This window comes from Erigeron canadensis, chromosome 1 (assembly GCF_010389155.1).
Source record: "Erigeron canadensis isolate Cc75 chromosome 1, C_canadensis_v1, whole genome shotgun sequence".
Taxonomy (NCBI): Eukaryota; Viridiplantae; Streptophyta; class Magnoliopsida; order Asterales; family Asteraceae; genus Erigeron; species Erigeron canadensis.
Genome location: NC_057761.1, coordinates 43,520,358 through 43,591,967, shown reverse-complemented (window position 1 = coordinate 43,591,967; position 71,610 = coordinate 43,520,358). Strand labels below are relative to the sequence as shown.

Here is a 71,610-nt window from a genome sequence, read left to right as displayed (position 1 = left end):
ACAGTTGAAAATGGATTCTTCATCTATTAGAGGTCTGTTTGATTGAATGTTTTTCATGCATCCGAATATGTCTCTATTGTCATTGTACTTGTGCTTTAATATTTTGCTTGAATAATCTAGTTATTTACAAAATTTCCTAACCAATTTAACTATCTATCTATACATCACATGATGTGCTAATCTAACTTAAAGTTATGCATAATATCTTTATGATTTCATACAACTATTTTTTTGATACATATATAATTGTGATATCTTATTATAGATTTCTTTTTTGGTGTTTTTATTTCAGTTTCACATTAACTCAAAAATCGTTGAGTAATTATTGAAAAGTTATGTCAATTGTATATCGCACCAATTAAAATGAAAATTATATTTAAAAAAAAAGTCAAAAATTGATTTTAAAGATTGAAAATGATATAAAATTTAAAAAGTATTAGTTTCCATAATTATATTATAAATAACATTTATTATTAATGTCTACAAATTTATATAAGGAAATACTAATTATTTAATTTATTAAATTAAAGTTACATAAAAAAGATTAAAAAAGGTATATGATATCATCGTTTTGATCTCATGGCTATAATTAAAAGTTAAACTTTATCTAATGGTCCAAATTTCTCTATTTGGAATTAAAGTTTCTCTTTTTGATATATTTAAAGATAGTAGTTATAGATAAAAAATAAAAAACTGAAAATGATGATATTGTTATTCAAAGTAATATTTTTATATGGAAGATGATTAATAGAATATGTATGGTATCAAGTTTCACAAAGCAAGAGTAGTACGTGCTATCTAGACCTTGTTCCATTTTATTGATTGGCAAGACTAATCAGGACCCGGATAGAGTATTATTTCACTTTATTAGATTATACACTTTTTGCCCTCGTTTCCCTAGCAAAAGGTTTGTTATCTAATAAAGATACATGACCACATAACAATGGTAGCAGGAGGCTTACGAAGACTTGTCCAAGCATATATAGATCTTATTAGGTCTTCCATACGCAATCAAAATGAGTTAACTTCCGAATTCTATTAAACTATGTCATTATGAGATTATCTTATCTTTCATTGTTCCTTTGATTAACCTGTAAATGATATAAAACATCATGATTATCCAAAGAAATCCAAACAGAGAAGCATCAAGATATGTTCTCTCTTTTTCTCCTAGACCAATATATGCAAGTATCACTTGAAAATCAAAATTTCAGTTTGTCATTTTAATTAGTGAATGCTTTTATGCGTGTAGAACCATCGTTTACATTTAAAATACCCCTACATACATTGATAAGAAAGTATCACCTCATAGTAATAATAAAGTAGATGAACAATGAGTAACCCGGTTTTTAGGAAAAAAATATATTTGAGAAAAGAGGTCGTCTTGATGAAATAACCGTACACACATTGATAAAAAACAATATAAAAGGTCATTGAATAATAAAATTCATAAAGAAGATAAAAATGAAAACATAAAAGCCGGATGAATCATAAATCAAATTGCAATCAAACTTAGCCATGTGAAAACAAAAGCCAAAACTACACTTGTGGCTAAATGGTTAACGACAATGGATATACATAAAGAAGTAACTGATGGTGGTGGTGGCGTGGATATTTTAAGGACCCAGAGTCTTATGTTGCAATTACTATATTAAAGTAGTTATAAAAAAGGAAGTTTTCTAAACTAGTGGAAAAAAAAGGATGAGATTATTGGTTCATTAGTGAAAAAGAAAAGACGAGAGAATTATTGTCACTTGTGTTGTAAAGTTAGTTAATTTTGACATCTTAGATAATGATAATTTTATACATATATTTATCAAATTTTTTAAGAATTATAATTTTTTAAGAAATAAATAAATAAAAAAATAACAAGGAACTAATATTCTTGATAGATTATTAGACGATATATTTGAAAGTAGAGGTAACCAAAATCCGGTTCTACTAGGAACCAGAACCGGTTCTTGATCAACGTTTGAACATTTCTATTCGGTTTTTTTTATACTTATTATCAAGAAATGGTTCCGAACCCATTTCTTGATCCAAAACTGGAACAGGTCCCAAACCGATCGGTTTTTGAGGAACCGGTTTTTTTCGGTTGCAGTTCTCGATATATCTGAACGGGTTTTATTTGGGGCCCGTTATTTTGCCCATGTCTATTCATGAGGCTGGGTAAAAAAAAAAAAAGAGGAAAAAAAAGTTACCAAAGTCCCCAACCCGACCCGAAACAAAGCCCGTAGATGGATCATGATGCTAGGAGGGAGCCCAAGTCAAAGCCCAACAAGTAGAAGGGCGAATGAATGAAATAATAAATAGAGACAGATAGAAAATAGGTAATGTTCTCCGCCCCCAAACAAGACAGTAATGAGAAACCTAGTAAGAAAGCAGCCGCGAAGAGAAGATGCAGATGAGCTTAGAGGGGAACGATCCAAAAGGAATCAACTTTTCAAAAGTCCAAAAGAAATCGACCTGTTATTATGTCTGTCTGTCCGTCTATCTATCAGCAGCAGAAGAAGAAGGAGAAGAAGAAAGAAGAAGGCCTAAGGTTTTCTTTTTTTCATATTTAGCAGTATTTATTTATATTTTTTTTGTTAAATTTTGGATGTTACTTTTATGTAAATACATGGATTATTGCAACATGAATGTTTTTGTTACATTAATACTGTACTCTCGTAAATATTATCATTTGGAATACGGTTTGGGTTTACTTATAATATATTTATATCATATATGATATGATGATCATGTTAAAAATTTATTAACTTTTTTATTTTTATTTTTACCGAGTAATACAAATATATTTCAAAATCCCCAAACTTAACTTTCCCACTCCTTTTCCTAACATACATACATATATACCTCTACCTCTGAATTCTTTCTTTTCATTCAATCAACTCCCCTATATATATTCTCCTTGCAACGCAAGCAATTATATACATACAAACATACATATATAACCCTGAATTCCTTTTCTTCTCCTTCTAACACAATCATTCATATTACACCTCTGCATTCATTCATTCTTTTCTTTCAATCTTTTAATCAAATCCCAATTTTCTTAATCACTTTCATTCTTTTCTTGAAAACTGCCATGGCAGAAGAAAAAAAACCCAAAATCCCACCGCCCATGTTGCCCCTCATCACAAACGCATCCCTTTCCAACCGCCTACTCAATACCCTCTCCTTACTAAATAAAGAATGGTTTCTTTGCGATTGCAACAACCGGCGAGAAGTGTTAGTGTCCAATGTGTGGGCTATCGATCCAAACCGAGTTATAGAAAGGTTCCCTCATGTTAATTCAATCATGTTGGTGAATCCCATCAAGAAACAAAGAGATGATGATCCCCTCGCCAGTTTCGGGCCTTGGAATAACGTGTTAAAGGAACACCAGATCTTGGAGCGTCTCTTTTTGCATGGGTTTTCAATCAAAGATCGACATTTGAAGAAGTTTTCCACCGACTACCCGAATCTCAAGGAGCTGACCTTGAGATCGTGTTCAGGTTTCAGTTTCACCGGGCTTGAAGCCGTTGCAGCAGGTTGCAGGTTCGTTATCGAATCTTCTTTTTTGGCTTATATGGGTGTTTCTTGATTCTTGGGTGTTTTTAGGTCAAACAGGGTTCGTTATCGAATCTTCTTTTTTGGCTTATATGTGTGTTTCTTGATTCTTGGGTGTTTTTAGGTCAAACAGGGTTCGTTATCGAATCTTCTTCTTTTTTGGCTTATATGGGTGTTTCTTGATTCTTGGGTGTTTTTAGGTCAAACAGGGTTCGTTATTGAATCTTCTTCTTTTTTGGCTTATATGGGTGTTTTTTGGTCAAACAGGGGCCTGCTTCGTTGGCTTATACGGGTTGGTCTTTTATGGGTCTTGGGTCAAACAGGTGCCTGGTGTGTTGCATTATATGGGTCGGTCTTTTATGGCTGTTTTAGATCATACGCATATGACTAATTAATATTTAAACGTGTCACTGTTAACGAAGAGTCCGTTTCGTACTCCAGTAGAATCGGGTATTAGATACATTATTGTTAACTGCCTATCTTACCAATTTTCTATTAGTATGGTGTGTAACTGCCCTTATTACTTTGTCTATCGGGTCTTGGGTTCGTTTTGGGGTCAAACAAAGGTTTTAGGGTGTATTGTCATGTCAGCCCGTATGCACATAAGTAAAAAGTTGAAGTTTGTAAAAAATATATGTGGTAGGATATATAGTATGTCATCCTTGATTTACTTTAAGTTTTTTGTGCTTTTTTATGCTTAGTTATGTGTTAGTGTTTTTGTATACCTCTATAGCAGTAAATTTCTTTTATTCTTCTAAACTTATTATATTGGTTTTTCATTAACTTCAATCTGTATTCGTTTTAGGAACCTCACTCATTTAATTGCACGGTCGTGCACCTTCCTGGATTCCAATTCCAAAAGTGAATTCCTTGCCTCCCTTCATAAAGAGAATATGGTTTCCATAGAAGTATCGGGTAAAAATGTAGGAAATAATTGTACTGGTGATCCTGAAAATCTATTGAAACTCATCAAATCTGCAACAGGATTGGAACACCTAGGTGGTGTTGTCAACGTCGAGGGTAAGAACCTTTCCACTGGAACCTGTGATCAGGTTTCACACCAACTCATCAAGTCAAGGAAATTAGAGTCCCTCTCATTAGCAAGTGCTGAGAATTCGTCGCTTCCAGTTCCTGGCTTTTATATTGACACTTTTTTACCTGTTGCTGCCCAAATCATCAGCCTCAACCTTCGGGGTTTAGTAGTTGATCGGAAGGATCTTGTGAGGATGATAACAAGTTGCATGAACATTAGAATCCTTCAGGTAGTCATTCTTTTTGAGTATTTATTTTATTAATCTGGTTTTGAAGTATCTGATTATAAGAAATTTCGGCTAATCTTTATCCTGTTTTCTCTTTTGCTCAGGCTTCGTCCGATGATCTAGATGATTTTGCTGTGGAATATATTGGTAAGCATTGCAAGAGTTTATCAAAAGTAAAATTTGTGGATTCTGAAGGTAAAAGCAACATTACTGATGAGGGTTTAAAGCACATAGCCAATGGCTACCCCTCATTGCAATCTTTGTCGATATGTGTGGTGGAGGGAGCTGTGACATGCAAGAGCCTTGTTGATTTTGCTGAGCTTAAGAGGAATATAGAGTGTTTGAAGCTGTATGCAGAGGATGCGGATTTCATCATTGGGATGAAATATGATGTTTTGGATGAAGGCTTCGCCGAGTTACTAAAACTTTGCCCAAAGCTCAAAAAGTTGAGAGCTCCAAACGTGTCTGCTGATCCGTTCACTTTGATAACTGGAGAGAACCTGGAAAGCCTCAATGTAAAGGTAGCAGCTGTTGGTAAGACCCCAGATCTAAGCACTTTGGCTAGATCATTCCCACGGCTAGAGAAACTAGTGGTAGAGAACTGTAGGTTTATTTCTCTACCGAAAAACGTTTTGAAGAAGCGAGAGTTAAAGTCTGTTTGGCTGAAATCAACGGAGGGGTGTATAGAGGTGGGAAAATGCTGGAAGGAATGGCATGAAGTTAAGGTGCAGGTGCTGGAGACACTGTTAAAGAAAGCTTCCTCAGTGTACATGTACAAGAAATGTGCTCCAGGGGACAAGTAAGTGGAAATTGCTAGTGTTCCTCTCGTTTTGAAGTTTTCTGTGCGTTCTGAAATTTTAGAGGGATAGTTCAAGCTGTAGCTGTAGTGTACAACGTCTTTGTGTTTCACATGAAAGTTGGTTTATGGCGTAGGATTGATTTCTGTAACTTTAGTGTACAATGTCTTTGTAACTGTAACTGTAGTGTACAATGTCTTTGTGTAATGAATATTATCTTTGGAAATTCCAAGTTTCATTTTCTGGGTCACTTATTCCTGCTGTGCTGATTGAAACACTGTGTGCTGTACAAAAGTTACAGAAACTAACAGTTTAGATGCGTCCGGTTAAAGGTTTGTCCCTTATCGTCTAAACGTTAGCATGAGCACCGTGTTGATATGCTTGCAGTTCAAAGATATATGATTTCTACTCAAAGCTGCCTTGCTTTTGTTTCTCAAATATTTTCTCAGATATGTGTTTGACGTTTGCTTCTTGTATAACTTGTGGATTGTGGTCAAACATAATATGATCTTTACTAAAAGCCGCCCTGCTTTTGCTTCTCAGATTTTTTCTAATAGCTTGTTGAGTTTTGTAAAAGCTAAAAGGCAATAAGCTTAAACCTGAGTAAGCTTTTGCTTATTGGTTTTTTGAGAGCTTAAAAATCCAAATTTAATAAAGCTAACTTAGAGTTTTCAACATTGGTATTATTAAAAAATAATAATAATAATACTCCTAATACATATTTACTAAGGACTTTTGTCAAACCAAAAAACTTTATAAGCGTCAATGTTTATCTCTCTTTAAACTTATCTAATATAATAATCACATTTGTTTAATATATAGTTGGTAAGCTAAGTCAAGTAAGCTCATGCTTATTGGTTTTTTAAGAACTTTAAAGGCAAAATCTAAGAAAGCATATGGAAGGTAACTTGTTAGGTTCTCAACATTGTTTTGTTAAAAGGGAAAAAAAAAAATAAGCTAACCCAAACACTATGTATCTATACGCAACAAATTGAGCTTCCTTTTAAGTGCTAACTTTTAAAAAACAATACAACCCATCCTGGACTAATCTCAAACATTGCACAACTCAACAATATCTTATGCAATCCAAATATAACACATAAAAGTTCCTTAACGTTTAAAGATCCAAAATTCAACAAACAATAAACCTATGTTTCGCTATATGCACCCATCTGGAAAAACTGCTAATAAAACCTTCCATCACAGTAAGAACAAATAAATAGAGTCGTTGCTTTATGAACACTCATGCAGGTAAAACATAGGGCCACTATCATATAACACAAAAAGAATCAACCTGCAAATAACATCAAAAGAATAATTGTTGACTGAACCCAATAAAAGAACTATTTACGTTCTTTCTTCTCGAGTACATTATGCTAATCCTGCGAGTAAACGTACAAGCCAAAACCATTTTCGCCTGATTACACTGATCTTAGTCATAAAGCTTTAACAACGGGTGTGTTTAAAAAACATAGTTATAAGAGCAGATGCAGGAGAGGTGGAAAGAAATCTACGAGACATGAGTTACCTTGCCGGCTCAGCCCATTAAATAACATTAGTTGCGGGTGGTAAAGGTATGTGTTACTCAATGATACAATAGCCACACAAAAAAAGATCTAGAAATCCGTATAAACTTTAAAATCACTTGTATAAAGATGAACATTATCTGTCCATATATGAAACTACATTGTCCATTACTTGTGAACTTGGATTAGAAGAGCCATAGAGGGGTCGTTGATGTGCTTGCTCCATCAAACTTGCAAAGTGGTCTTTCCAGTTCTAAACCTTCTCTTCCCCATTAATTAATAACCTATAGGTAAACATACTTCATAAATTCCTGATATATTTAGAATCATAGCATTGACAAAGGATAGTGGTGGCAGTTTTAACCGATTTGCTTATGAATAAGTAGATTCAGGCTTTTACCGGAAAAGGGCTAGATGGGTAAAACTAAAAACGAAAAAGAATAGCTTAAAAGGAAACGGGTTGTTATTCTCCCAAGGTGTTTTCTTGATGCAACGTACTCTCCCTAAATCATTTTATTCTAAAAATTAAGTTACTGAAATATTATGACTTTTCTCATCATATGACACTCTAATTATTCAGAAAGTTTTTTAACTATAGCTTGGTTCAGCCGGCTTTAAGTTGTCACGTATATCTTTATTATTTGTAGCTAGGCAGATTCAATCCACATGGCCTTCAATCAATCTTTATTATTTGTAGGCAAATTGCGGGTCATTCTTTCGAGTTTTCGCACAACAAATTTCATTATAGGAAGCTAAACAAAATATTTGCAACTAACGAAGTATAAACCAGATATTAGTTTTATGTCTAACAAAATAAAGTTGATTAGCATGCTAAATATTGATGACCAACAACTAAATAAGTGATCATTAACTTTTTTAAAATTAATAGCTTTGCAAAAACTATTAACTATGTCTAAATTTTACTCCCTCCGTCCCATTTTAAGTGTCTTGTTTTGACTTTCAAAGTCTTTATCTTTGAACTTTGACCGTAATTATCTTTTGTTGTGTTATACAACACTTGATATAAATTGTATCAATGGATTAAATTTTCGATGTACTTTTGAATGATATAAGTTTCATCAACTATTATAAAGTGAATACAAAAATATTTACGGTCAAAGTTAAATGAAAAATACTTTGAAAGTCAAATTAGGACACTTAAAATGGGACGGAGGAGTACTATATTTCGAATCCTCCAACAAGCAAGAAACTGGATATGACAAAATATTTGAGATTGACTACATAACAATTCAATTGTGTGTCTTATTTGGTCTCCTTGTTACTTCCGTACAAAACAAAGAAAATTGAAGAAACAAAGTCAAAGCACCTCCATCCTAGCTTTGATTCATCATATACGTATCATCCCACAAATTGACATTTGCCTTCTCCTACCCTTGCTCTCCAAGTTAGCCACCTACTCCCCTTAAAGCTCGATCACGACACCATCACCTATAAATAGAAGTCTCTTTGTCTTCATTTCTTCACACCATCAAACACAATCACTTGTTCGATCCTTTCTTCCTTTTTCTGGCTCGGACAGCAGCACCAAGAGGAAGAACGCATAAGAGTTTATCGAAACAACCACCAGTTAAGCACCCTCTTTTCGTGTTAAACATGGATAACTAGGAAACGAGCTTCTGCTTTGCGAGTTCATCACAAAACAACTCGTTATCCATCAGATGGAACTAACAACCGCGGGAAATTTCTAAGCTATTCGAGGCCCTTTCAAGTGTCTTTCGAGTTCGTATCTTCATATTATCTTAGCTCCTATAACTAGATCCTCAAGAAATCTAAAGAACATTATAGGAAATTCAAGCTCAAGGGTGCTAACCAAGCCATTTCAATCCTTCTTGATCCTAAGCCTTCAAGGTCATCTTGTTTTAGTAAGAATTCTACAAAACCTATCATATTATGCTTCATGGTATTAAAATTATGATTATGCTTGTCAACTATATTTTTACAATAAAACTATACGTACAACAACTAAAACTCATTTACTCTTGAATCATTTCTAACTAATTGGTTATGGTTACATAACTATATGTACTAATACTTTACAAAACGATTTTATATAGAAAATGAAGGTATAGAATTTTATACGTACATTTTATAAAGACATGCATTATTTTGGTAGAACTTCACAAATATCTTAAAACAAGTAACAATACTGTTACTAGTCTTTATTGCCAGAAAACAATGAACTAAGGTTCACAAGCATATTGAACATGACAACATTTTCAGCACCTAGCTAGATTATAGAAATCATGGTTGTTAAAAGAACTCTAAATATGCTTGGTCATATTGTGAATCCGAATCCAACGTCTCGTTCGTCATCATTCACATCACTCTCATCCGTTATCATATTCCATGCCGCTAAAGGTGAGTCTCGTAGCCCCCTCTTTTAAACTATTTTATATTTTGGGGTGAGAATACACTGCTCTATCTTATGGACACAAGTACTTTTAATAGTTTGTGTATGGCTATGTATATAATCACTCATGAAAGCTCCTTATTAACTTGAGTCGTGAAACAAACGCGCGAATATCATGGATAGTATTATCAGGGTTGACACCCCTGTCCGGGCTAGTCATGCTAGCTAGGTTAAACGGGCATATAATATTTGAAACTACATTGTTGGAGTGAAACACAAACTAAAGGGGTAACAATGGTTAAGGCATCGACATTCAAGGCATGGCATACGAAACTATTGGTCTTTTTATATTTATTATGGTATTTATACAAAAATGGAAATCTTGTGATCCATGTAAACGTTTATGGTAAAAACCTACGAACTCACCAACTTTATGTTGACGTATTTTAGTGTATTATTAGAAAATTAACCCCTTCCTCTTTCAATTAACCCCATTTTTTTCAATTCAACCTATCTTCTTTCTATTCATGATAATTTTAAGGGTGTATTGGCCTCGTATGATCAAGGGACAGCAACGGTTACACACCTTGGGAGTTATCGTCTTCCTCATTGCCTCGGGGAAGTGGTTCAGTATGTCGACTCTCTTGTTTGGTACGCAGGACCTAGCCACGAAGAGTGGGTAGAGGTGACTCAACAGTACTACAAGACTATGGGACTAGGCCATCGTTTTAGGCCCTAAAATTCTATGACCTCAATATTTTGTATATAGACTTAATGTCTGGATTTTGGACTAAGTACCACTATATAATTTGCATTGCGGTAACACTCTTATTGGTTTTTGCATCTATATCTGCATCTTTTATATTACTAGTAATTTAATAACAAAAGTCGAGATACTTTAAAATTGATCTCGTTTAAGGTCTTCAAAAACCTTAGACCGTCACTGAATGTTGTAATTGATACCTCATCGATCTCTTGATCATTAGAATCTTCAAAACAAGAATCTTGAACCGTACTTACTATTCATATCCTTTTGTTGCAACTAGCACAACTTTACATTACAATTAAGGTCAATCATAAAGTTTAGTGTGCTAGATTTTAAGTTCTCTCTTTTCTGCATGCCTAGCTAATAATGGTGTTTATTATATATACAGCAACAACAACGTACAAATGGTACTCAATCCTTAGTATGATCTCCAGCCAGAGCGTATGACAGTAAAAAAAGTTTTTGTGTGTGGTGTTCATTTATTATGTATATATAGTTGAAGTTTGATACACCGTATTGATTAGTCGTGCCAATCAATTACAATGAAACAAGATCTAGCTAGCACGTACTACTCTTGCTTTGTGAAACTTAACAGACGACTATCATTCTATTTCTTGAAACTGGTGGTTGTGTTTTCACATCCAAATGGTCCGTTGTGCTCTTTGTTTCGACAATAAGTGGTTTTTGTGGTTTGCAGTTTGATTGTATCTTTGGTTCTTGATTGTATCTTTATAAGTGGTTTGCCGTTTGATCGATTTTATATGTTTTGGCCACACACAAAAGGACCATCGTCCTTATAATGTAGAAGAAGGTATTTATCACTTGATAAAAAGAATTTGAGATTTTTGAAGTAATTACAGTAACCTCAGTAAAAAAGCTAACAACATTCTCAAAGTGATAATCTTAAAGAAGTTCTGTCTGAGAATATATGAGCATACCTTACATCACTTTTGCGTTTGGTTCCAAGAGTTCGCAACTGGAATTCCTCTCTAATATTTATCTCATCAAGCAATTGAAAGTAGTATGGATATCTATCCCAATCAGTTTTTACAAGGCAGCCTGGTTCTCTAAGATGTAAGCAATTACTAAAAGCACATTTGGATGGTTCACTTGCCGAAAGAATCTTGTGAACCTGATAAGAATGGTAGTCAACATGTCAACACAGAAAAATCAATAATGACAACACAGAGGCAGCATTATCTGCTGATCGGGTAACTAGTTGAAACGGGTCAAAGCGTCAAACCACCTCCCAGGCGAAAAGCCTGAACACACTTCTTGTCACAATAATAATTCTGTTTCCAAAAACAATGTCACAATAATACTTTGAATTTTTAAATGAACAACAGCGATATGTACCCGTTAAGATATAACACAACCCAAATCGGCTCATGCAAGAATATGGGTTAAACATGACTGGTAGATAGTTTTAAATCAAGGTAGATGCCAAACAAGCTTTAGCACAAAAAATCAGATGAAGCTGGCACAAAGTTAACAGGACAAACCTCTGGGAAGCACAGGGCAACTGACTGTTTTCTTACTTAAAATAGACTCGGTTAGTTTAAGAAGCAATGAGACATGGCGAGTCGTGTGCTTACCTCTGACACTTTTCGCTGACACTTGTCCAACTCGTTGATCTTCAAGCCACTTGCTTCCTGAAATCTGATACATGTGAAGGAACACTAAGTACGAGTTGAAAAATTAGAGCAAATGAACCACAAGCAGAGAAGAGATCATACAGAATTAGACCAATCATCCACTTCTGCAGCACCAAATCCAAAGTGATTGCTTCTTAAAGCATTGATCAAACTGGACTTTCCAACGCCACCTGGACCCACAATTACAGAGGTTTGATCTCTCAAGTTGAACTACAGAGTATCAAGTCCAGTTTTGGTCTCAACACTGCAAAAAACCGGTTCATAACCCCTACTGCGAAGTTTGGATTTCCAAGAAATCAGCGTCTGCATAAAATGAAAAATCTTAAGCAATATCCTAATATATAGTTAAGCAAATACATAAAGTAGTTAAATTACTGATATGTTTCTCTAGCAAGACATGAGAAACTTAAATCGATGTTTACACTTTACAGTAGGGCCATAATGATGTTTCTTACTAGTTACTTCCGACGAGCTAATTTTAGTATGGTTCTATACCAAGTTATGAGAAGCTTTAATCCACGTTCATTGCACATCATCCTCTGAAGTCCGTTTTCACTCAACAAACAAGTGTTCAACGACTTGAACTAGTTAACAAGGACCATTTCAGCGTAGTCTACTATCTAATACTACTAGCTAGGAAGATATTGTCGGGCATTGCGTGGCGCTAATTTGTGCTATTTTTTGAAGTGTTGGCAATCGGCTTATTTGACATTTAGGAAGTATAAATGTAACATGCAATGAACTACACCTACATTAGATGTGGATATGAGTTTATTCACAAAAGTTAGTAGTATTTGACTTTGGTTACAACCAATGTCATGATCTTTGTAGGTAATCGATCACGAATATGTTTACAAAAGATTTGATGGCAGTTTTAGCTACAAGGACTTGACCTTTATACGTACGTAGCCAATCATGAGTTCGGGTAATGATATATCAACCTAAAGATCAACCTAATAATCAACCTAAAGCTTTTATCACATGACATGTGTAATCTACTTATTATCTTTCTCAATCTCTTCCTTTGATTATGCCAAGTGTCATGATCATGTAGTTAGGTTGATTATTAGTTGTTTTGATTAGGTTACATAGAAAAAAAAAAGGCTTTAATGCAACCTCCAAACCACCAACTTATTGTGAAACATTAGTACAAAGGGAAGGATGGAAGGAAAGTGATATTTGTACTATAACTTTTGATAAATTTATCCACAATATAATTTTTAAAACACATTCTACAAGCCAATAATACATACATGTGGTAAATAAATCAATAGTTGTGATATGATTAACAATTTTCTTAATATAAACAATATCAGACTAAACTGCAACATGGCGTACCAACTCAAACTCAATCTACCAAACCCCCCAAAACCACCAATTCTATGTAGCTATTAACATTCTGTTAGCTAAAATAAATAGAATCGCGAACTTCTCAAGTGTACACACATATTTATAAAATTAGTGTTCTGACCCGTCCAATGGACGGGTAGTCTTAAAATATATTAATCAAAGCTAAAAAATATTTGCTAACTGAATAGTCACTCAATCGGTCAAAATATTCCAAAAATTATTCGTCCAAAGAAGAAACATACGAAAATTAACTCCATATAAATATAAATTCCAGTTTACTACCCTTTTTTTCAACTTTAGTTAAATAAAAAATTACAGTTTCTTATATTCTAAAAGTGTAAACTATATAAAAGTATAACTAATTATTTTTAAATTGGGTTAAAGTGTAAATTGGTGATGAAAAATCAAAAAGTGTAAGTTAATTATTTTAAATTGGGTTAAAGTGTAACGTGGTGATGAAAAAGCAAAAAGTGTAAGTTAATTGTTTTATATTGGGGTTAAAGTGTAAATTGGTGATAGAAAACCAAAAAGTGTAAATTAATTTAGATTAATATTAAAAAAATAGAGGATTAATAAGGAGGGAGGATTAGACTCAAAGAGTGAATTAGGGTTGCCAAGTGTACCCCCAACCTCCTCTTTTGGTTATATTATAGATTACGTATATATTGAATTTATATATTTATCTATCTATCTACCAATATATATATATATAACAAGGTATTAAATTCATTCCTAAACAAATAAGAACCCTTGGATGAATTTCATCTTTAATTTAAAGCCACTAGATCAAATTTAATTATTTCATCATTCTTAAATGACAATATTAATACTTATACTTTTTATGATTATACAAAAAATACCACTTTAAATTTAATTTACACTTTTTGGCTTTCGATCATAAATTTATACTTTTTACCCAATAATTAATATTAATCGACAAATCAAAAATAGTAGCTAATACATATATATACCCCTTTAAAATTTAATTTACATTTTTTTGTTTTCTATCACAAATTTACACTTATATATATACAATAAAATAATATTTAATATTATATATTCAATATATTAATAGTTAATATATATCCTAACTAGATTACTACCCGCATAATACGTATAAAACATGTTAAATTTTTATAATATCATAAGTTGACAAGTATTTAACCAGATAAGAATTGAACCACTTGAAAATATGAAGTTACATTAGTCGTCGATTAGATTATGTTAACAGTGACCACATAGTTCGCTTTTAGGCATGAAGTTCGCTTTTGTAACAAACCTTAATCATTGTTTCTCGTATATATATGAGCTTTTAACCACAGTTTTGAAAAATTGATACATCATCTATCAGAGGTCTCGCTAATTAAGGTTTTCGTTTCTTTTGATGGCTTTCATTCATCCGGATATGTCTGCATTGTCATTGCACTTGTGTTTTAACGTTTTGCTCGAATAATTTAGTTATAAACTAAAATTGCTAAGCAATTTAATTATCAATATATATATATATATCGCATGTTGTGTTAATCTAATTTAAAATTGTGCATAATATCATTGCAATTTTCATACAATTATTTTTCTAATATATAACTGTGATAGTTTACTATAGTCTCCATATTTGTTTTTTAGTTTTTTATTAAGAAGGTCGGTTTGACTCTGGTCCAGTTTTCAAAACATTGATTTAACAAAAACGTTATATGATAAAAATCCTATATAAAAATCCTTATAACCAAATTTTATGTGTTATATGATAGAAATCCTATACAAAAATCCTTATAACCAAATTTTATGTGTGATGTGATAGAAATCCTATACAAAAATATACTAACTTAAGAGAAACGTATTACTTTAAAAAGGAAAAATTTATTGTAATAACATTAAAAATTAATTTTAAAGATAAAAAATGATGTAAAATATAGAAATATTAGTTTTCATAATCATATCATTAAAAACGTTAATTATTAATGTCTACAAACTTAAATAAGAAAGTAATAATAACTTAAATTTAATAAAATTAAATTAAATCTAAAAATGTTAAATAAGGTATATAACATCATCATTTGATCTAATGCCTTTAGATAAAAGTTAAAATTCATCTAAGGGTTCATATTTATTCAATTATGAATTAAGGTTTCTTTTTAATATATATTTAGAGATAATAAAATAATACTATTTATCTTATATCTTATCCAATAGAATAATAGTCAATATTATGTATAAAAAAAAGACAAACATATTTTAATTGAAATATTTAAGATATGTTACATTTAAAATATATAGATCAATTTTTCTATTGATAAAAATACTAAGCTATATTTTAAACCATAATAAAGTAAAGTTGAATATTAATATGTCGTCACACCTGTATCTACAATATTATATATATGGGAAAAGTGAATATAATGTCCGGTTTAATCAAACTATCAACGGTGTTGAGAAGACCGAGTTTAGCTTATGTGAATAACAACTTTGGGAACATCAACCTTTAACATTGGTGTGCAAATTTGGAGCATATGGTGACAAAGAAGTTGCGTTTTATTAAACAAAATAAAATAAATTATCGAAATTAATGATATATAAGTTAGCTTGTAAATATGCGTGACTATTTTGATTACTATTATAAAAAATTTTGAAAAAAAAAAACGTATTAACATACAACTATATTATCAATGTACTGTACCCAAACAAAAAAAAGACCATTTTTCCAACCTTTTTTTTTCCTATTCTATTAAAAATTAGAACAACTCAAAATTATTATTCTACTAATAGAAAGGTTTATCTCAAGACTAATGTTTCCAACCAAGTGATGTACTTTCAATGAAGAGGCTTATGATAACAAAGTCAACGTCTGTATGCATTCTTTATTTATTAATATTTTGTAGGAACGAAATTATAAATATACCATTAAAAAAGTTTACATTGTACCAAAATTGGAGTCAGACTCCATCCATGGTTATATTTCATAAATTTGCAAAGTTATTATAGAATAAGATCTAAGTTCAATACTAATGTGTTGCATATGGTCGATTCTAACTCGGCAATTTAAAGTATTTATGATATATTATATTTCTTCATTCGATTGATAAAGATTACAATTTGATTTTTTATTATTTTTTTTTGTGGAAGGGGTAAGGGAGGAGGGGGAGGGGAGTCGAACTCGGAAAATGAAATGCAATGGATCGACTGGAAGACAGGTAAAAAAGTGGGTGGTTTAGGATTTGGTGGTGTGGATGCTCTTCATTTAGCATTGATATGTATAAATAGATATGACATGTGGTACAAAACTTGGATGTCGTGAGGTTTAAAATCATCCATGTGATTCATAGTTCTGAGTTTGTGTTCCTATGTAAAACAAATGGTAATAATATTTGGGCAAATATATGTTCCTCATTCTCTAGGACACACTTGATTGCTAGCCCCTTAAAATGTTATTAAAGAACAGTTGGGATTGAAAATAAAACAAGTTCTGGAATGATCATTGGCTTAATGATGACAATTTTGCAACTCGGTTTAGAAGGTTGTATGCCTTAGCACCATCTAAAGAATGTGCCATGTGTGACATTTTTTTATCATATAACATGAAAATCCGAATGACATCAAGATATTTGTGATAACATGAATAAGTAATAAATTTTGGCATTGAATTAGTAAGACTTAATGAACAACATAATAAATTTTTATGAAATTATCTAGGTCAAAAAAGCAAATGTTAATAAAGTGAAATTGAATATTTTAATTCGTTAATTATTACTTAAGAAAATTGTATTTTTGATATATATAAGTATAAAAATATATTTACTCATGTATTACGCGAGACAATAATCTAATATTATACTATAAGTTTGTCATTAAAAATGTCATGTAAGATTAATTTAAATTTAAGTAAAGATTATTTAATTATCCAAAAATTAACCAATAAACAAAAGTTCTACATGTAAACTAGATAAAATGACATATAAAATATTTCATATCCACTCTTTCGTTTATATATAAAAATTAAGTTCTTTTAGTTTGCTGGTTGTTTTTGTTATATAACAATGAGTAAAAAAATGGGGAAAAAATAATGGAGGAAGTGGGCAGGTGTGCACATGAACGCTTTTGACTCCGCAGTTTGCATGGTCGCATGGATTGTGATGTGAATTTATTCTAATAATTAGCTTTTATATTTGTCGCTGACTACTACAAAATAAGAAAACTTTTAACTGTAAATTTTAGCTTTATATTTCAAGGTTTATTATATTATTTTCTATATATAAATAATATGTTATACATAGATATGTTTTTTATTTGTTTTTAGCAAATGATGATGTTCCTTCAAAATCTGGGAATTTCTTTTAGATAACTTTTTTTGTTTGAATATAGATAGTTAGATAGATGATGATGATGGTAGGTGTATTGTGTACAATTGTGAATAATTATTACACTTTTCAAGAGCATAAATCTAGATTTAAAGATGATGATATGATATGTATAAAGAAAAAAAAAAAGGTTAAGTAATGGTCATGTTCACGCGAGAATGACTTTTCTACCCATCATATGTTCCACATATGACTTGACGAACGATAGAAATAGAAGATCAATCACATTTTGGATTGAGAGTGCAGCTAAAATTGAAAGTTGGACTACACTTGCATTGACAAATAAATTTGTATTGTGCCTGTTGAAATTGAATGATAATACAAGTACCAAAAATTACCTCTATACTTCTTACTAAAAGATTTTATGTACAAAAGTTACATAGATTAAATGTTAGAAATACTCTCCATTAAAATAACACACTCTAAATACAATATACCTCTACTCTAAAAACCATCTGGGTTACAGCCCAGTGGTCACCTGCCACCCTAAAAAGCGACTTGGTGGGAACACCACCCAGATTCGAATCTCTACAAAAGCATATTCAGTCAGCCAAGGTTTCTGGGGTCTCACCGCCAGGCAACGTTGCAGGGTCGTTAGCTTAAAAAGCGACTTGGTGGGAACATCACCCAGGTTTGAATCCCTGCAAAAGCATATTCAGTCAGCTAAGGTTTCTGGAGTCTCACCGCCAGGCAACGTTGCAGGGTCATTAGCTTGAGAGGAAAAATTCCTCTATGGGACAATGGAGTTCCTAGACATTTACCTTCTTTTTTTTTTTTTACCTCCACTCTAAATGAAAATAAATACACCATCATTCCCTAAATTTTTAAAATAACTATACTAACCATTATATTAGTTACATTTACATAAATAACTTGCACCACTTACCGTCGTCACCCATCAATCACCGCCGCCACCCATCACCATCGCACTTGTCGTCACCGTCGTTTCATTACACGAACACCATGTCAATAAAAATAAATATATAAAAGGTAATAAGAATAGGAATCGGATTAAGTGTGGGAAAATGAGAAAATCTACTAAAATTATTACTTTTTATCTTTTTTATAAAATAACCTAGTTTTTTTGTTTGAAAGCAACATCTCTACTGCTAGGATTTTTACAAGGTTTTTAAAAAAAATATACTCCGTATTTAACTAGAGAGACTGGAAGCATCTTCATCCCAATTTTCTGATGATTGAGAAAACTTCACTACTGCATAAACCCTGACTGTAACTAACCTCGATGACGTCACTTTCAATTTCACTCTTCCGACACCACCACCATCACGCGCCTCTCATTTCCTATGCCGTACACCGTCGCTTCTCCACTTTCCGATCAGTTTCAGTAATCGCCTCTAGAAACCGCGAAAACCTATCAAAAAAATCACAACAGCCGAGCAAACACCTTCTTAAAGCACGTGATTCCGTTAAGCATTTCTCATCTCTATCGCCGTCGCTATCGCCGCCGATCACCTCTGCCGATAACCTCCACCTCTCGCCGGACCAAGCGATCGGAAAAGTAGCTTCCGCTCAAGCGAATTTCATGCGCGTTGTCGTTGAACCGGAGAAAATATTGTCTGAAAATGAAGGAAATGGAGTTGAATTGTTGTGTGTGGTTAGGAATTTGTTGAAGAAGATTAAGAGGAGAGTTTTGGTAGGTGATAAGGTGTTAGTCGGTTCGATTGATTGGACCGATAGAAGAGGAATGATTGAGAATGTTTTCGAGAGGAAAACCGAGGTGCTTGATCCGCCTGTAGCGAATGTGGATCATTTACTGGTTCTGTTTTCGTTAGATCAGCCGAAATTGGAGGAGTTTTCGCTTACTAGGTTTTTGGTTGAAGCTGAGTCGACCAGAATTCCGGTTACACTTGCTTTGAACAAGGCTGAACTTGTTGATAAAGAGGTTGTTTACCTTCACATAATGATCATATTATAGTATAATATTTCTGTTAGTTACTATTATATTGCCTGTTTATAACATACGCTTAGGTAGAATTCTGTATTGTTATACAACTAGTGTTCTTGTAGGAATACTGCATTGGCTATTAAAGTAGGTGTTTGGCATGTACTTAGGTCCGCACCAGCAAGTGATGGCTTTTTTTATTTATTGAAACTTAGTACTAGCGAGTTGAAAACGTGAAAAGGAGTTATAGATAAAGAGGTATAAGTTAGACAGTTCATGTTTTACAACAATATCTTATCGTATGGAAGTAGGAGACATCACATATTTTACATGTTTTATGGATTGTATGTAGGATGAAGTTATAGATGAAGAGGTCTGAGTTAAAATAACAATACAATAATTTTGATATTTTGTGAATTGTTTATAATATTTTACCTGTTTCATGCATTGTATGTAGAAGAATTGATATCTAAGAATTGCATGCTATCTTATTATAAAATACAAGTAGGTCAGCTTTTGTACTCTTTTACCTATATCTAAGAAGACCGTACCGTAGTAGTTCTTGAATGGTACGATTCACTTGATCGGTCCTTAAGCCATTTCCTTCAAGTTGTTGTTCATGGTTTCTAGCTTTAGAGCCGAAATGGTTAGTGCCAAGTAATTGAACAATAAAAAGAGAATTCACTAAGGCTCTGCTGTTACATGAATATCAACGTTGGTACACAACCATTTTTAGGATTACCTTGTTGGTGTAAAATGAGGTCAGATCACAGTAATCTACCATTTCTGTTAGTTACTTCATTGTTGATTCTATTTCATGGACTGTATGTGCTTGTAGCTGTATAATTATTTTCCACTTCATACTTAATAAATACATAATGTTGGTAAAATAATGCATTTATTCAGTTCCTTGTAGGGAGACTGGACTAGCTCTTGGAAGTACAGTAGAAGTCACTAGATATGTCCTTAGGTCAATTACCTACAGGTTGTTTATTAAGTTTTAGTACTTGGGAGCTGAAATGGTCCTCGTTAACTAGTTCAAGTCGTTGAACAATTGTTTGTTGAGTGAAAACGGACTTCAGAGGATGCTGTGCAATGAAAATGGATTAAAGTTTCTATAACTTGGTTTAGAACCATACTAGATTTAGCTTGTTGGAAGTAAGAAACATAATTATGGCCCTACTATAAACATCGGGTTAAGTTTTTCATGTTTTGCTAGAGAAACATATCACTATTTTAGCTACTTTATGTATTTGCTTAACTATGTGTTAGGATATTGCTTAAGATTTTTCATTTTATGCAGACGGTGATTTCATGGAAATCCAAACTTCGCAGTTGGGGTTATGAACCGGTTTTTTGCAGTGTTGAGACCAAAACTGGACTTGATACTCTGCAGTTCAACCTGAGAGATCAAACCTCTGTAATTGTGGGTCCAAGTGGCGTTGGAAAGTCCAGTTTGATCAATGCTATGAGAAGCAATCAATTTGGATTTGGTGCTGCAGAAGTGGATGATTGGTCTAATTCTGTAAGATCTCTTGTCTGCTTGTGGCTCATTCGCTCTAACTTTTCAACTCGTACTTAGTGTTCCTTCACATGTACCAGATTTTAGGAAGCAAGTGGCTTGAAGATCAACGAGTTGGAGAAGTGTCAGCAAGAAGTGGCAGAGGAAAGCACACGACTCGACATGTCTCATTGCTTCCACTATCTGGTGGAGGATATGTTGCAGATACTCCTGGGTTCAACCAACCAAGTCTATTGAAAGTAACAAAACAGTCCCTTGCCCTGTGCTTCCCAGAGGTTTGTCCTGTTAAACTTCGTGCCAGCTTCATCTGATTTTTTGTGCTCAAGCTTGTTTGGCATCTATTTTGATTTAGAACTACCTATCAGTAATTTGGGTACATATCGCTATTGTTTATTTAAATATTCATCTTATTAATTTATTATAGTGACATTGTTTTTGGGAACATAATTAACACATTAATTATATATTAAATATAGACAAGCAGTGTGGTCAGGCATTTCTACTGGAAGTTGGTTTGACGTTTTGACCCGTTTCAACTAGCTACCCCAGCAGCAGATAATGCTGCCTGTGTGTTACCATTATTGATTTATCTGTGTTGACATGTTGACTTCCATTCTTATCAGGTTCGCAAGATTCTTTCAGCAAGTGAACCATTGAAATGTGCATTTAGTAATTGTTTACATCTTGGGGAACCAGGCTGCCTTGTAAAAACTGATTGGGAAAGATATCCATACTACTTTCAATTGCTTGATGAGATAAAAATTAGAGAGGAATTCCAGTTGCGAACTCTTGGAACCAAACGCGAAAGTGATGTAAGGTATGCTCATATATTCTCAGACACAACTTTACGATAATCAGTTCGAGAATGTTGTTTGCTCTTTTTACTGAGGGTACTATAATTAATATAAGAATCTCAAATTCTTTTTATCATGTGATTAATAGCTTCTTCTATATTATTGAACACCAATTGAGCATAGCACAAGTGGTATTCACGCCCTCAAAATAGCAAAACACAGGGGCCTACCGAAGGGACTTTTGGGAATAAAGTTGTCTTGGGTTCAAGCCCTCCCTTGAGCACACCCCACTGTGTCAGAGGGACTAGCGTAGAGCTATCCTTTGTGGTGGGTGGGCGTTGGGGACCAATGGCTGGTGTTAAAAAGGCACCCGGGGTCAAGGGTGTTCCCCCCAATCTACACCTTTCTGGTGAAAAAGTTAGGAGCAAACTTGTTGAAAGTTGCACAAAGTCTGCTATATTATGATGCATTCATCATCCTATATGCTTTTACACAAAAGTTAAGATTATTGTTGCAATAATGTTTTTACAATTATAATTAACATATTAATTTATATGTAAAAGGTTGGGTTAACTCGTCCATGACCATTTGATCCGTGCAAAATATGGTAGTTTTCCTGTTACCTGATCCGTTTTGACCAGTTAAATATGACCTGTTTTGACCTGCTGCCCAACCCTCGCTTCTTTGGCAGCTCTACTGCTCTATTATGTGTCAAGTGTCAACATCCTAGAGTTTCGTCCTAAGGTTTTACATCCTTGTTCTATATGCAGTGATGTCTGATGTTACCAGTGTTGACTTTCAGCTGTTTTTTAGATGGTAATTGAACAGTTGGAACTTTGTGCAGATACAAAGCTGGAGATATGGGCATCATGCAAGCTGAACCACGGTTACAGCCAAAGAAACATAGAAGAACTTCGCGTAAGAAGATGAATCAATCTTTTTTAGATGACGTTGAGGCAGAACTTGAAGGTGACGAAGATGAAAGCTTTTTAGAGGATGATCCCATTATAAAAGCAATGGAGAATGACAATCAGTAAAGCCACAAATACTTTGTAAATACTAGCAGGCAGGTCTTTCACAGTGAGTGCAGTTCTATATTCTTTTGGTGTATGCAACTCGTGAGGATGAAGTGGCTTTAGGTACGTGAGGATTGTTAATAGTTCTAGAAGGAAGCGATCTTTTTGAAGGTAGAAATGATCATCCAAAATTTGTGACTTTTGTATATCACAGAAAACATGACTGTTAACAAGTCATGTATCTAGATTTAACTGCCCCAACTGGTATGTTGAAGCTGTTTGAAAATGACATGTTGAAGCTGTTTTTATGTTGGTTAATCTTCCTCGACTACTTTACAATGTATGCATCAGAATACTCTTTAAATGGCTTTTGACTTGTCAAACACATGTAAAACATTAAAGATGTTACAGTACTCGAATCAGAGAGATCTTGATTCAGACCAACAAATCCAAATAATTAGTCCCCGGTATAGTTGATTACAAGAACAAAACTTGATTTTCTAATGACCAAAATTCATAACAATGCTCCTTTTTGTATATAACTTTCAAATTAACAAACCCAGATATACACGAACAGAATCCAGTAAGGCACCAAATTGCTTCACTTTGGTCGGACTTCGGTTTGTTATGGTTACTAAGCAAACCCGAAAACCAACTTCAAGCAAATTATGACAGATTATGTAATCACATTCGACTTTCAAAAAAATGAATCACATTCTACTTCCTTGAAATGCTGTTCAAGAACCTTTGACAACTCCAAATACCTATATTGGTTCGAAGTCCAGCTGGGAGCCAAACCACTTTGATTTTAGTTCATTCGGTCTTTTAAGTATGTTTGGTCTAATTCCAGGTGCACCGTCAAAAAAAATGCAGACCCCAAAACTAATATGATTACTCCATAAACCTTGTAAAAAATTCATCGACCACATTCCGAAACCACCCTCGTTAAAACTGCAACACACCTTAAATTTTTAAAAATAGAAAAAGAACCAAACAAGTATCTATTAATTGCTCAACACAGATTCCATAACTTTAAAATCAGAAATCTCTAATCCTTAAAAGGATTTTGCTTTCAATTTTCTGGCCGATCCATAAGAGAAGGTATACAAGGTTTATCCAGGTAAACATTAAAAGAAATCCAAGAACATAATTTCTGATATGACTAACCCGACTAAACCTGATATAATTATCTAAGACGGGCTACTTCTTGTTGGGCTTTTTCTTAGAAACTGAACTTGCAACCACCTGTGGTTTAGGATGCTTTTCAGCCTCGCTGGGATCCAACCACTTGAGCGGATGACGGTTGAAGAATGGCCAATTAGGAATGGTGATCAAAGTGGTCAAGACAACTCCCCCTGCATATATGTACAGCATCAGTTGAAATGATCCGAGAACATAGCCCGTTATGAATGCTGCAATTGCAAATGCCACCAGCATTATCTGCATCAGTTGCTCTGCTACCTTTTGTCCTTGCCAATCCATCTATTAGTCAAGAAAACAGTGTAAAACGCCATCAATTCAGTATTTCAAAGAATGTCATAAGATTATGAAAAATATATTACTAAAAATAGTGATTTAGAAGGTTGAATTATGTTGATAATTCTTGGATTGAGTTCAACCTGTTCATTATTAGCAAGATTTTTAAATTTAATCTACCTCTTAGATATGATTGGATGAAAAATTCCAGCTCTAGCTATAAGACGCTCACCTTAATATTACGGATACAGGCAATACAAACAACGAATAGTGGCCGGAATAAAATATCAGAGATGTCAAAGAAAAAAGTTTGAGATCAAGCGTCATAATCCTTGAAAAGAATAACTGTTATCTTATAAAATTTCCTTTAGATGTATGAACCAGGAAACTTTATTAGACAAAGTGTTTCTACTTCCATGCTTATCAGTTACTATAGATTGAATGCCCATTTAAAACTATCAGATGTTCCGAATACAATAATTTGACCTTTTCATTCTCGTTTCAATAGCACATTTTCTTTTGACAGGAGAAACAAATAGCTGTAATAACAAGTTCTTCTGTACGCTTCAGCTCAAAAGCCTGATCGTAAACTGTTTAGCTAGACACGCAAAACCAGCCAACCGGAGTCAAGGATTTCCTATAGTAGTCTTACACTCTTACTGACAACATTCTGTCAAAATATGTATCAACAAAAATGCTTACACAAGAGTGAAAGCATATACCCGAGATGCTACGCATATGCTGATATATGTCTAGCGCCTAATAAAGTCACTTAATATAGTGAATCTTTAAGGAAAAACCATATTCACAATATAGATATTGTATTGCCAACGGACTTTTCGGTCAAGAATAAATCTATTCTTATCAGGTTATACATGACCATGGCGGTCGATTCAATATAACATCATAATTTCTAGACACCTAAATCTAATCTCATCACACACACACACACACACACACACAAAAAAGAAAAAAATTGTCAAAGATGTTAACCTATAAAAAACCCTAAGCTTTAATCTAACAAGTAATTAAAAAAAATCATTTATATCTTCTTCAATTATGTATGATATAATTAAGATCCGATACAAAAAGATATTCAAATTCACAGGTCAACCAGAAAGTCAAACCAAATACATTCCTAGGATCGAATTAGAGATAAGCACAAAAAATACATAGCATAATTTATTTGGGTTAAAGTAAAAAATAAATAATAAATACACGAGAAGAGTTGAGAGGGAGAACATACTGTTTAGGCAGAAAATGTAGGCGAGTTTTTCTGTTTAATTAGAGTTGAATCTTATATCCCCTTTGAAGTATTTAGACTAGTAGTAGTAGTAGTAGTAGTGCATATATATTTCTCTCTATACATACATATACTCGTATTGCATTCAAGTTACAAGTAACGCCCCCCTTGTACTTTGTGTATTTTCTTAAAAACTACCCAACATTTTTTTTACAATGTGTTAAAAAGTCGATTTTGAAGTGAACCAAAGTCAAAATCATTCCATGTTTACTAAAGTTAATTGACTTTGATGGGATGTAAGTTAGCCCTAACTATGACATAACGAAAGTCAGAAGTTAATGAATTGGTTTTTAAGAGTAATAAACTATTGTTAACCACATGTATGAACCAATCTATTTCCATGTAATATAAAGAGGGTGAGGTAAAATTAAACAATAATAATCAGGGTTTTATATGTTATAATTAATTAATAAATACCAAAAATGAAATGTTAAAAAGGAAATAAAACCTGAGATTTATCTTTGGCTTCGCTGAGACGTTCGCCAAAAACATAAAGCTTTTCTATGTCTTTCGCGTCATTTGAAGCTTCCGCCATTTCAATTAACTATTATTAATCACTCTTTAAGTTTTTGTAAATTATTACTATTATTGATAAAATTAAAAAGATACTTATGAATATTGAAATGTTGTTATATATCTGGAAGTGAAGTGATGGTAAAGAAGAAGAGGAAGTGGTTAATTTATTACTCGTATTTGTTTTTACGTATTTAATTTTTGATGATGGTTGGAACAGAGATAGATTTGGATATAGATATATATTAAAAAGTTAGATTATAGTTTATGTTTCACTACATTTTTGGGCTATAACTCTCTAAATTGGTAGTCCATATGTCCCCAGATAACGGATACGGGTACCGACTAGGCAACTAGTGAGGACTAATGAGTTTGGCTCGTCCCAATTCGGTACTTATTATATTGTTTAATCAACATCTATATTTTTTGTACATACTCATGGCAACAATATCATGTTAATTATTTTTTATGTTTCCTATCTTTTTTACAAATGAATTTTAAAAAAAAAAAAAAAAAAAAACTCTACTTGATAATGGATAATCAGTTGTCTAAACCTTTTCTATTTATAATTTGAAAACTATAACTATAGTATATAGATTTTAATAATAATATTGTGTGCTGTCAAGAATTTAAATCTTCTTTTCCTTAGGGTGGAAATGTAAAACGTAATAGAAAGTATTAATTACCAAAGATAATTTACATTTATACAATACCCAATATTTTGGAATATGATTGTATGAGTTTGATTATTTATAACTTGAGAGATGATTTATTGAATATTTTGGAATATGATTGTATGAGTTTGATGATCTATAACTTAAGGAGAGTAATTTATTGAATTCACATCAAGTGTAAGTTCTGTTATGTTTGTAATATACAAAACAATAAATCGTTTTAAAAATTCTCATACTAATCCTCCTAAATTTGTTAAAAACATGTGTAATCCATACATCCTCTTTCATCATCTTATCCTTTGATTTTTACATGTCTCCATCATATGATTAATTAAGAGGATAACCTTGTAATATATCAAAGGATGGAATGTAAATAATAATAATATATATTCCCAAAACTTTACAATCCTTTAATTGTGCCGACAGTCAAGCTACAAATCACATAGCCTCTGATTTTCAAACTCAGTAATATACAAATTGTGCTTAAGAAAACCAGAAATATCAAACAAATAGGCTGTAAGTCTCTCCAATCACCAAAGTAGGGGTTTGGTGTTCCCCATACCAACAATATACAGATGACTTGGAGACTTGGAGTATCTCAGTTATCACAGTAACAGGGTATGGTACATCAGTACATCTACAGAAGCTTGTGGAAAGCCATGTATACAGCAGTTCATTTCAGTATCGCCAAATGGCACCACTTTCTCTATAAATTAAAAGTCCTAACAATACCATTCTTCATGTAGCTACAGATTCATAGCCACTACGATTAAGCAGTATAATACTTGACGAGCCTTCTTGTTGTCATCCGGCCAATAGATCACCATTATCAGCTCACAACTTCATCAGCATCATTTTGAGTCAAGCTACTCGGGGTTGATTTTAATTGGAATTCACTCAGGAGCGAACCAAATAGTGGTGAAGCTCAAAGGTATATTTGTTATGGCAAATAAAAAGATACCTACCTGACTATGACCAGCCTTTGATCCATACAGGAACCGAGTAAATGAGGGTGCCCAGTGTAAACGATAGAATTATAGTAGTCAATGCATATACACATGCTCGCCAAGGATGTGTGCTATCTATCATGGCACCAAACTCAGCAATGAAGGTAGAAACAGTACTCAAACAACCACATAAACCGAATTGTATGCCTGTTGCCACATTATCAAAATGTTCTCTCTTCACCTGCACAATAATCCACAATTACACAAACATTAATCTGAGAGTGATGTAAGAATTAACATGCAGAACTTACATACACAATCAAATGAGGGAACATTTACAAGGTTGCAACTAAAGATGCAAAATAATGTGAACATACGTCTTTCTTCAATGTTGCAAAGGTTGCCATGATACATGAAGCAGCTACATTGGCAATTAATGTTCCAAAAGGCATCCATTTCATAATCTCTGTATTTCCTAAACCCTGTCCATTGAGTTTTGCTAGATAAAACCTGATCCATACACCAATTGGTCCAACTATACAACCGAACCACAAGTAACCTGTACTGCTATCACCATTAAAATCTTTCTTTAGCAAAGCGACACTCACACCCAATAGCAATCCCCACAGAATTACCATCACCACTATTAATATACTTTGACTCATGACATTATTTACTTTATAGAGATAACACTTGGAACCTAGGTTTGTCCTGATTAAAGCACGCCTGAAAACCTTAGCAGTCCCAACCCCGTATATGAAGGAACAGAAAACCAGAGATAAACCTGCAAAGCAAAACTTGGATGAGAAAGGCCATAGGAAATTAGGAAGACAGAGCATGAATCCAAGTAACTTTTTCTGGGGGTGTTACCTATCAAAAAACCAAGCACAGAGAATAGCCAGCGATCGTTAACACTAAGCTCAAGCATTTTCTGATTCCAGCCACTAAATGTGGTGAGACTACCCAGGTAACCTGTTGTCAACCCGACAGCTAACTCAGGGGAAAATTTGGAAATATCTCCTTTGAAAACAGTACCAAACCAACCCATCAAGAATGAACCAACCTAGAATATGAAATGAGATGATAGAAAGAATCAAAAGATGCTCAAAGTAATAGTGATATCATGCAGTGTTCAAAGTCATGAAGATAATATCAATTTTGGTTGAGTTTCTAATATATATTAGAAAATAAAGTGCCACAACCCACAAGTAGAATGATTATATTCTCAATATTCTAAAAAGTTTCTTCAATAAATCATTAGCATCCTTCCTAACTAAAAGTGTTATATATTAAGTCACTATTTCAATACTCTATCAGATTCCATTAAGAGTATGAATATGCGCTATTATGTAAGGAGTAGAGAGAGATTGAGAAAAAGAATGATACCATATTGGGAGGAAGATCAACATACATATAGCTCTGATCACTTGTGGCACCACCCACGTCTGGACCAAATAATTTTTCCAGTAGGTACCTTGTCAATACCTGCGTAGTAAGAGCAAATTCAGTTCTTGGCATGAGACAAAAATCAAACTGCAAATGTTGTTTCCAGCATAGAAACACTAACACATTATCACAGAGATAACAATTACAGAAGGCATAAAAATGTGGAAACAAAGGGACACATCTGAAGTGAATAGGAAACAATATCTAAAAAATAAAACTCTTAATGATAACTTGCTTGCATATAAATGGATTGTATATTTGTATGAATAATATAATCAAATTTATATAAGCATTAAACAAATAAGCGGATATTACATTTGACCTCCTATATCAACTGAGGTATCTTCCTCAATTTCACACTGTTCAGCTGAGAGGATATGATGCCTTCTACAGACTTTTATTAATCTTTGTGTTTTCTATTTAGACCTAAGTGTGTGACGATGTATCCATACACGTATGCTGTAATTTGTGATTTCTTTACAGCTTATACATTACCAAAGAGAAATCCCCAAAGTTGGAGATAGACTAGGAATGATGCCTTCTACAGACTTTTATTAATCTTTGTGTTTTCTATTTAGACCTAAGTGTGTGACGATGTATCCATACACGTATGCTGTAATTTGTGATTTCTTTACAGCTTATACATTACCAAAGAGAAATCCCCAAAGTTGGAGATAGACTAGGAATCATACTGTATAAGATTTAGTTTTAAAAAAAAAAGTGAAGAAACTATCTGTTGACCCAAAAGAACCAATACATATCAGGTGGTTTAGCACACTACCCCAAGAATGCCAAGTACAGCAAGATGAATACGTGACGACGCATACGTCAAGAACCATGGCAACTCTTTTTTGCACTCCTGCATATAAGAAAATTACCAACAGCAGGATTATATTTATAATCAAAGATGATGCGCAACCATATACAAAATGCCAAGAAACCTCACTTCATTCTGCTCTTTGTCACGCAGTATTGGATCCGGTGAGGCAGTTGGAAGTTGTGATTCTTTTTCAACGGGAACTATCGGACGTTCTGCAAGATTATCAAAAGAGAACCTGGACCTGCCACTCCCACTATACCTTTTACTATTAAGTTCCCTTTCTCCAATATCTCCGGCCTCTGAGACACTGTCATCGTCAGCTTCATGGTGGCCACCTCCTGAAAAATTGAAAGACGGGCGTCTAAAAGAAGAATTTGTAATTCTACTAAACGATCCACTTCTTCTTGGTTCAGAGTCCATTATGGTCGTTGAAAACTTTTTCCTACTGCAATAGTATTACAAACAAATATAATTTATGATACAATATTTTACTAGTCATACGTAACAAAACAATCATGCAAGTATAGATTATTATAACATGGACTTTAACTACTCCATTTAATTATAACAAAACCACCTAATATATAAATCATAACAAGTGATGTCACATACTACTACATTGCTCAATATGCATATAATTATTTTCAATGATGAAATAACTTTGTTAAACTGTATATAATTATATTCTTACAAAAAAAAAGTACTAATTTTAATGGGTAAAAAAACTATGTTAGGTTAGTGGCCCTCCTTCCGCCCCCTACACCGCTCCGAGGGGCGGCAAACACCAAAAAAATTGTTGTATTCATCGCCCCCGCCCTCTTTGATTTCCAAGAAAAAGAGCCGTTGGACGGCTTCTTTCCCACACACACACATATATATATATCCATATGTTACCTGAAACCCCTTTCCGGCGAGCTTTCCGGCGAATCTTTCTTCAGCGGATCTAGATAGATAGATAGAATAGAGATGTGTGTGTGTGTGTGTGTGTGTGTGTTCAATGGGCAAAGGAGTGGCGGTGGTCAGGCGGTGATGGAGAGAACAGGCGGTGGTGGAGATGTGTGTTTTTGGCCTTTTATATAACTCTTTGGATTATAATGGGTGGTCTAGAAATCTAACGCGGGGCTAAATGGATCGGATAAAATTACATCTTCAAATTTAACGGGTCATATTGGGCATATAAAAGAAACAGATGGGTACTAATGACTTGACTTCTTACATTATTAAACACGCAATATGCGGGAAATATATAATTAATGACATGTTAAATTTTTATAATATCATAAGTTGACAATTATTTAACCATGTAAGAATTAAACCATTAAAAAACATAAAGTTACATTGGTGGTCGTTTAAGTTCCGGTTAACAGTGATCAGACAGTTAAAAACTGGACACATCATCTATTAAAGGTCTTGCTAAGTAAGTTTTTCGTTTCTTTGGATTTTTTTTATTCATCCGGATAAGTCTGCATTCTTATTGTACTTATGTTTTAACGTTTTGCTCGAATACTTAAGTTATACACTAAAGTTATTAAGCAATTTAATTATCAATCTATATATCGCATGTTGTGGTAATCTAACTTAAAATTATCCATAATATCATTGCAACTTTTATACAATTATTTTTTTGATATATAATTGTGATAGATATCTATATACTCCATATTTGTTTTTTAGTTTTTTTATTAAGAAGGCCGGTTTGACACCCGACCTGGTTTCAAAACTTTGATTTAATAAAAACTTTATATGATAAATATCTTATTAAAATATCCTTATAATCAAATTTTACTCGTTAAATGAAAAAAATCATATACAAAAATATAACTTAATCAAAACGTATTACATTAAAAAAGAAAATTTTATTGTAAAAAAACTAAAAATTAATTTTAAAGATAAAAAATATGTAAAATATAAAAATATTAGTTTTCATAATTAATATATCATTAAAAATGTTAATTATTAATGTCTACACATTTAAAAAAGGAAAAAATAATAATTTAAATTTATTAAAATTAAATTAAATTAAAAAAAAGTTAAATAAGGTACATGACATCATCATTTGATCTAATGACTCTAACTAAAATTTGAAATTCATCTAAGGGTCTATACTTGAATTAAGGTTTCTATTTTATATATATTTAGAGATGGTAGTGTTACCACCAAGGTGATAGTGTCACGCCATCACTCTACCATAACCAACCACAAGTTCACAACCACACAACTTCCATAACAATAACCTCAAAAACTATACTCCATAATATTAGAACAACCAATCAAAAACAAAAGAAAACAATTAAAAAAAAATTAACCACACCACCACCACCCAACTCTTACCAAGGTCAACACACCCACCTTGAGACTTCCACATTACTACCACACCACCTTTTGTAATGGACCACCCTAACGACACCGAGGTGGAAGCCTTCCACCTTGTCCACACCATGCACCATTAGAAGGGCTCTTTGTTCTCCAAAATCTAACACACGTCACTTTAAATATACTAAATTACTAAACATTAATTACTTAATTAGTTTTTTTTTAAACTGTATATATTTTTCTCTTAGACCCCTACTTTATATTTTGTTTCTCTAAATTTCTCTTTAATTTTTTTAATAGAGAAATATATATATATATTACAAATAATACAAATTAATTAGTTAATATTATACTATATTCTGTCATTAAACAAAATATATAGTTATTGTTAAGGATTTTTTTAAATAAATAACCATTATTGTTGTTAAATTTTTTTATAAATATAATACGGATTATTGTTGCAATTTTGATTAAAAAAAAAAATAACTATTATTGTTTTTAATTAACAAGTTACTAATTTACTTGTTGCTTTATATCATTAATTTCTTTTAACGTATTTCAAAAGATTGTGTATCAAATACAAACGTAAGTTTTTGTCTAATCATCCACGGAGGTACCGACATATGGAAGATATGTACTGCTATTGTTATTTTTCCACTATCGTCATTTAAGAACTTTGAGCTTTTGTTTGGATTGCTATTTTAAAAACTACCCATTTTTACCCGGGTACATTTCGATCCGGACCCATTTTGACTTGGACCGTTTTAACCCGGATCCATCTTGACCCGTTTTTAGAACACCCGTATTGACCCTGGCCCATTATAACCCGGACTCATTTTAACCCGTCACCCGACCCGACCCGACCCGTGCATTTTGCCACCTCTATGTGTGTTAACTTATATAGCCCTATTGTTTATATAAACTTTTATATATACCCTTATTATTTATATAAACTTTTAGAGTTGATTACAATTTTCGTCCGTGTGGTTTGTACCAACTTTCAAGTGCCATCCCTGAGTACACGAAATTACGTGTTTCATCCCTGAGTATGGAATTCCGTTAATATATTTGGTCCACGAGCCAAACGGACATTAAAAAAACCCGTTAAGTCAGACATGTGCCTAGCACATGAGGGCATATTTGTCTTTTTATCATCATCTTCATCAATAACAACATTATATCTTCACCCATTTTCATATTTCTTTAATTTTCTTCCACTTTTTTCATTCTTCTTCTCTCAATCAAATCAAAAAATCATATGGGTTACTAAATGTACAGCTAACACACGCTCATAATTCTACAAGCAAAAGATCCGACAAAGGAGAGATCGGACTCATCAACATCGAACTTCGTGGTGGTGGTGGTGAGAGGCCAGATCTTGGCGTATCGATGAAGTGGAGGGCGAATCTTGGTGGTCGTGGGGCAAGGAGACCGGATCTTAGTGGTGGTAAGGTGGTCGGAAAACAACTCGTTTTTTTACAGATTCGTTAATGGGAGATTCATCACTATTTTTTTTTTAATAAAGATATGGGTAGATGGTGAAAATGTGAAATATGGAAAAAGTGAAACCTGGATATATAGAGAGATATAGAGAAGATGATGGTGGTGGTAGGTGGTTGGACGATGATGAGGACAGTAGTGGTGGTGGTGGTGGTTTGTTTACTTTTTAGATGTTGGACTAAGCCTACTTCATCAATGCTAACATAGATATCATATCGATGTTTCATCATATATTACAACCTATTTAAAATAAATTGGCGTGAACAATGTCATTTTTGTCTTTTACTGCCGTTTTCAGTTAAATATATAATTTGGCAGATAAAATCAAAAGTGAGGCTTAGTAAAATTGGTTTGTGTGTTGACATGTGGGAGGATTGGTTCCCCCCTCTCTTTTCAATTTTTTTTTTTTTTTTGGATTTTTCACTTTCACCTTTCTTTTTTCTTTTTCTCTTTTTGGCCCCTTCTTTTTATACTTTTTTTTTCTGCCCATCTGTTTTTTTTTTCCTACCCTTAACCTTATGTAATTTGTTTTTTTTTGTAACATTTTTTCTATAACTTTTTCTACACTTTACATTTTGTTTCTTTATAAATTTTTAAAATGATATATTTATATTTAAATTTTATATATTTGTTTTCTTCATCTTATTTCTTTTCCCCTTTTTCCTTTATTGCCATATATAACCGTTTTTATTTTTAAAAATTTAGTTTTTATACCTTTTTCACATGTAATATTTGTTTTTTTTTAACCTTTTCATTTAGTATTCGTATTTTCTTTTGTTTTTTTTTCTTTTTTGGTTTTAGTATATTTTTTTTGGGTTTTTTTCCCCGAACATTTGGTTATCCCCGGCCAACGGCCATGTATAATACTACTAAGGCTTTAAATTTTTTCTTCCTAATGTTTCCTAAGGAAATATGGGTTGTTCCATTCACCAATAGAAAATAGTTTTTTAGACACAAAGAACGAACGTGGTGGTATGTTTACTTTTTGGATTTATTGTTTGATGATGACAATGTATTGTAGCAACAGATTTTTTGTACATATATATATATATATAGATATGTGTATATAGGGTTGGGTTAACGTAAGAACCACAAGTATGGAGAGAACTGTGAGAACCACTAGTTTCTCTCCCTCTTTTTTCATTTTTGTATGGTTTTTTATTTTTATTTTTCACTTTTTGAAATTTTTTTGTGTCTTATTTTCTTTTAACAAAAACCCTTTCAAAAAAAAAATTTTTGTAAAAAATCATATGGGTTACGTGTTAAGAAAACGTATGGATACGGTACGGGCGTCGCCTTACATCCATTTTAAAGGGGTTGTCACCGGACGCATATGGGAATGGTATGGATTTGATGGACGACGATCCAAGAGAAGGTGACAGTTGTTACGGTACGGGCTTTGCCCTTAATGCTAAGGGCAAAGCCCTCATTGCCCTTAGAGATGATGTTCCAATGGTTCTCACCATATATGTGGTTCTCACTTGATCCCTTTACTGTGTGTGTGTATATATATATATATAGTTATCTATTATAGTTCAGTGGTATCTATTTGTTGTTGGTGTGTTTTGGATCTTATGATTTTTTTAATTTGTTGTAAATGATGATGATGGATGATACTTAGATTTTTGGGATTTATTATTTTTGTAATAGATGACTTTGAATTGTTGTTTGTTGTTGATATTCATGTTCATGTTGATGACGGGTGATAGCTTATAATTGAATCTTATGATAGAAATTAAAATTTAGTGATGAAGATGATATTTTGCTATGAAGATCTGATGGTGTTTTGTTAATAAAGAAGATCATATTTAATTACAATTTTCGTCCTATGCGAACAAAATGACCATTATGCCCTCGTTGTGCTTCTCATGTGACCACCAACTTAGCGCCGTTTGGGTCATGGACCAAATATGTTAACGGAATTCCATATTCAGGGATGAAACACGTAATTTTGTGTACTCATGGATGATAATTGAAAGTTGGTACAAACCACATGGACGAAAATTGTAATTAAAGGGGATACGTAATTTTTATATATTATTTATATTTATAAAATAAAAAAATTATATATATATATTAATTAAACGGAATTCCGTACTCAGGGATGAAACACGTAATTTATATATATTATTTATATTTATAAAAAAATAAAAATTAAAGGGGTTATCCCAAAGAATTGTCTCACTCCAAAAAAAAAGGAGAGCCAACATTTTAGGGAAGCATCCGCCATATGACGCAAGTTGTCCCCATGTGAGAAGCCCCAAAGTTGTCCCACTCCTCATAGTCTAAGGTTGTCCGAGACATAAAGGACACAAAAAAGAGGTTGAAAAGGCAGCAAAACAAAAGCCAACCCAACAAACTATCTAATCCAATTTTCCAACCAATTAAATTCACACAAAAAAGTTCTTTTTTTAAAAAGGCTCGCACATAAAAGGTGTTGTTAATCAATCATAACCTTGAACATAAAGAAAATTTATGTTATATTTTGTTGAAATTAAAGATGCGTTTTTAGTCACAGAAAAGTTTTACTAATTGTCCATTTTCAATTATCTTTAATTGGTAGAAAACCAATCAAAAGAATCATTGAAAACACGTTTGGTATATATACTAAAAGAGTTTTTAGTGAGTTTTCGGTTTTCAATGGGAAAAGTATATTGTATCTTATCACTTTTTTTTGTATTTCGGGTTTTCTACTACAAAACAGGCTGTAAGTGAATCTAAATATGATATTATAAATTCACTAGCTCACATTTATTATTTATATTGTTTGTTTAAGGAAAAAAAAAAAGTGGTGAGATTGCATCATCATCATCATAAAGCAAACTTTACATGTTACCTTTTTGTAATTAATTAATCCATAATACATATAAAACAAATATGTTAGTGCGTATGAACTATTATTATTATAAAATGAAAAATATATGTATATAAAATATGTGAAAATGATCCGTGGGCAACTATAATAACATAGCTAAAATTGAAAGTTAAATGACAAATTAATAGAGATATTTGGGGGGGGGGGGGGGGGGGGTATGAGGGTATATACTCTTAGACTTGTAACTTAATTTAGTGTAAATACTCTTAGTTAGGATTTGCTTTGTTAAGTTTCATAGCATGAGGGTATATTTCGTCAATATTAGAACAGGAGTTAGTTAGTCGGTTAAGTTGATTATATAATTGTATTTTCATTTCATTTTCATCAATTAATGAAATATAATTCCAAAATCCCAAAATACTTTCTCTCTCAATTCTCTAATGGCAAACCGCCATTATCGGTTGGTTTTTATTGTATTAAGAAAATTTCGAAGTCGCATGATTCACTTTAAGGAAGAAGAAAAAAAGGAATTTGGAAAGCAATAGAAGTGGTTGGACTTTCACGTGTAAAAGATAAAACTAGCTACAACCTAAACTTTCGATTTATGAGAATTCAATGCTATCATCTTGGTGGTTAAAGATGTTTAATTCAATTTAAGTTTTGAAAAATGCTGAAAAAAATTCTAAAAACCGTAGTCGTACATTAAAAAAAGAAAATGTTATATAATGTTAACATTAGGCTATGCACTCACACCAATTTTCACACATCTAAATTTTAAGGTTTGCAAGGAGAATATCATATAAATTATCCCTAAAAAAAATGGTACATTTTTGGATCAGTTTTTGTCTCTCTCTATCTTCTATCTTCAATCAATTTAATGTCATTTTTGGATCTCAATGCATGTTCCAAAACCATTTTTATATACGATTAGTTTACAACTACATACAACTTTCATATATCACATAGTTTGTTCTATACTGTTGAAACACTACGACTTATTATGTATAATTTTAAGAACTGGTTGGTGTGTCAAAGAAATACTTAATGGTTCTAACTTCAAGCATTTTTGTGTTACTAACTTGCTTTTGTAGAGTGTAATGATACTTGTATGGAGGTTGTCCTTAATCCAGTATATAAACTCCTGGTTTGTAGGACTTCAGGCGATTGTTTTGATCGGTTATTGTCCACTATTAGACTAAGATAATATTCGTGATAATATAGGGATTATTGTAACCCTAAACATATCAATATTTTCAATACAATTACCTAACTTGGTATCACAGCCAGGAAACACAACCTACCTGAAAGTCAGAGGCGGTACCAAAAAAAATCCCAAAGGGGACAAATTAAATAATCCGTAAAAAATAAATTTAAAGGAGGGCTTAATATTAAAAACCTATAGAAAAATTTAAAAATCCATGAAAACTTGAAAATATATGACAAGATCTAAATTTCGAAAGGGGTATTGACGCCTCATGTAGTACTGGCTGGGTGGCCCGCCGCTCTCATCGCCATCGAAGCAGACAAAGCTTCTAATGCCACTACTATCTCTCACTATAGCAATACAATACTTTGTAATGTGAATAATTTCTATATAGACTAGAAAATATATGTCGATAGAAAACTTGAAAATGCAATGACATCCACCCACTCTGGAAAACGGCTCTTCAATTTCTTCATGGATTCCATCAAGTGTTGTTCTACAACACCAACTTCAATACGTATATCTCCCGGACCATTTGTCTGCAAATCAAGGGAGATAGATTTTAGATAAATTCTACAGAGATCTGAATTCATGTAAAACAAAGAGGGGTATGCATAGATTTAGCAAAATGGGCAGGTTGGGTGTGTTATGATCAAAAAATGGGGTCGGGTCAATATAGAATGGGTGGGTTAATCCGGAGATGACTTTTTATCCATTAATATAAGTAGAGTGTGTGTTAGGTTAGGATTACAATAAGTATTGTATTTTTATAATGGTCTGATTATTTGAACCATACAAGGGATGACATAAAACGCCTTAAAATACAATTTGACCCAATAGGGGTAAAACATAGCCCCATTTAAATAACAGATCAGAATTGCTACCTAAGCTACGTCCCATTTTTAGTGAATTATATTTTACTATTTTAGATGAACTTTTAGCCATCAAAGCATTAAAACTCCAGCTAGATGAAGTAATACTCTTATACTCTTACCTCCAGCCAAAAAGACCAGTTTTCCTTGGCTACGCCACTTAGTCTACATATATATGACGGCGGGGTACCTTTCACAATTTCGGGAGCTGCATAGGTCATGAAAACATCAATTAGAATCTGCATATAGTTTTGTTTGAACCATTTACATCTGCGCACCCAGTCTATGTACCCAATGTTCTCCATTACTGAAAGGAATGTTTTTTTAACCATTAAGTGTTGCGTAGATAAAGTGACTAATTGGATAAACAATGTCTGCATGAATTATATCTATACAACTATTTTTGGTTTATTATGTCAAAAGAACAAACATTTTTGATTGACTTAATGGATTAAGTATATTTTATTAAGCTCATTAAATCCTAAACAAGCAGGACCTAATTCATTTAGCCAGAAGACAAACAATTTCACTTAAAACTACATGCACAATTAAACGTTGGAACTGAATAAACAAGCTTAGATAATGTAATAATAGATGTTTCACCTGGAAGGGTATTGTTTGCAAATGACCAGCCAGAAATGGGGCCTGTTATGTTGAGAACCGAAACCCATACCTCCTTCAAGGAACTAAACATAAAAAAAAATTAGGAACAGGAGGTTATCATCAATCATTCTGTTACTTTATTTGTATCCTAACAGCAATATATCTTCCAAATGGAAGAATTCAAAATTTAACGCTGTCAGATAACTATGCTACATATGGATGCCATTTATTTACGGACATGCTTAAAAATGCACCCGAACCAGTCAGACCCAAAAATAGGTTATAACAGACGTAAAATACAGACAGTTGATTGCAATAATTTTGTAGCAACGAATATGTTTTAAACAGATGAAATTGAAGACCCTGAGAGTAATAAGATAATGAATTGGAAAAGGTAAGCAAATATAATCAGAAAATCTAAATGTAAATTGATTTGGTTTTAAAAGTTATATAATCCCAAAGACTCTTCAAAGTGTATAACAAATTTAAAAAAACAATAGAAATAAGTCAATGACAGTATGTTTAATATGAAAACAATAGAGAAGACAATAAAGAAGCTTATGCTTGTTTATTAAAGCACTACTAAATTTTAACTAGGTTTCCTGTTTTCAGCAGGGTACTAATGAAAATAACAAAATTAACAGTGTGTCAATGTGTTAATATGATGCACCAAACTATACTGATTCATTTATACTCTATTTTCAACTTTTGTAACCATAGTTGACACACATTGTTGATAAAAAAAAAAAAAGTTACAAATATTGGAAAAGAAGTGTCTTGGGTCAACTCAACCAGTACCAAAATCAACAGTTTTTTCACCACTAAGTAAAATGAAGAAAGAAGCATAAAGAGTTACCCCAATGAAAATTCCAAATGAACTTTGCGAGAACCATCCACTGAAGTAGTATCTTGCTTAGTAGTTGATATATACGGAAAATATTTATAATGACTCGAAATTTCATCCCTACTTGCAGAGAACTTTAAGCTTCTTGAAAACAAGAAAGACAATGGATATATTGCCTGACAAAAGAAACAACCTTGATAAGTACATCTCATCAAAACGACCCATAGACAAGTAAATGGGTGGGTTATGTTTCATCTGTAATGGGTCAAATGAGTAAAATAACTAATTAGCTATAAAAGAAATAGTAAGAATAATATCTAGCTCAGGAAACATGTTAAATAGATTGAAAGTCGACCAAAGTGTATTTTAATGCCTTAACCTCCATTAACCATTTATTCTTGCAGTCATTATAACACATTAACTGTTTATAAACTTTGAAATTTCTGGGCCAACTTGGCCTGATCTGCACCAAAAGGTTGCAAAGTAGCTAATTATTGTGTTAGTCATTCACCATGAATGTCTCTCGGTGAGACTGATTGGCGGTCTCAAATGAAAATTTGGAATCTACACGCAGCTCCTTTGCTACTTCAGGAGCATGCTTGAAAAGGAAAGGTAACGCATTGGAGTCCAGTACAGACAAATCATAACTTGTATCAATAAAGTTCCGTGCATCTGTCAATCAGAAAAGATAAAATATTTTTAGAAGATATTTATGATAATAAATTTCAAAGGCGTGTATTGATCAGAATTGCTTACACAAGAGCATATATGAATTTTAGGTCTAAGGGACGCTTATAAAAATATCTTGCCTTAAAACAGAATGATATGTTATACTAGGCAAAAATTTCTTTTAAAAAAAACAACTTTCTGAACCCAAATAAATACCTTCATCATTTTACATGTGCCATAACATAGTTCTGAAGTAGGAAAGGAATTAAAAAAAAATGCAGCAATTATCAGGGAAGTAGAAAATATCAAATTGCAACTATTAAAGATGAGGTACGAATAGACATCCACGCAACACACAAGGAAAGCATTAAAATTGGTTTGCATACAATACCTGTTGTAACAACAGTATGTTGCAACACAACCCTTTTTGGTGCATCCGTGCTGTATGGAAAAAATTGTGATGCAAGGGCCAAGGCAATCACACTCGTATGCAGCAAGAACTGCACAATAGATGATCTGGCTAACCAATTACTAATAACTGGTAATATAGGTCCGACACACACACCAACTGAAGCACCAATAATCGCTGATATTATTACATCGGGGATGAAGTAGCCTAAAAGCAATTTCAAAACAAATAATATCTCAGTAACTTTTGGTAAATGTTCAATATGTTATATCAGAGACTACAGATATAGTATCACCAAGAAATTGTGATATGATAAAACTTGCATTTGTAAAACCAAAACACCTTTTAGAGGATGTTTGGATGTATTTTTGATATTTAAAGTTTTATAGATCAGACAATCAGTTGTTCAAGGGTTTAATCAGATTCTAATTATTATTTAATAAAACAAAAACAAGAGATGATCATAAATGATAAAATTGTGAAAAAAAAGAGACGGATTCATCATTCATGAGGTGGAAGTAAAAGCATCTAAAATAGATAAAGAATTTTTTTCATTTCGCAGTTTTTGAACAGCCAAAATTAGCATTACCCTGCGATAATCAGTTTTGTTGCAGCAGTATGAAACTGATTATGAAATAATGAAATGTTTAGAAGCATAATTTGTTACCCAAACAGTATAACAAAATTATTGCCATTCAGAGATCATATGTTCCAGTTTTGACTTTCAAAAGTTAATCAAGGAAAAGAAACCACATCTGACTTAAATCCCAATATACAACCAAGGAAATGAGCTCGATGAACCAGTTTGGAACTAACCATGAGGAAGTGGAAGGGAGCCCATCATACCCATCTTCTCAATTAAAAACTGAACTAGAAACCCAGTAAAATATACCGAATGCAGAAAGCAAGGTATTGAAGGTACCACTAACAATGCTGCTGACCTGTCAAACAACTTCAAGTTATACATCAAAGTCAAAAAGATGAATAGCACCAGCACACAAATCATCCGTAAGAAATAGGGTGGAAAATACCAGAAGCAACTTTTTTTCTTAGTTTATTAGAATTGCCAAGAAATGGCTGATTCAAAGGAAAAACGAGAGGCCGCAAAATGGGTGGGTCATTTGGGTTGAGTGACAAGCCAAAATAGGAAACTTGTTTATGCAGGTTAGGTGGTTTGACCCAAAATACTTTTCACACAAGTAAAAAGAACTGTATAAATAACTAGTGTGTCAAATATTAGCATATTATTTCTAAAATAGTCCATTTTATTAGTGAACTGATTTAAGAGATTTTATGCATTGAAAATCCGCTGTAGGAACTTTTCAGTGTTTGACCTATTTGACTGATCCCTGTTTAGCCAACTCTTTTCAGTAAACTCAAATAACCCATCAGAGAAAACACATTATCCCAAGTAGCCCATTCTTAAATAGGAAAACCAAAAATAGAGATGGAAATTCATAAAATCAGAAGCCTTGTTACCTTAGTGATTCACGGCCATAATACTTGACAGATAAGCGAAAAATAATCCATGAAGGAACCATAAAAGCAGCTAACGACAAGGTTAAGAAGCCTCCACTTAATCCAGCAGTGAAATAAGCCTACTTTTAAAAGTCTGGATTAGCTTTACTTGTGAATCAATTCGGCGCATTACAAATTTAAAATAAATAAAAGCATGCACCATGACCAATATGCTAAAAGAGAAAATTAAATGCCATATTATACATAATAATATAGTACACACCATACTGATGAACGCATATAAGCCAAATGCACCCCAATACCGAGCTTCCTCAACAAGTTCCTGTAAAATGATACCGAATTGTGAGCCACAATCTGAGGATGGAGAAAAAACTAATTTAAACAATATGAAGACCATGAATGCTTAAAATCTGTTTCCTTCACTGCTAATGCAGATAGAAAACATACTGTGGTAAGATTAATATATGAAATTTATAACTGAACAGAGGTAAAATTTAATGCATATTCAGAGTCCAGAAGTATTTAATATATAGTGGCAACTCATGAACTTGGCAGGAATAAGAATTTCATGGAAAAAACTGATAACACATAAAGCAAACCTCTTTTGATGATTTGTAAATATAGCCAGCTTGAGAGAGAGGGAAAAAATTCCAAAGCAATCTTGGAATTAACATCCCAGCAAGTGAGCATGGAACAAACATCATATAAGCCAAGTATGGATGAGCGAACCTACATTTGAAAAGATAACATAGTCAAATTTTAACAAGTATCCAGTATCTGCACTAGCAGGAACTAATGAAGATTTACAGCTTGAAATTTCAAATACTACCAGTAGAGGTGGAAATTTTGCCTCATTTACTTATCAAATTGGTTACTTCGGGTTATGTTCTCTATTTAAAGGCCACATGATAAAATCAAATATAGCTTAAAAACAATACAGGTTAAATGGGTCGAACAGGTTAAAAGACTGCCAAAGTGTATTTTATTTTTAAAATAAAGAATATTATCAAAATGATATAATTTGTAATCATGTTAAAACGCTAGTTAATGGTAAGTTAGTTAAAGAACTATCAACAAAAAGTGTTTCAACGTGACCCAGTATGTTTCAGCTTTTAGATAACCCTACAAACCCGCGCATTTTAGCAGTGCACCTCTACCATTAGTTACTTGTGCCAAAAGCAACTTCAAAAAATTATTTGCCGCAAAGAACACAAAAGCTCCTCACCAGTTCATTGACTGTCCAGTGAATAACAGCCTCAGGATAGAAAAAATAGCTGGGAATACAACAGCAAAGAGAACCCCGATAATATGGAACAAGGTTCCTGCAATATCAAATGGTAAAATCAAAGGTCAAATAACTAGCTTGTGTGCCATAAATAACTACTTGAATTTCAGCAAGACTAGCTACCTTTCACGAAGTCACATAAGGCAGCAATTGAGCATAGCAGACCCCACTTTGAAAACCGCAGAAAGAATGGAAGAAGTAGGAAGATGACAACAGGGAGGCTATGAAATACCATCCCTTGCCTTCTAGAGTAATAAACCTGAATTTTAGTAACTAGCTTTAGAACACAAACAATATCCATTTGTGGCTCATTTCAACTCGTAACTCTAGTCTAGATTGTATGGGAACCTACTAAGTACCAAGATGGAACAGGAATGGAAGTGAGAAGATAATGGACTGGTAATTATAGGAATGAACTTTCCCCAACGTACAAATTGATAAAAATAAAATATATAAAACAGATGATTAAAAAACTACTATCAATTATGACTGCAATATAAGAAAACTATTTTTAAAAACTCTACTAAATATTTTGAAGTTTCAAGGGTCTGGGCTTATTTCAAATCACACAAAGGACTCTTTTTGTAAGAAAAAAAAAAAATGAGATTCCATGGAGGAATTGGAAAAAGTAGTCACTGGCCATGGAATGAAATCATCAAGATAGAAGAATCACATCCCTTGATGAATGTTATCCCATTCCCTTAGACCAAAATTATTTTTTTCCCCGAACCAACATAATTGATGATTCCATCCCTTCTTTTTATGATTCTCTCATATCAAACAATGAAATGAATGTAGCATACCAAGAACCATGACAAGTAATCAAAAAACATAGGTTGCTCATCATCGAGTTCCACACCGGAGACTGCCTTAAGTTTACGATCATGTGAATTTTCCAGCTTAGACGAATTAGTGAAGGCTTTAACCACATTAAATAAGTTGTCCCCACGAGCTTGAAGGCTTCCAGGTCTAGTTAGCGACAATAATAAAATAAAAAAAGTGCATGCATTAGAGAGTTTACAAAAGTAGAGTATACATAAAATTGCAAATTAGTGAACTGTACCAAAGTAGCAGTGGTAATTCATACAATAATCTTTCTACCGAATCAGTAGAGGTATGATAATAATAACCCCCGTTGACAAAGATAATGTCCAGTCCAGGAATGCTCCCATAGTCAGTGGCAAACATTCTGTAATCAGTATCTCCGGGAACAAGAGCAAATATGTCCTGCACGCAACACATACAAGCAGTAAAAGATATGTCCACTGGAGGTGGCAAATTCAAAACATTTACTTATAAATGTATCAGTTTCAGGTCGCATTTTATCTCAAACGGGTCAAAACCAAAGGTGGGCCCAGGAGGTGCGCGTCCTCACCACTATTTTCGCATAGTGTGAATTTGTCAAAAAATATTATTATTTAAAAAATGCACCAGGTCCAAGAAAAAAATAACCATATCTAATGTATTATGAAACTGGTGGTATTCTGGTCAAAACAAAAGAATTATCTAAAGCAAGTTCTGTTACAAGAGTAAAAGCGCCCAAAGTTCTTTTGTAGGCATACAATCTCTTAATCTATGTACTTAAAGATTCATATTATAATGATATTTGTATTATTTTGTAGCATTTTAACGCATTAGCTATATTAAATATGATTATTTAAAAAAAAAAAATCCAACTAGTGTTGTCAAGTCAACCTAACCCATACCGTAATAAAGTTGGACTAAACATTAGACCCTAACATTTGAAATAATACTTTAAGCAATAGAAAAGCGTAAAAACCTGAGCTGCACTATTGCCCATAGGATGTACAGCTGATTGAGCATAGACTTGTGAAGGCCAAGACCCAGGTCCAGATTGGCAGACGAAATCTGTAACTTCAACAGATTATTTTCTGGAATATAAAAAGCTCAGAGAACATAATGACCACCAGAACATAAATAACAAGGGATATAAAATGCTCAGTAATATGCTCATATTGCTCATTTAGTTTAATTGATCATACAGTCTTATACTCTTATTATGTTCCACAACTTCAACCATGTCTATCGCAAATTTGTACTAGGAAACAAATTTCACATCCTTGGATATATAAGATTGCATACGGATTTAGAAAGTTGCCCCATCTATTAGTTAACAAGTGTCCACTTATGAACTTTGGAGCCATATAAGTTCTTTGTAACTTCATTATTTTACATCAACCAAGTTGACTTTTAAAAAGTTAGAACCCATTTGTATTATCAGAACAGAAACCTAAATAACCTTCATCCACATACCAAGTCCTCCACTCCCAGATGCCTCCAAATTTATAAAAGCACCAATTGTATCGCGCCACTTATGACTTGTTATAAATCCATGTGAACCCTGAGAAGTAAACAGATTATACATTACAAAAGCAATGTCTATATTAACCCTTAACAGATCTTAGTAGCACAAGTTGAGAAAATCTTAACACTTTACAAATACCCAACTTCAGAAAACAATGCTGTGAGTTGATTTTATCATAATGTTGATTAAAATAATATAGATGTGAGTAAATATAATGGAATGATAAATCACTTACAAGCATAAAAAGTTCTTCAGCACCGTTGAACAGAAATATAAGGGGTTTAGGAGGAACCCAGCCTGAATCAACTGTTATTCTTGCTAGCTCCATAATAGATGCTGTAAAAGAAAAAATTTAAAGAACCTTTTATTAGAAAGGTGCATCATGGATATAGATAACAAAATAAAAAAGGGTACTAAGTTTAGCTTACCAACACAAGAACCACAATCACTGGCACCTGGTGAACCAGGTGGACTGTCGAAATGTGCATTTAATAAAATAGAAGGGTCTGTACATGTTGATTCTACAGAAGAAATCCTGCAAATTGACTCAGGTTAAACCCACGTTAAAAAAAAATGAGTGGGAAAGAGTTAGCTGTAATACAGGGCAACTAATGACTAAATAATTTGTTTTACAAACATAAATGACTGGTCCATGTGATATATTGTTATGTATAAACAAGCCGGAAAGAACATTAATAATATATGGTTTATTTCCATCAAGACCACAAGCAAGTAAGAGATTAGCAATAAGATCAGAATTCAGTATGGTGAAGTACCTCATTGCTATATTTGTGTGATTCCTATATCCAAGAGACAAGCTGTGACCTAAAAACATCATATTGAAAGAGCCATTAACTATATTTTCCTCTATTTCAATCCTGAAATAGTAAAAAATATTGCATTAGTTATAAATTATTTTCTGAAAAGAATAGATAAACACATGCATTAGTATACCAACCTTACATTAGGTCCAGCACGATCCTTCAACATTTCCAAATGCGTCCTAATATACTTAGCAGCATCATGTAATCCTTGTCGCCCTTCCTACCATCAATTAGATGAAAAATATGTATAAAGAACAAAAACTTATTCTGCTACAACCAAAGTTTGTTTGCTGATGCAATATAGGAACTCGCACAAACATGTTTTTCAGTTTCAATTCTATACCCATATATTATAAATTCTTAAATCTAACTATTACTTGGTCCCATCCCTCATAAAAGCAAAAACCACAACGTGTGCCAGTGGTGCCCATCAATTAATTCACATATAAGTTTCGAATTTAAATGTGCAACATAAGATTTGACCAAGTCCACTTAAAGCACTAAATGATCTTTGCTTTCAACATTAAGTCATCAACACTAGAATCTTATTTTTCTTATTAATTTAGCTTGTAAGGTAGGCCAAATAGCCCACCATGTCTATATAGTAACACTTGAATTCTCATTTTCTTAAGTGCTTCTATTCTTCCACAAACAACTCTGCGTTATTTAGTTAACATTTCAATTGTCATTTTAAAAAAAAAAACTATATTACTTATCAATAAATGTTTCTCATAAGATCTATCATTTGATTTGAGCTCTCATTAACGAAAATCTTCGTTTACCTTAAAACAGAAGAAAAATTTCTAGTAAACAAACCGAATTCAGTGAAAAATCATTATCACAATAAATATTGTAAACGGGATACACGCATTGGATCACTTAAAACCCAAAACTTTCCAAAACTAGAAGCATGATAAGCAAGTTTTACACATGTGATCCATCTAAAATTCTAAACACCAAATCTAGTAACTCTAAACACCAAACGCTTTGTACCGCATATTTCCACTATAGCTTACAAAATTTAGAAATACTAATGCTCTGTACCAAATATATTTCCACTACAACTTACAAAAATGCATTTATATTTATATATATATATAGGGCTTAGCTTGGATGCCGTTAACTGCACCATTTTTTGATGAAGTTGCCTTGAGAATCAGAGGGGCATTTTTGTAATATATCAATCACTTATATCATTTATGTGTGTGACTGAATCTATGAACTTTGCGATCAACTGCAGATTCGATTTTCCCATATATATATATATATATATATATATATATATATATATATTATATATTATATATATATATATATATATATATATGCCTTTAACCATGATATTAAGCTATTAAACTTCTTTTGGGACCAGTAGGTGGGGTCGGTTATTCATTTATGTAACTTAAATTCATTAACTTCATTAAATTTAGCTATCCATCACTATCAATATACACACAATTGTAACTCTAACCGTAATGTGTACAATAAACTGAATAATCACAACATAAGTGTGTGTATATATATATAGATATAAAAAATAGATATATATATATACCTGACGACCGTCAATTTCGTGAGCAAGAACACGAACGTGTTCAATAGCTCTAGCTTCAGAAAATCGATCCAAAGGAGCATCAAGACCTAAGGGAGTGATAAATTTCATATGCATAACGTAATACGCTACCATTGACATCATTCCGTACATGATCGCTAATGAAAACAGTAGTTTGAATCCGGCGATATCGCCGGAACTTAACCGGAACATCATGAAAACCGGTACCGGAAAGTTGTTTAATAATTTAATTGAATTGAGATCGGGAATTAGTTTTTTTGTTTGTTTTTTAGTAGTGATGAGAGAGAGCTGAAAGAAGAAGCCGGCGGGATTTGTTTGTTTTGTATCTGTGAGACTGACTCTATGAGTCTATGTTACATATGGTATGAGAAAGTTATTTATATATAATTGTGTGTTAGAAATTTTTATATTATTTTTTAAGAAATACTAGCTAATCAACCCGGGTTTTACTTTGGCATTTTAAATAATATTTTAAACGAAAATAAAATGTAAGGAAAAGTATATGTAGTTTTTGTTATTTAATACATTATAAGTTTATAACTTAGTTTGGAGATATTAAACTGACTAATATATAATATTTATATATAAATACTTATTGTATTAATAAAACATAATAAGATATTTCTAATCAAAAATAGAAATTTAAAACATTTATATATAAATACTTATTGGAGTAAGACATTTCCAATCAAAAATAGAAATTTAAAATAAGTATTTAATGGGTTATTTATCTTTAAAAATTTCGAATACTAAATATGACATCATAAATAAAATAAAACTTTTAAAAAAGAAATATAGACATGCCACATAATTTTTTTCTAAAAATAACTTTATAAGACAATTCTTTTTTATTATATATAGAGATTTTGTTTAGATTATAACACGGTGGTGGTGTAATGATGACCGCAGTTACTGTTTGTTTTATGTAATTGATATAAAAGTAATTAATCTAAAGGGTAGTGTATTGTATATGTTTTTGAAAATTGGCACTTGTAGTGTAAATTATCTTATTGAGAGTAAAATAGTCATTTTGCATCTAACTCTTTCTAAATTAGGCTTTATTAACGGTATTTTAGTCAATTCGTAACTAACATTCTAATAACTCTTACTAAAAATGTGGAATGGATAACTTTTCTATATCTATGTTATTCAATAAAGAGAAAGTCCCTTTTTCTTCCTTTAAACAATTCAACTTTTAAATTACCTTTTTTACCTCAAACCTTTTAACACTTGTATCATAAACCTTAAAACACCCTTAAGGGGTGTTTGGTTCACAGAATTTTATTTAAGTAATTGGAATCTGTCAAAGGATTTGAAATTGATAGAATTAGAATCTGAATGGATTGTAATCTGGTGAAATAAAATTTTTATTTAATTATAATCTTTTATGTTTGGTTGACAAGAATTGAATGATTCTCATTATATTAGTTATAATAATAAAAATAAAAAGTATATAATTTTTAATTAGTAGTATTAATACTTTTTACAAAATAACAAAATTTATATAAAATATTATCAATTTTTTACAAAATAATATTTTTTTATAGAATAATATTAAATTATATAAACTAACGTCAGTTTTTTGTTAAGAACTTTTTGTATTAGATAGTAATAAATTTTTATAAAATAATAAATATTTTTATACAATAATATTACAATCTATAAATACTTATATAAGTATTATATATATATTTTTGTAAAATAATATTTTTAATAACTTGTATATATAAAAGTTAAATTTTTTATAACATAATATTTTTATATTAAATAATAATGATAATAAATATAGTTTTGAAATATATTATAATAATTTTAATAATTAAAGAATAATTATAAAAGATTTAGTTTTATCAAAACTTTAATTCTATTGGACTTTCAAACTTTCTATCAAAAATGTGAAGGAATCTCAAATTCCATCATATTATAGAATTTGAAGGATTCTAATTCCAATTTCATACGAACCAAACAATTAATGGAATGAAATCTGAATTTAATTTTGCCAACCAAACAGGACGTAAAGTGAAATTCAGATTCCAATTCCATCAAATTCCTTGTAATTTTACGAACCAAACAACACCTTACATAAAACCAAACATATTCACACATTTCATATTTCACAAGTGCCCATTTTCATTAACTATGTTATTATTTTACGCCAACTACTTTTACTTTAATAACTACACCATTAATGTCACCATCACCCGTTGTCGCCGCTCTGCCGCCGCATTGCGCGGGTATCCCTCTCGTACATAATAGTAAATATAAGTAGACAAATTAGATTTTAGGTCCGTGCCTAAGGCTTATGACTTTATTAATACTAGATTAGATGTTAATTTATTGTTTAAAATATAACTTATAATTTTTCTTAATAAAAATTTGATCTATATATTAAATTTTTGAAATACAAAAATAGTTTTTTCAAATATATGCATTGAGGTTGGTTAATATGACATGCTCGGTAATATTTGAATATTACAAAATCATAATATGCACAAAAAATTGTAGACTATGAAATACTTAACGATATTTGTATATTTAAAAATCACAATGGGCTACCATCATTTGTTTAATTGTTTTATTATTACATATTATGTGTATCACATCTTTAGTTTTGTACAATTAAAAATAATATGTTGTTTTGGATGCAGTATGCATTAGATATTTCAATTAAAATATGACAATGTTATATGTATCTTTTATAAAGATCGATGATATTTTTACATGTTATGTCTTACATGCGTCATAATGATTACTATAAACTTTAAAAAGAGATAATAGTACCATTATTTTAAAAGGGTTTCATGTAATAGAAAGGATAATGTAATAAGAGAAAGCCGATATATTTCTAATGATAAATAATCTCTAGTAAAAATTTATGGATTTAGTATACTAAACAAATGTCTGCGTGATACGGTGGTGTGACGGTGACAACGACGGTTGGTGGCGGTGGCGATAGGTGGTGGTGCTGGTGGTGGTGATGGCGGTAGCCGGGTGGTGACACAGGTGGTGGGTGATTATGTGGTTATTAATCTAAAAAAATAAAATAAAATAGTTGTTAATGGGGTTGGTGGCCCATTGGTAAGGTTTTTGACCTTAGGGGGTCCACCTGGGTTCGAATCTCACTTTCCACATTTATGGGGGTGGATTAATATGGATTTTTTGAGAGCCATGGGTTTCATCCCAAACATACGTGTAATTTAGAAGTATAAGTAGATAAAATTTAATCTAAAAATAATTCATATAAAAAAGGTAATGTAGTTATTTTCATAGTTGAGGGGTATATATTGTAAAACAATTTCATTAAAGGTATTATATATATATATTTAAATGAATAAATAAAGGAGATTAGTACTTTGGGTTTATCAATTTTTTAAAAAATAAAAATTGGAGGGGTTATAAGGTAGTTTAGATTGGTATTTTTTTAATCTTTAATTTTTTTTTCCAAATCTAATCTAATCTAATATCTAACTAAAATAGGATATTTGAGATTTGAGAAGCCCCCGGAGCCACTAAAACTGTGCGGTTTTCCGCCTCTCTATCCTATTTAATCATATTTTTTTAACATTTACAATATTAAATAATATTTTATACTTTATTATATTTTAAATATCTTTGTAGCATTAAAACAATAAGTTTATACATATTTATATATGTTCATTATTTATATTTTCCGTTATTAAAAAAAATTGGTAACCGAAACAAAAACTATATAATATGTATTTTGATGTCTATCTGTCGGGTCTTAAAACTACTACCTAGATACTTTAATCTCATTCACGCAAATTTAAGATTTACAAGCTATATATATATATACAAGTCTTTAATACTCGTATGATTTACGGTAGGTAAATAAATTGTATCATAAAGAAATTTGAATATGCCTCATACATGATGTACGGTAGCTAAATAGATTGTATCATAAAGAAATTCGAATATGCATTGTATATTATTTGTGAGTATGAAATAAATTGTGGCTAAAATAAACTGATGATTGAAATTAAGTTATAATAAACAGTAATACTCGTAATAAACATAATATATATTTAGTTAAAGTTTTGGATTTATCTTAAGTTTTTAAAATCACATCAAAATCGTAACTTGTAATCATAGAAGGATGATGACAAATATCCTTGTGATTTCGAATCGTAAACTCAATTTTTTAAAGTTTTCATGTTATTAACTTGTTATAAGTAATAAGAGTTGGAGAATTGAAAAAGAAAAAGAAACAATTTTATTAATGAGAAAACGACCAATCAAATAAAAGTTATAATGTGTTTTGTATTTATAAGCTAAAAATCAGAGTTTAATTACAAGTCTAATAAGGAAATTGAAACTATATACAATTTGAAAAACATCTCAATCCTGTTTTAGTTTATTGACAGATATATATACATATAGGTGCAAGTTATTTTATGACCACTTATTTTAGGACCAATTAGGCCATGTGTTTTTTGTAACTTACACACCACCATCATTATCTACTACGATATACAGGTCTTTTTTGTAAAAACACTAAGACTTTCTGGCGACGGGCTCACCGGAAAATTATGTGTAAGTAAGTTACAAAAAACACATGGCCTAATTGGTCATAAAATAAGAGGTGGTCCTAAAATAACACACACACACACACATGTCATAGAGCAAGTACTCGCGCGTTGCGGCGGTAAAATGATGATGGTGATAGGTCATAAAGTATGATAGGTTATTGGAGGTTATATGTCATAGAGTGTCATAGTCAAATGCCTTAGTCGTATGGGCTCCACATTCGAATTTAAAAATTCGTCAAAAGTATATCAAATGACATCTCTAATGAAAGAGCATGAAATTTTAAAAACACCCATATAATTTTTATAACTTATCGATTTACGATTTTTGAGATAAAAGATTTTGAAAAAATTAAAAGAATAAAATGATTTATGGAGGAGAGAGAAAGTTGTATACATTGAAGTATGGTACATCATACATTAATATGTGTATATTATTGAAATTAAATGTTGCAAGTTGAAAATGAATTTGCTTTTTAATATACTATAGAAGTATAGATATAGATATATATATATATTTCAAAATTAATTAATCAAATTTAAATATGTATATAAATACACTTGTTCATTCGTAGGGTGTGTTTTAATGTTTACGGGAACCATGATAATAGGTGTCCCTTCGAAATTTCTAAAAAGAAAGTCACGCATTTTGACCCTTTAATGTCTGTAATTTTGACACGCAATTGCTACTAACCTAATTAATACTTTCAAAAAACTAACCCAATTAATGACGGTGTGTAGATTGTAGACTCCCAAAATACTATCTTTTTCCTCTTTGTTTTGTTGAAAGTTATTTTTCTATACAACCTTAAAAGAAAATGAACATCTACTTTAAATTTAAAAACTTTATACGTTTAATTTACCATTCGTCTTAATATATCATTATTTTCATTTTGTAGACTGTGACTAAAATGCCTTAAAAAAATTCAAACCTCATGCAAAAACATATAGCGCGAGCACCAATTAGTTTTATCAAATTAAAATAGCAACCAAGTCACAAATCTTACCAAATGAACATAAGAAGTTAGAAACATCCTGATAAATCTAGAAATTAGTTGCTTTCTAGTTTCTTATAGAATACTTTTAGGAACTAGGGCTATGACTTATAGAGTAAATTATTGTATGTGCCAAAACATGGTTATATTTTATATACCAACACTTTATTGTGTTTCTTTCACAGTTATTGTATTAAATTTCTCGACTACAATGAATATAAAAGGATTTAAATTTTTAAGTTGTTTTCTAACAACTAACTAATCAAAGATGGATAAGTTCCAATAGTACAAAAAAAGTTGTTATAATGTTAACCATAACCTTAAGATTTAAGTGTATAAAATCACTGTATGATCTGATTTTATATGGATTTATTTATTTATTTATTTATTGACAGCAAAATTCATTCATTTTTATTAGTAAATTCTTTCACAATATGATGAAAAAGAAAAACGGATTACATCAAGTTCTGATCAATAGGGCAAAAGTATTTTCTTTTCCTAGTTATATGAAATTTTCTAGAAAAAACTTATCAATGAAATTATAGCTTTTTAATAGGCTATTATTAGTGGAATAACTTTGTAGAAAAAAAAGTCATACAAACTCACTATTATTCTAGATGTTCTATAATAAGCCTAGGAGTGAGAAAGTATAAAATTATCGGGGCTTAATCCTAAGCACATCAATTGAGTTGTGGGTCAATCAATCACTAGATACATATCAACTCAATTGTGAATGTCATAACCAAAACCTTGCAAAACGCATGTTAGATGTTGATACTTCAAATATTTTACATATGGGATTTTATGCGATGTACCAAAAATTTATCCAGACCTACATATTCTTGCTATATTGTTCACGGTATGTCTGAGATTTCTAGAAAAGTTAAGTGGGAATATGGGCATGGGCGGAACATTAGAAGGACGTACCAAAGGGGGTTGATATCCCCTCAAAAATATTTTTTTCAAGTGTTTTTACCCCTCTATATTTTTATCCTGTATCTATAATCCATATAAAAGTTTTTGTTTACCCCCCTTGTAATATCATTCAAGTTCCGCTACTGAATATGGGTCGTTTGATTCGTTGAACTTAAAGCTCAGCTTTTGATTTCTGAATTTTCAAAGTTGTACGATCAACTTTAAGATTTAATCTCAGCCAATTAAAATCGAATTTCTTAAGTCGTTGATTAAATGTCAGATTAAATCTAAGCCATATATTTATTTGAATTTCCAAGACCGTATGCTCAAGGGATAAGATTAAATGTGAGGCACTGGATAGATAACTGACAAATAACTGACACGTTTTAAAAGATTAGTACATTTTCACATGTTTCTCCCTAAAAAAACATACCCACGTCTCCTAAAAAGCAAACTTATTTATGTAACCGATGAGTAATTTATTTATTCATAATATCCTTCTCTTTCTTTTTTTCTCTTTGTAGTGTTTTTCTCATACTTCCTTTCATTAGTCATTTATTCTGTAATTTTTTTTTTCTCTTTTTGTTCTCTAATTAATAGAAGTCAATCTGGTTTAGATATATATTTCACTTGGGTGACCAACTAATGCCTATTTTTATTTCCTATTTGTAGAAGTCTCTCTTTTTGTTTTCTAATTAATAGAAGTCTCTTTGGTTTCTCTTTTTTTCTCTTTTTGTTTCAAGTATATGTCTGATTGGCTATTGTTTATTTTATAATTATAGAGCCTATACAAACGATTACTTTTTTTGGGCCACGGTTAATTTGAAAATAAACTATATATTCTTTTAAAAAGTTGAAACTAAGCTATATATAGTGACACAATAATTCTCTGCAATGGTTTTCATTCCACTTTTGCACAAAATAAGAATTTTGTTGGAAACTTGACACACTTTATTCTAGCATGGATGATCGGCTAATAACTATCATTTAGATTTGAATGTTGCCAAAGCAATTACCAGTTATCTATGTATTACAAATGATGATCTTTTAAGTATTAACATGCCAATAGTAAGTCTTACGTATTCATCAAACTAAACTCCCAAATGAGTCCTTGATCAATGTATCACTATCATGATTCATGAGATATCATATCACGTTTGTAGAGAAAATAACATTTGGTCATCAAAAGAAACTACGAATGGTAATCCTACATTCCTACCCCAAGTTACTTTAGCTGGGCTTATCTGGGCCCAAATTTTTTAGTTGGGCTTATTTGGGTCTTTTATTTATTTTGTTGTGTCAAATTAAGCTATTGAATATATAAGAAACAGGTTTAGTTGATTGTAAAATAACTAAATTAACTGAACTCCAACATGTCCAATAGATAATGGAAATGGATCGAGCCGGTTGAGATTGAGGAGAGCTAGGATTGAGAGCGTCGAACGAAACACAACATGGTTCATGGTTTATAAGATGAATTTTCACATGTAAAACGACTAATATGTTTGTGAGTAGCAAAAGACTACTAGATGTATGAACAAACAAGCGGTGGGTTCAGGAGATGGAACTTGGAAGCAATGACACACACTTGTCATGTTTATACAAGATTTTGGAATCACCCTGAAAAGGATTATCCACGTTCAATCGTTCATCATATACAAAATATCATATTTTGGTCTTGTATGGTAAGGAAGTTTCAAAGAAGCACAACTTTGGCAACATTTGGGTCTTAGAAAGTTAAATCACTATCATGATAATGATTTTAAAAAGTAACTATGTTCTTTACATATGATCATGAGAGATTGAGAGGTCTCTAACTCAAATATAAATGGTTGGTTCATTGTTCATGTCAAGAAAGTATTGCATCATGGAATACTATATATTTGTTAATAGTCGTTATGGACTCAATGATAAAAGATGAGATTTATTTTAATAGTGAGTTAGTAATTAGCAGGTAGTATTTGAGACATCATAGTTACGTCTAATTGAACAGTATGTGAAGCTCAAACCATACATGTCTAGGATGAAACCAGAATTTTGGAAAAACCCTAATAATCCACTTTTATAAATGTAAAAAGTGAGATTTGAAACATGATGAATTTCTCTTAAACTTAAAACCTTACCAATGAGTCACCAACCAATTCACGATAAAAGATGAGATTTAACGAAGAATAATTTAGATAATTGGATTGTCCAGGCATTATATGGTTTAGAAAGTGCCTTCATTGGGCAATCAATGTTGATGGTGGATTGCACATTGAAGAGTGTATATTAGTAGTAACTTAAATTTAACTCTTAGAAACCAATACATTCATTGATCCGAACACATTTGTCATCTTTAATGTTTTCTTTAAAATTGCAAACAATTTGAAAAGTAGAAAGAGATCAAAACAACTGTATAATGATATATATATATATATATATATATATATATATATATATATATATATATATATATAGGTTTTAGGTAAAATAAAACAAGTATTAAAGTAAAACAAATAAAACAATATGTTTCACTTTATTGATAATCATCGTGCATCATTAAAATCATTGTGTATCATTTATTTCGTGAATCTTCGTGCATCAATTTAACCATGATCCAAGGGTCAAGATCTTATCTTTTTTGTTTTACATTAATACTTGTTTTACAATACCCAACCCTTATATATATCTATATAATTATTAAAATAGTAGGAAACCAAATGATTATAAAGCCTTTAAAAAATCAAACCTATTTTAAAAATATGTCACGTAGGATTTATCCTACGTGGCATCTCCATACTTCTTTGTATATATTTATTTATTATTATTTATATATAATATTTAAATTTATATAGAGGAATTGAATTAATTAGGAAAATATTGTATGAAATATTATAAATATAACTTATTTATTTGAAAGACTAACGCCATCCGAAATCTTAATAGAATTGCATTAAATAAAAAATCTCTCATACATCCAAATTTTGATTAAAAAAAATCAAATATAATTAACAAATCTGAATCTTTTAGATAGATAGATCACGGGCTACTTGACAGGGAAAAATGATACAAACAAAAACAGATCACTAATAATAACTAAAATTTTCTGAGAATTATAATATCCTTTAAGTTCTTGAGCTTCCATTAATTTTGTTTATTTTGGATTTATTGATGACAATTAAAAAAAGTTATATATAGCTCAGAATTTTCCTAAACAGGATTTCATTTATTAATTATCAATATCATTATCAAAAGCTTTGGTAAATGAATTAAATAGCGGGTAAAAAACCTAGTATATATATATAAATTTTCAAATCACTTAAGCATTCCAAAATTGGAAGTTTACAAGGGTCTGGTAACTTCCTTGACCGACGTTATCATCCTTTTAAAATAATTAGGATCCAACTCTGAAATCTATATTAAGGTAGTGTTTGTTTATGATTTAAAAAACTCATTCATAACTTAATCAAAGATACTTAATTTGTTAAATTATTAAAGAGTTTGTTTTTTGGATTTAATAAACAAAAAAAAAAAAAACATCTATACAAATATTATTTATCCATTCAATAACTTATCAATTCAGTCACTTAATGGTTGAAAAAACAAACAGGCTTTAAGTCACTTGTATTCGTATTTGTCAGCTACATTAAGTATTGCATTATATTAAAGCCCGTCTCAATTCTCAAGACGCATTTGTCTTCTTATTTCATAAGCGGGAGTCGTATTGGTTTATCTTTGTAACTTTTTTAAATGTTTATATATTTATCAAAGATAACCACTTAAATCAAGAAAAAAATAACAATATGATCTAACAAACTTATAATTATTGAGAATACAAATCCTTAAAACTTTACAATAAAAAGTAGTTTAATATACCGTTCAAAACATCCATAAGATGCAAATAATACCTTTTAGAAAATAAATTATAATTTTCGGGAAAAAATTCAATGTATTAATATAAAATAAAAATATGGAATATTGTTACATGTTATCTATCTTAAATTATCCTGATCTATATATTTAAATCTACAAATCGATATCTATATCCGCCAATGGACAACTCATGTAAGTTTAAAAAACATTAAAATACATAGAAAAAAAATTCACATCTTAAACACATAAAACTCAGCAAAGTCTTCTCAGTCCTCATCCGGTTCACCTTTTCACCATCACATTCCTTCCCCATCAATTCTTCTTCTTCTCTTTTCCTTCCTTCAATTACACACTCTAATCCCTCCACCTTTTTGACCAACAAATTACATATATAATTATATATCATGTATATATACACTCGAACACACCACTTCAATAATAATTACTCACCCAACAAAAGATGATAATTAACAAATCAATTATATCACTAATTATTTTCATAATTATAACAGTCACTACTTACTTTATATCAATCGGAAGTACAGGACGAATCTCAACCGTTGATTTCAGATCTCAATTCTCATTCCTATCCAAAAATGTTACTCACAGTAATAATAATTATTACACACCCTGCCGTACAGGATTACCGCTTAGGGTTTACATGTACGATTTACCCAACAGGTTTAACGTTGCAATGCTGAGTCAGAAGTTCGCCGGAGAAAAGAATATTCCGGTGAATTCGGGGAATATTCCGTCGTGGCCGAGAAATTCGGGATTGAAGCAGCAACATAGTGTAGAGTATTGGTTGATGGCGTCATTGTTGTGTGAGAATTGTACGGATGAAGCGGTTAGGGTTTTGGATCCGGATTTGGCGGATGTGTTTTTTGTGCCGTTTTTTAGTTCGTTGAGTTTTAATACACATGGAAGAAATATGACTGATCCTGATACTGAAGTTGATAAACAATTGCAGGTAAATATGTGTGTGTATATATAAATTAATTTTGTTTATTAAATTAGCATTCTTTATTAGATATAGATGTGTATGTGTATGTATAGGTATAGATATAAATATTTGGCATTTCACCAGAATTAGATCATGTGCAAGTTTTTAGTGATCAAGTGTAGATAATGAGGAAAGATGTTATTTTGAATTCCGGCATCTTGTTGATCGTTATAGATTTGTAATCGTTAGGTCTGTGTACAAATATATGTCGGTATACATAAAACGTGTTAATGGCTTAATAACTAAGGTGATTTTTTGGAGATAAAAAAGAATCAGTGAATCCTATCTACCTCTTGTAGGATTATCGTTTGGACCAAGGAAGTTAGTTTGAATTTCTATTTCCTTTTGCAAGACATAGATCGTAATATGATGTGGATGTCATTCATTGATTCATGTGAGTTGAAGCATAGCTATGTTGGATGATTTTGTGTTAGTCGGTTAAGTTGTACGAGTATAGTTACTAAGCACATACTCAGAGTTAAGGATATCTTTGTGGTTGTACATGATTATTAAATATTATGTAATGTGATCAGGAATTTAGGATGTAATGTGCACTCTAAGTCAGATATTTGCTAGAAGTAAGTATGAAGGGACTAATTGCATAGAAAAGCAACCAACTTTTGTCATGTTTCTTGGGTAAATATCAATCTTTTTGCACAGAGAAAAATATTAAAACTTTCAGAAGTGTGATAAAGAAAACCTCAAACATACATAAATTCAGATTAAGGTAATCCATACAGGTTGCCGTTGAAAAGTGATGACAAGCCAAATGAAGTGTTGGTAATTTACAGTTTTACCATGTTGACATTTTTGGCTTGGTACGGAGAGGCTGGTTAGTGGCCATTGACAAGGTTGAAGATTGCTTTTAAATTCTAAATATAAAAAGCTGAGGTTTTTTTCTTGGGCAAACAAGTTGGCTTCCCACCCAAGATAGAAATTTGATCAAACTTGGTTAAATTTATATGCATTTTGCCTAATAGAAAATTTATTAATTGTTTGGGATCTGAAGGTTATGCTTATGATTGCAGGTTGACATCCTCAAGTTCTTGAGACAGTCAAGCTATTGGCAAAGGACAGCTGGAAGAGACCATGTAATTCCAATGCACCATCCTAATGCTTTTAGGTTTCTCAGAGAGGAGGTGAATGCATCCATTCTTATTGTTGCAGATTTTGGACGTTACTCTAAAGCCATGTCAAATTTGCGTAAAGACGTTGTTGCTCCTTATATGCATGTAATGGAGTCTTTCTTGGATGATGATTCTCCAGATCCTTACAACTCACGTACTACTCTTCTTTTCTTCAAAGGACGGACAGTGAGAAAATCTGTATGTAATCAAGAAACTTGAACATGCATTCCTCATATTATGTTTTATTCTTTTTCCAAAGTAACCTATTAAATAGAAGATTAATAATGTGATGTGCAGGAAGGCGTGGTACGTGCTAAGCTAGGAAGTATATTGAAAAATTACGAGGATGTTCATTATGAATCGAGCTTTGCAACAGGAGAAAACATAAAAGCTGTAAGTCCCTCATATAAAAACTGTAGGCCAAATTTGTAACTAGAACAACTTGTACATCTTACTAAACTTGTAGCAGATGTCTGACTATTAGTTATCAATTCTTTGCAATATAAGCAAGGGATCTTAGAATAAAACTTTGAATTCTAGAAAGGGAATGTGACCAGATATTCTGTAAAATTTAAAGTAGAATAGCTATTATGGTTTTCATCGAACAGGGGGAATATGTTTTGTCATTTTGTTCTAACCCGTGACTCCTCCTATCTGACATTAATCTGCTTTTGTCACAAAACTAGCACTTCTGGTAATGTATCTATGTATTATGTGGTCGCATCTGTTAAGATACTTATCGTATTCACATGCTCTGCCAAAGAAATGTATACAAAATCAATTTTGAAGTGAGGGTAGAAGGTAGGAGTTGGAAGTCGGGCCAAAGTATATCAGAGTCCTTTCTGTTTTGGTTCTTTAGCTCCTTGGCTATGAACATAATTTACCAAAAAATTATCTCTCATACAAAGAAGAATTTTCTTTTCTTTTTTGATAATTATTATTATCTCAAACTCTTGAAATGAGGGTAGAAGGTTGGAGTTGAAAGTCGGGCCAAAGTATATTTTATTTTAATGCATTATTCAATGGTTTAGCTTATGATTGAAGTATCATTTTATTGTTCTTGTAATAATAAGTTACTCGTAATAGTTAACACATTAATTGTTTTTTAAAAATGGTAGATAAAGTGTATACCCAACCTACTCATACTAAAAGTGATCTGTTTCACTTGTTGCTCCAACGATCTCTGAATATGATTTTTGGTGCACCAGTCTTCACAGGGAATGCGCTCGTCCAAATTCTGTCTGAATCCAGCAGGAGACACTCCATCCTCAAACCGCCTGTTTGACGCTATAGTGAGCCACTGTGTTCCTGTTATTGTGAGCGACCGAATTGAGCTACCTTTTGAAGATGAATTAGACTACAACAAATTTTCAGTTTTCTTCTCCGTGAAAGAAGCATTAACACCTGGTTATATGGTCCAACAGCTCAGAAAAATCTCAAAGGAGCAATGGCTCGAAATGTGGAGGCGACTTAAAGAAGTTGCACATCACTATGAATATCAATATCCTCCAAGAAAAGATGATGCTGTGAATATGATATGGAGGCAGGTTCGGCATAAGGTTCCTGCTGAAAGACTTGCTGTACATAGAGCTCGGAGATTAAAAGTGCCAGATTGGTGGCGATGAACATTAAACTGACTGGATTAAATACCTGTCCAGGCCTGCAGGGTTCTACTATATGGAAACCCTTTCATCACGTTGTGGCCCGTGTCCCTCTTCATTATTCTTTTAAAAAGGATTTTTTGTATAATTCATTGTCATTCATTGAATCATAGTTACCTTTAATCCCTTAATGGGAAGTATAGTTTTACTGCATAGGTCCTCAATTAAATTATATCTGTAACCAAAAGTTGATTCAGGAGCAATAATTACGTCATTTTTAGATTTTTCTCTTTGAGTTAAATCTAGTTATATGTTGTCTTTCGTGAAAGAGGTGGTTTCGTTTATTTTGTGTCTACATGATCCGAGCTTATTTTTTATTTATTTTAGTAAGCTGTTATATATGATGGCGAGAGCTTAGATTTTGTGGAATAGTCTATAGCCCGATTGCTGGTATTAGGATCATTAACCCCGTGTGGTCACTTCAATTTCTTTTAGGAAGCGCTTAATTTAATCTAATTTGTGTGGCAACATTTTGATTTATCTGCTTTCTAATTCATTTGAAATGAGATCAGCGATGTACTAAGACTTTGATATTTCCCAAAGGTATGAATCACAGAGTATAGTTAATTTATTCATTACTTTATGCCCTCCGTGTCTTGTCGTAATCGAAGGCCAACAATTTTGAAAAAGTCGGTCATGATTACACAAAAAATTATTACTACCACATGTTGGTAACTTGGTATCCCGTGAATGTGTATTCTGATTGATCTAAAATATTCCTTTATCCAATACACAAGTCATTCTCGTCATATCCCAGTGATTAGGGATTTTTCCGTTTTTTGGAATGGTTTAAATCTTGTCACATACATACGTGGTGAAAAGGCCCTAACAACGATATACTCATCTCCACATGAGAGAGCACGAGTACAATTTTGTGGTAACGTATAAAAATGACACTAAATGAACACAAATTACGAAATAAATTTTGATATGTATTTTCAGTTTCCGGTATTTTACATTGGTTATTTTGTTGCTGGTATATAATCTTATGAAATTTGATAAACTTTTATAATTATATTTTCTTGTAAAAGATAAGAATATATATTTAATAAAAGCATTTTAATACTCCGTATGTTAGTCGTACCCTTTGTAATACATGTGATGCAAATGTCACAATGTGACACACAATTCAAAAAGAACTCAAATTTGACTCGAGTCATACAATCTCAAGTTAAGTATGTCAAACTTGTTTTTATCTGAATTACTCAAAAATCTTAGATTTCACAAAAATCTGACTCAAATAATTTCATTTAAAAAGGTAGAAATGAATAATAAATTCTTGAATATCTGAACCGAATATTGGATTAAGTACAAGAACAAAAAAAACGATATTCAATTCTGTAAAAATCGAGTGATGGTGGAAGACTAAAATATTGGTTTGGTCGGGATGGTTGAAGACTAAAATGGTTCTAGCCATGTGAAGACTGGAAGACTGTTGGAGGTCCCTCTTTTGTCTCCATGCAACATACAACACCAATACTAGTCTCACCAGCAAATGTAATTAACGACTACCCACCTTCATATATCTCACCATGTCATTTTCTATCCTGTTTTTTACAAATGAGAACCCCATTGATAATTGATTCAAATAGAATAGTTATTTCTTTCCCCTAACATTTATCTTGCCAAGGCAGGCCTTTATAAAGCGTTACATAGATCTTAGTTATTTGGAAATTGATATACGTCTTAATGAACTTTCAAAATTAATATAGATCCTAAAACCTATATCTCGCGACGCTATACATTTGCCCCTGATACAATAGGTTTATGAATCAAAAAAGACATGATACGAAGTTGAATTTTTCTGGAGCCAGGAATTAAGGTTACGAGTGGCCAAAATTAGTGACGGTACTAGTTGTTTTTTTACATCTCTTTACCGAATGTTGTTCCTGGTGGTACAAGTATGCCTCAATGGATTTCGTTGCCTTTCGTTTTTATTTGTTTGCTAAGCACACTGTTAAATACATAATGGAAAAAAAACACCATTGGATTTTGTTACTTTAGTATTTTAGAATGTTGAGTTTAGTTACTTAGATGTATCCAATAAACACAAACAATGTGGGGTTTTAACTCATAAGTGATTTAAAACTTTTTGTGTTGTTACAAAATGTAGAAGAAAAATAAAGAGTATGAGAAAAACTACTTCTCATGCTTTTCAGTCATGTGAATATAGGCCAGTATAGACATCACAAGTAAAAATATGAGAGTAAAAAACTGGTGGCCTAAAACATGTACAATCACTTTCAACTTATTTCAGATTGCAGGAGGAAAGCTACTCCATATTTCCTTATACATTACATAACTTTAAGTTTTATTTCTCTGCAAATCTATACATACATATACAGATACCTTATATATACACTGGCTGCTCATTCAGTGGGGGTGCACCCTTACCCCCTACACAGCTCCGTCGCTGACGGGCATGTTGGTGCTGGCCAAATACTAATACTAGTAAGCAAATGTATGATTTATGTATAACCTATGCGGTTAACATGTCACATGTGCCGTATTTTTATAATTTAGCAGAATATAGTATATGAAAAAATACATAACTTTCAATAGTTTTCATTTTCAATGTAAATAAAACAATGTTAATGTATATAAAACTACATATGATAGTTATATGTCTTATGACCTACCACAAATGCACGAATGAAATTGGCCACCCTTATCCCTTCAATCAGGTTATATTGAGAGAACAAGTATCAGATTTTTAGATGTATGTGTAGTGGTTTAACCGAGATATCTTGTGATTTAAATATGAAAATATTAAGGAGTAACTTTGTCAACATATACAACTTCCAGGGGTAAAATATGTAAGACAGGAAAACCAAATGATATCAATCATATCATGCTAAATTTGCGAACAACCACGAAACAAAAAGAAACCTTCGTAATGGATGATGATTTGTTAGCAGAATCTCAAACTAAATAAAATCAATCAATCAATCAATAAAATCATACAAAAATAAAAATATAAAAAAAGTTTGGGAAGAGGGGGGAAGAAGGAAATGAACAGAAGATCTGAAGGAGGAAGGAGCTGCATTGCTATCCCTTCTATCTCTTCCTCCCCTTCTTCCGGTACATGTCATTCTTGGATTTCTTCAATCATTTTTTAGATATAACTCTGTAATTAATATGTATATATATGTATTAATTAGGACACGTTAAGGATTATGTATGCTAGTATATAATTTGATTGCATACTTTTCGCATAACTTATGTTAACAGGTTAGTTTTTTTTTTTTGTTTTGTTTTTGCTTTCATTGTTTGCATTGGAATATTTTGTGTCAATAAGTTTATATAATATTATTAATTAGTAATATCATTTACCATAGTTTTAAGTCAGAAATATGAAGTTATTCGGTCTGACTCAGACTTTGGGATCGAATAGCTTAATTGGTTAGAAAATAAGCATGTAAGCAAGTAGTAAGATGCTTATTTACTCTAAATTAAGTGGTTTCATATAGGTTTCTGCTAGCAGTTAAACACTTAAATAAGTAATGTCAAACACCCACTTAAAACTTAGGAGATGTTTGGAATTGCATTTTCATATTTAATTTTGGGTTTACAAAACCGTGTTTTGAAAAAGCACGCAACAACTTGCTTTTGCAAAACCACGTTGAAAATGCAGATAATCACCAAACACTTTTTTTTTTTCTTCTGATTATTTGTGTTTCGCAAACAAAATAATTGTACAATTCAAGTGCCTCCCATACCGCGCGCGCACAAAAGCTCAGTTGACCTGGTCAGTTCCCATGAGTTGGCCCAAGTGCCCATTTGATACCCATAACTGAACCTTGATTGGGGCTTCTAGTTGGAGCCAAAGGCACATGAGGTTAAGGTGTCCACGCCAATCTACACTTTTTGGAGATGTTCTGTTTAAAATGCAAATCCAAACACCCCCTTAACTTCATGAACTCAAGCAATAACATATGATATCAACTAAAGATCCTTCATTTTAAATTAGTCAGGAGTTTGTTAAAACCAAAAGCACAATCCTGCAACAAACTTAAGTAGGTGAAACCCTTAGGGCTGCTAACATAAAAATGTATTTTAATGTCTCAATGTATGTGCATTACGTTCCCCAATCTTAGTTATGGTTGATCTTTACTCTATTGACAATTTGATGCCATAGGTGGACTTTTGGGTAAAGGGTTACCATAGGCGGACATTCATAGACTTGCTTACATAGTTACGTTGAATTTTTCTTTGAAAGATATTCATGCAATAAAAGAATAAAGAATGTTATTGTAGTGCATCCCTGAAGTTTTTCTTTTTGTTTTTTTGTTATGGTATAGTGTGTACCCTTGTTGAAAAGCGTGGATCTACTGATAACGCCGACTTCTAATAGGTGCAATTGAAGGTCCACGTTGAAGATGCTAAACCATCTCAATTATAGTTAGTCAGCTTCTCTTTAACTGCCGCAACTGTAAACTTCTTATAACCAAGTTTGCAATCCTATCTTTTCTTGCATGAAATAATATTGAAATTTGCATCTTTACGGCATATATAGTGTATGATGATGATTGAAGTAGTACGCCCCTTTGTCACTTACCTTGCCTAAATGTCAGACCGTGTATATTCTTATAATTCTTTCTGTGGGTATAAATGATAGTCTGACTAGTTTAATGTAGATCCTGTAACTTGTGGTGCTCCGACGTGGATCAAGAAAGGTCTACCTTGTGTATGTTTTTATAAGAAGAAGGGAAGTCATGCACGGATTTGCATGAATGTGACTCCTCTTCAGGCAAGTTTACAGATTATTAAGGCACACCAAATAGCAAAGTGAAATGAGTAAAAGCACCCATGCTCCTCGTGTTTGCTTCCCATTTATGCTGCGGCGCTCTAAATCTCAATCATACAGTCTTGGGTTATCCCCTGGTCATTTTGTCTTTACTAAAGGTCGCAAACTAATTGGGGTGGGAATACAGGTAATTAATATACGTCGAGATTGGTCGTGTCAACCTGAAATACTTGTTTGCAAGATATTACTCTTTTACGAGTGATTAGAAGATACTATGACTACAACATTAAATCATCTCGTAAATGGTCCTATTATTTGAATATAATGTCTTAAGAGTTCTCTAGATTAAAAAGACATTTATAGCAAGTTCTTTGACTTGTTTATTTTGTAGCAGTCTTTTTGTTTTCTTCGTCTGACCAGTTAGTGATGTTAAATCTTTTATATCGTTCAAATTTTATTAGTAAATGGGTTGAAATGGCCACTGGTACTTACCATCAAATTTGTATTTTAAAACTAATGATGTAGTCATGTTGTGCATGTAAAAAGCCAATTGTTTTCTCAAGACTACCTGTGATACACATGCTTAATTTTGCAGGAGGAGAGACTGAGAAGGCTGAAAAACCGAACAAAAGTTTATTTTGATTCTACCCGGCTTGAACATCAGGTAATTTTTATACAATTTTATGGCTTTATAATGAGAAACTATATGTTCAAGTTACTAGTTAGATTACTATAAGATGGCAGGAGGCTTTGAGGGTTTTGTGGTCATCGACATTCCCTAATGAAGAGCTAGATGACTTGATATCCGATCAATGGAAAAAAATGGGATGGCAGGGAAAAGATCCATCAACAGATTTTAGGTTGATACTTTATCGTGCATCTGAAAATATATTTTACTTGTGGAACTCCTCTTTGTTTTCTAACTTTGTTGGTAATCAGGGGAGCTGGATTCATCTCTTTAGAGAACTTGCTTTTTTTTGCCAAAACATTCTCTGTAAGATTTCTGATCCTGGCTACATAAACCCAAAAGTCTTGTCTTCTGTGGAGGTTGCAAAGTGGGCAGGTTGGGTAATGGGTCAAGACTTCTTGCTATGGTTATGAAGAGGTCTTGTCACACTGGGTTGACCTGATTCACTTTATTTCTTGTACATAGTTATTATTCCAGTAAGAATCTCTTTTATTAAGAACAGTGACTGAGGAGATTTTTTATTCCCTTAAAATACACTTCGGTTGACTTTTAACCCTTTTCCTTTCAAGCTATTGTTTTATATTATTTGACCCCTTTGGCCCGTTAGGAGATAAAAGATAACTCGATTTCAACCAACTATAAGTAAATCGGCCTAAGTTGCCTCTTCTAATTGTAATAGATGAACTTCGGCAAGTAGCTTATAATATGATAGGTAGTTCATATAATGAGATTGTTTCTCTTTTACATTCTTTCTGGCACTTCATTTGTCGGGATGTTAATGATACTATGACTCTGAACTGCAGTTATCTTTCCAGTGTCTAATACAAAAACAAGGGTCCATGGGAGCTGCGTGGGAATATCCATTTGCTGTAGCTGGTGTAAATATAACGTTTATGCTTATTAAAATGCTAGATTTAGATGCTAGTAAGTTAAACCCCTTAGTTTGTTTAGATTTAGCAATATTTGATTTCTAGAAGCACATTTTTATGTGTGCGTTCTTCCTGTCTTGTTTCTCGCTTTCTTGTATGAAAATTTAATACATCTGAACATCTTGAAAACATTTGCTGACCAAATTGTGTTCATATTTCAGCTAAGCCAAGGACACTTGTGAGTGCGGTTTTCATACATATGTTATCAGGTCTGGTATAATTACATATGGTTCAGAATTACATGCATTTCTCCTCGCATCATATGACTGAGATGAAGTGAAATGTTAAAGTTTGCTTGTCTGCATTGTCATGATAAGACCACATTAGAGGTGGCAACGCAGCAAGTTGGGTGGATGGAGTAACGGTTCAAATGGGGTCAGTTTGAAATGTGTTTTTACTTGAGAGGCGGGGCAAGTCAGGTTGCACCACACATTGCACTACACACCTTTTCGTCCATTTTTTAACTAAACAAAAAGGGAACTGTTAAAATGGGTCAAATAGGCTGAAGATATTCCATTTTAGCTAAAGATATCGATTTAGCCCGTTACTTATAAACCATAACCCAAATCAATCATTCAATAGTAAACGGTTCAACTTAGCGCCCTCAAAAGCATGATGATGAGCAACTCCCAAATATTTGTGGTTTTGTGTGGAATAATTGTGTTTCTTAAGATATAGAAAACGCATGATGATGTACTGTAAATCCTTTCATTATCACAAAAGCATGACCTGTGCCCAACATGATGATGAACACATCATGAAACTAAGACTTACACAATTTGTGAATGGTGATTGAGGATTAAGAAAATGAATAATACAAAGCCTAAGTTTTCCACTTCTTATGAACTAAAACTTGACTTTGTACTGTTTCAGAAAACGAGTGGGCCTTTGACCTACTTTATTGTGTCGCATTTATCATTATGGATAAGATATGGGGTGAGAAGAACGCAAGCTACATGGAGTTTAATGTAAGTCTACACAAACCTCGTCTTATAAGCTGTTATTTTGTCCAGATTGCGTATTCTTTTATAACTGTATCTGTAAAAAAGTAGTCTCCTAATGACAAAATGGTTACAGTTTGACTTTTAAGATCAAACCTATAATTTTCCACTTTTGGGTTACCAAATACAAATTTTTGTATATATAGTTGACATCACCAGTTTCCAACTTAATAATGCTTGTAGAGTTTTGTAACAATCACATGTAAAGAAAGAAATGGCACAAACTTTATAATTCGCTACTTTGCAAGTGATCTGTTGACAATCGTAGATGAGCTAACAGTTCAAAATTAATTGTGATACAGGATGTACTGGAATCTACTCGAGCACAACTTAAGGAAGAGCTTCTTCTGGATGATGTTCTAAGGATCGAAGATATGCCATCTTTTCGTCTTCTTTATTAACTATAACCATTGTAAATCAACAACCCATTTAAATGCTTCCGACATATAGGGTAGTCCACATATATGCATAATGCATTGATTCCTTGTAGCAATTCTGTTTATCAAGTCATAAAGATAATAGGAACCAATCTTAGCCTTCACAAGAACATTCATTTAAACCGATATTTAGAAACTGCAATCTAACAAAATGCATCAATTGCAGTTCAAGGCTCTCTTCCTCCCAATATTTTACGAGTATCTTTATATATTTTATTTTAGTTTTATTTTGTGGGCTAAATTTGAGTTACACGTGTCAATGAGCGTATGTTGCTTGAGTTTTTCGTTGTAGTTGCAACCTGCAAGTTGATTTATACAACAAAGTTTGATCTATTCCTCAAAGACCTGTTTTTTCTTCAGCAATTTTATTTGATTTTTAGTCTAAATTTGATTTTGTTTCCATCCCGTAAAAGGTAATTAAATCACCGATGCATCTAGTAGCGACATAGTGCCATTTCATACAATACGTTAACCTATGTACAAACTACAAAATCGTATAAGAAGAAAACCAGAAAAACAATTACACATTAACGCATGTACAAAGTGTTTGATAAACAGACCATGAATCGTTCAGTGGGATATCAAATTCTTTCAATTAAGCAAATATAAATGAATATTATGTATATTTTACTATACGCATTGTATGTTCAGGGAAAAGTTATTTTAGGGACTCCTTATTTTAGGGACCATTTGAGACTCGTGTTTTTTATAACTTACATACCACCATTATCATCTCCGACCACCACCATGATCATCTCCGACTACCACCATGATTTTCCGGCGACGGGCCCGCCGGAAAATCATGTGTAAGTTAACTTACACATGATTTTCCGGTGGGCCCGTCGCCGGAAAGTCTTAGTGTTTTTATAAAAAAGTCTTGTATATCGTAGTAGATGATGATGGTGGTGTGTAAGTTACAAAAAACACGAGTCCCAAATGGTCACTAA

General features: G+C 32.2%; 7 protein-coding genes across 12 annotated transcripts; 4 read left to right on the top strand and 3 right to left on the bottom strand.

Moving 5' to 3' along the window:
- The first annotated feature begins 2,346 nt into the window (after positions 1-2,346).
- On the top strand, positions 2,347-5,858 carry LOC122585167 (GRR1-like protein 1). The gene is made up of 3 exons (XM_043757274.1): positions 2,347-3,540; positions 4,358-4,814; positions 4,916-5,858. Exons 1-3 carry the CDS (start codon positions 3,089-3,091, stop codon positions 5,612-5,614), a joined length of 1,608 nt encoding a protein of 535 aa, XP_043613209.1. The 5' UTR covers positions 2,347-3,088; the 3' UTR covers positions 5,615-5,858.
- Positions 5,859-18,802: 12,944 nt separating this feature from the next.
- LOC122608764 (small ribosomal subunit biogenesis GTPase RsgA 1, mitochondrial) lies at positions 18,803-23,184 on the top strand. Its single transcript, XM_043781856.1, has 5 exons — positions 18,803-19,534; positions 20,838-21,059; positions 21,137-21,331; positions 21,680-21,873; positions 22,695-23,184. The coding sequence occupies exons 1-5, from the start codon at positions 18,875-18,877 to the stop codon at positions 22,885-22,887; spliced, it is 1,464 nt and encodes a 487-aa protein (XP_043637791.1). The 5' UTR covers positions 18,803-18,874; the 3' UTR covers positions 22,888-23,184.
- Positions 23,185-23,897: 713 nt separating this feature from the next.
- On the bottom strand, positions 23,898-25,681 carry LOC122584957 (probable signal peptidase complex subunit 1). 2 transcript variants are annotated; one of them, XM_043757049.1, is made up of 2 exons: positions 25,589-25,681; positions 23,898-24,348 (listed from the first exon to the last, which is right to left on the bottom strand). In XM_043757049.1, the coding sequence occupies exon 2, from the start codon at positions 24,346-24,348 to the stop codon at positions 24,067-24,069; it is 282 nt and encodes a 93-aa protein (XP_043612984.1). In that variant the 5' UTR covers positions 25,589-25,681; the 3' UTR covers positions 23,898-24,066. The 2 variants fall into 2 exon arrangements, with proteins under 2 accessions (XP_043612984.1, XP_043612985.1); XM_043757050.1 differs by lacking the exon at positions 25,589-25,681 and adding an exon at positions 24,829-24,907.
- A 1,516-nt stretch (positions 25,682-27,197) lies between these two features.
- LOC122610162 (fluoride export protein 1-like) lies at positions 27,198-31,153 on the bottom strand. The gene is made up of 7 exons (XM_043783159.1): positions 30,940-31,153; positions 30,172-30,490; positions 30,007-30,084; positions 29,166-29,264; positions 28,650-28,842; positions 28,157-28,563; positions 27,198-28,020 (listed from the first exon to the last, which is right to left on the bottom strand). Exons 2-7 carry the CDS (start codon positions 30,463-30,465, stop codon positions 27,802-27,804), a joined length of 1,290 nt encoding a protein of 429 aa, XP_043639094.1. The 5' UTR covers positions 30,466-30,490; positions 30,940-31,153; the 3' UTR covers positions 27,198-27,801.
- A 6,885-nt stretch (positions 31,154-38,038) lies between these two features.
- LOC122609109 (endoplasmic reticulum metallopeptidase 1) lies at positions 38,039-49,084 on the bottom strand. Of its 2 annotated transcripts, XM_043782173.1 has the most exons (21): positions 48,744-49,084; positions 47,323-47,408; positions 47,141-47,242; positions 46,793-46,899; positions 46,600-46,700; positions 46,313-46,400; positions 45,819-45,907; positions 45,126-45,265; positions 44,842-45,007; positions 44,162-44,297; positions 43,979-44,075; positions 43,353-43,482; positions 43,016-43,075; positions 42,754-42,872; positions 42,091-42,215; positions 41,257-41,481; positions 40,708-40,868; positions 40,209-40,372; positions 39,353-39,435; positions 38,872-38,957; positions 38,039-38,416 (listed from the first exon to the last, which is right to left on the bottom strand). In XM_043782173.1, exons 1-21 carry the CDS (start codon positions 48,954-48,956, stop codon positions 38,273-38,275), a joined length of 2,622 nt encoding a protein of 873 aa, XP_043638108.1. In that variant the 5' UTR covers positions 48,957-49,084; the 3' UTR covers positions 38,039-38,272. The 2 variants fall into 2 exon arrangements, with proteins under 2 accessions (XP_043638108.1, XP_043638114.1); XM_043782179.1 differs by lacking the exon at positions 48,744-49,084 and having other exon boundaries at positions 47,141-47,189; positions 47,323-47,369.
- A 10,229-nt stretch (positions 49,085-59,313) lies between these two features.
- LOC122609683 (probable arabinosyltransferase ARAD1) lies at positions 59,314-63,110 on the top strand. The gene is made up of 4 exons (XM_043782635.1): positions 59,314-60,040; positions 61,102-61,398; positions 61,498-61,593; positions 62,409-63,110. The coding sequence occupies exons 1-4, from the start codon at positions 59,531-59,533 to the stop codon at positions 62,823-62,825; spliced, it is 1,320 nt and encodes a 439-aa protein (XP_043638570.1). The 5' UTR covers positions 59,314-59,530; the 3' UTR covers positions 62,826-63,110.
- Positions 63,111-65,733: 2,623 nt separating this feature from the next.
- Positions 65,734-70,834, top strand: LOC122583602 (ELMO domain-containing protein A). Of its 4 annotated transcripts, none has more exons than XM_043756008.1 (10): positions 65,853-65,942; positions 67,163-67,262; positions 67,499-67,611; positions 68,204-68,272; positions 68,353-68,468; positions 68,548-68,602; positions 69,100-69,220; positions 69,387-69,434; positions 70,099-70,193; positions 70,529-70,834. In XM_043756008.1, the coding sequence occupies exons 2-10, from the start codon at positions 67,241-67,243 to the stop codon at positions 70,625-70,627; spliced, it is 738 nt and encodes a 245-aa protein (XP_043611943.1). In that variant the 5' UTR covers positions 65,853-65,942; positions 67,163-67,240; the 3' UTR covers positions 70,628-70,834. The 4 variants fall into 4 exon arrangements, with proteins under 4 accessions (XP_043611925.1, XP_043611943.1, XP_043611932.1 ...); XM_043755997.1 differs by having other exon boundaries at positions 67,163-67,293; positions 67,499-67,795; XM_043755990.1 differs by lacking the exon at positions 67,163-67,262 and having other exon boundaries at positions 65,734-65,942.
- Positions 70,835-71,610: the final 776 nt, after the last annotated feature.

Excerpts from the sequence above, each read along its gene's own strand:
- LOC122585167 (XM_043757274.1), top strand. The coding sequence starts at position 3,089 with ATGGCAGAAGAAAAAAAACCCAAAATCCCACCGCCCATGTTGCCCCTC. Across the intron at positions 3,541-4,357 it reads GCCGTTGCAGCAGGTTGCAG|GAACCTCACTCATTTAATTG; the intron begins GTTCGTTATCGA and ends TATTCGTTTTAG. Across the intron at positions 4,815-4,915 it reads TGAACATTAGAATCCTTCAG|GCTTCGTCCGATGATCTAGA; the intron begins GTAGTCATTCTT and ends TCTTTTGCTCAG.
- LOC122608764 (XM_043781856.1), top strand. The coding sequence starts at position 18,875 with ATGACGTCACTTTCAATTTCACTCTTCCGACACCACCACCATCACGCG. Across the intron at positions 19,535-20,837 it reads CTGAACTTGTTGATAAAGAG|ACGGTGATTTCATGGAAATC; the intron begins GTTGTTTACCTT and ends CATTTTATGCAG. Across the intron at positions 21,874-22,694 it reads AAACGCGAAAGTGATGTAAG|ATACAAAGCTGGAGATATGG; the intron begins GTATGCTCATAT and ends AACTTTGTGCAG.
- LOC122584957 (XM_043757049.1), bottom strand. The coding sequence starts at position 24,348 with ATGGATTGGCAAGGACAAAAGGTAGCAGAGCAACTGATGCAGATAATG.
- LOC122610162 (XM_043783159.1), bottom strand. The coding sequence starts at position 30,465 with ATGGACTCTGAACCAAGAAGAAGTGGATCGTTTAGTAGAATTACAAAT. Across the intron at positions 30,085-30,171 it reads GTGACAAAGAGCAGAATGAA|GAGTGCAAAAAAGAGTTGCC; the intron begins GTGAGGTTTCTT and ends TCTTATATGCAG. Across the intron at positions 28,564-28,649 it reads TGTGCTTGGTTTTTTGATAG|GTTTATCTCTGGTTTTCTGT; the intron begins GTAACACCCCCA and ends TTTGCTTTGCAG.
- LOC122609109 (XM_043782173.1), bottom strand. The coding sequence starts at position 48,956 with ATGATGTTCCGGTTAAGTTCCGGCGATATCGCCGGATTCAAACTACTG. Across the intron at positions 43,076-43,352 it reads TTTACAAATCATCAAAAGAG|GAACTTGTTGAGGAAGCTCG; the intron begins GTTTGCTTTATG and ends ATCATTTTACAG. Across the intron at positions 38,958-39,352 it reads TGCAAACAATACCCTTCCAG|CTCCCGAAATTGTGAAAGGT; the intron begins GTGAAACATCTA and ends TGACCTATGCAG.
- LOC122609683 (XM_043782635.1), top strand. The coding sequence starts at position 59,531 with ATGATAATTAACAAATCAATTATATCACTAATTATTTTCATAATTATA. Across the intron at positions 61,399-61,497 it reads GACGGACAGTGAGAAAATCT|GAAGGCGTGGTACGTGCTAA; the intron begins GTATGTAATCAA and ends TGTGATGTGCAG. Across the intron at positions 61,594-62,408 it reads CAGGAGAAAACATAAAAGCT|TCTTCACAGGGAATGCGCTC; the intron begins GTAAGTCCCTCA and ends TTGGTGCACCAG.
- LOC122583602 (XM_043755990.1), top strand. The coding sequence starts at position 65,873 with ATGAACAGAAGATCTGAAGGAGGAAGGAGCTGCATTGCTATCCCTTCT. Across the intron at positions 67,612-68,203 it reads TGAATGTGACTCCTCTTCAG|GAGGAGAGACTGAGAAGGCT; the intron begins GCAAGTTTACAG and ends TTAATTTTGCAG. Across the intron at positions 68,469-68,547 it reads GATCCATCAACAGATTTTAG|GGGAGCTGGATTCATCTCTT; the intron begins GTTGATACTTTA and ends GTTGGTAATCAG.